The sequence below is a fragment of the Capricornis sumatraensis genome, chromosome 20 (genome assembly GCF_032405125.1).
Source record: "Capricornis sumatraensis isolate serow.1 chromosome 20, serow.2, whole genome shotgun sequence".
NCBI lineage: Eukaryota > Metazoa > Chordata > Mammalia > Artiodactyla > Bovidae > Capricornis > Capricornis sumatraensis.
The window spans coordinates 61,926,630-61,993,447 of record NC_091088.1 but is presented as its reverse complement, the minus strand read 5'-3'; the positions used below and the strand labels follow the sequence as shown (position 1 = coordinate 61,993,447).

The window sequence follows — 66,818 nt, the reverse complement described above, 5'->3', positions numbered from 1 at the left end:
GGTGGTCCAGCCGCTAAGGCTCCACACTCCCAGTGCAGACAGACCCAGGTTCAATCTCTGGTCAGGGAACTAGATCCCACATGCCACAACTAAGCCTTGACATGGCCAAATAAGCAACAAAAATAAAATAAATACACTTTTAAAATGTAACGCAGTATACCACCATGTGGCATTAAAAAATAAAATTTAAAATAAGCTATTTTGTTTCACCTCTTAGGTTCACATGTATAACCAGTCTAGATTTAATTTTTGTAAATTATATGAGATAGAAGCCAAAGAATTATTTATATATATTTTTATTGATGCATAGTTGATTTACAATGTTGTGTTAGTTTCGGGGGTACAGTAACAGTTATAGATCTATAGATAGGTAGATTCTTTTTCAGATTTCTTTTCCCTTGTTGTAGTTTAGTCACTAAGTCATGTCTGACTCTTTACAACCCCACAGACTATAGCCCACCAGGCTCCTCTGTCCATGGGATTTCCCAGGCAAGAATACTTGAATGGGTTGGTTGCCATTTCCTTCTCCAGGGGATCTTCCCAACCCAGGGATCTAACCCTCATCTTCTGCACTGGCAGATGGATTCTCTACTGCTGAGCCCCTGGGGAAGCACATATTTTAGGTCCTTGTTGATTACCTATTTTATACCAGTTATTATCATTTTGTATCAGTTATTTTGAGGAACAATTTACATACAGTGAAATGCACAGATACTAAGTTTACAATTCCATGAGTTTTGACAAATCTGTACACACATAACCAACACCTCATTCAGAACAACAGAACTTTTCCATCAACACAGAAAGTTCCCTTCCAAGGAATCCCCAACCCCAACAGGGAACTACTATTCTGATTTCTATTCCTAAAGAGTAATTTTGCCTTTTCCTGAACTCTGGACAAATAGAATCATACCGTATATGCTTTCTGTGTCTGTTTTATTTTTTTCTTGCTCAACATAACATCTATGAGATTCATCCATGTTACTGAATCTGTCAATAGTTTACTCCTTTGTGTTGGTTAAGAGTATTTTATTTTATGAATACACTACAATTAGCGTATCTGTTTCATTGTTGATAAAAGTCAGGGCTATTTCCAGTTTTATGTTATTATTAACAAAGATGCTTCAAACAGATTTATCTAAGCCTTTTTTTTTTTGAAGTTGTTTATGTATGTATGTATGTACGTATGTATTTATTTATTTTGGCCATACCGCAAGGCATGAAGGATCTTAGTTCTCTGACCAGGGATGGAATCTCCACTTCCTTCAGTGGAGGCTTGGAGTCTTAACCACAAGACCGCCAGGGAAGTCCCTTATCTGAGCTTTGAGTGGAATGTATGGATCTGTATTTTCATTTCTTTGGGCTGAGTACCTAAGAGTGAAATTATCTTGTTATACCAGAGGTTATAGGACCAGCGTTCTCTTCCCATCTGTTCAATGCCTGAGAATGCTGTTGTTCAGTCACTCAGTCGTGTCTGACTTTGCGACCCCATGGACCCCGCAGCAGGCTTCCCTGCCCTTCTCTACCTTCCAGAGCCTGCTCAAATTCAAGTCAATTGAGTTGGTGATGCCCAAACATAGTGGCCTCATATGTTTTGTCCAGTTTTGTCATGGGAGGGCTGTTCTGGTACCAGTTAACCCATCATGGCCATAAGCAGGAATTCCCAGTGTATCAGATTTATAATGAAAAGAAACTGTGATGCAGTCAAGTCCCAGATAACATGGCAGAGGGGAAGAACGTGGGCTTTGGATTCAAAAAGAGCAGATTTGGAGTCCGACTCTAACACGTCTTCACTGTGGGGTCTTGGATCAGTATTCACCTCTATGAACTTGAGTCTTCTCTGTAAAATGTGGGGGAGAGATAATAGCATCTTCCTTGAGTGATTCGGGGAAAGATTATGGGAGTGATCACGTTAAGTGCCTGTCTAATGCATAGTAGACGCCACAAACACAGCTCATGTTTTGTTATGTTGAGGGATGGTTTTGTTTCAAGAAAATCATTTGTGTAGTACTCGGAAGACTGGATGGATTATGTATTATATTCAACAAATGTAATGAAAAGAGACCCTTTTTCTGACCCGTTTTAGACACTGGGGCTATAAATGGTCACTGAGGATAGACTGGGTCTCTGTCCTCAAGGAGTCTACCTACTAGGGAAGGAAGACAGCCAATGAAGAGTAGGTAAACAAACAATGAAGAAAAGTTCAGTTATCATTGCATTCTATGAAGAAAATAGACAAGGGCCATTGTAGACTGCAGGTTTAACTCGAAGCAGGGTGCAAAGTCTGCAGAGTGTCAAGCGGAGGGTACCATGATCTAATTTACACTTTAACAAGATCACTCTGTGGAGAAGAGGTTGTAGGGAGGCAGGAGTGGCCACAATCAGGCTAGTGAAGAGGCCTGGAGCCTGGCATTAGAGAGGGGATGTTGGTTTTGGTACCATGCTGGCAGAAGAGATGGAAAGAAGCGACTGTCTGCAGCCTCTTTCGAGGAAGAGCCACAGGACTGGATGAGTTGGGTTTACGGGTGAAGAAAAGAGCCCCACTGAGAACAATTTTTGCATTCATTTTTTAAAAAATCTGTATTTATTTATTTTGGCTGCTCCGGGTCTTGGGTGTGGCCTGTGGGATCTAGCTCCCTGACCAGGAATTGAACCCAGACCCCCTTGCATTGGGAGCTCAGAGTCTTAGCCACTGGACCACCAGGGAAGTCCCCTCTACATTCTTTTTTCAGCAACTCAGTGGAGGGTAATACAATTTGCTGAGATAAGGAAAATGGGAACCAAAGCAGGTGTGTGGGGTAGGGTGGGAGTGGAAAGCTGTGTTGGAGAAGTCAGTGGGCCTCTGTGAGCTTGCCTGAGGAGAGTCAGGGCTGGAGACCCACGGGGGCAGTCACCGGCTGACTGGGTTTAAAGCTGAGAACTGGATGAGATCACCCCGGGAGAGAACAGAGCTCAGAGCCTGGCCCCCTGAAGCTCTCCTCCCACATCCTGAGACCTGCAAAGGAGTCTGGTGGGGAAAAGAGAACGGAGGGTGTGGCTAAGGCCACACTCGGGCCAAAAGAAGAAGCGGTCTCAAGGAGATGCTGTGTTAAGTGCTGCTAAGGGGATGCGTAAGATGTGGGTCTAGAAGGAGCCCACAGATTTGCAAAATGGAGGTCTTTGGTGACCTTGACAAGGGCAGCTTAGCTGTGTGTGGGGGGGCGGGGGCAGAAACCCAGCTGTGTTTGAAGAGAGAACAGGAAGAAGTGGGGCTAGTGAGTTCTTCCCTTCAGCTCAGAAAGTGAAAGTGTTAGTCTCTTGGTGGTGTCCAACTCTTAGCAATCCCATGGACTGTAGCCCGCCAGGCTCCTCTGTCCATAGGGTTCCCCAAGCAAGAAAACTGGAGTGGGTTGCCATTCCCTTCTCTAGGGGCTCTTCCTGACCCAGGGATCGAACCCAGTCTCCTGTCTTTCAGGCAGATATCTTCTTTACCATCTGAGCCACCAGGGAAGCCCACAATTGTCTCAGGAGTTTTGCTGAGAAGAACAATAAATGAGGTGCAGGAGATGTGTTCTCAAAGATGGAAACTTTGGGAGTTCAGGGGGGTTTGTTTTGTGTTTTAATATTTACTTGGCATTGTTGGGTTTTAGTTGGGGCACACAGGATCTTGGCTGCCTCTTGTGGGATCGTTGTGTTTTGGCATGCGGGCTCAGTAGTTTCGGCACTCAGGCTTAGTTGCTCCATAGCATGTGGAATCTCAGTTCTTCTATCAGGAATCGAACTCGTGTCCCTTGTATTGCAAGGTGAATTCTTAACCTCTGGACCTCCAGGGAAGTCCTAGGAGTTCAGGTTTTCTGAGAGCGGATTACCCGTCCCCTGCTTGGCCCTGCAATGAAGCTTTCTGTGCTCAAAAAAAGGAAAGAAAGAAAGAGAAAAGAAAAAAAAAGGAACTTTGGAGTGATGTTTATTTGAGATGAGAGGTATCTTGAGTGTGGAGGCAAAAATTATTAATATTTATGCAGGAGGGGAAAGGGGTTCATAGCAAATAACAACTACCCTAAATGTCACTTCTCTCAGTGGACTGCCCCCTCCTGATTTTGTATGAAAAATGTCAAATATATAGAAAATTGAAAAGCAAATTTCAATGAGCATTCACACACCCATCATTTCAGTTTCACAACTGTTAACATTTCAAATGTCGACTTTTTAAAAGTTAAGTTGCAGGTGTAAATATTCCAGCATGAATCTTCTAAGAGTAAAAACATTCTCCTACATAATCACAATATCATATTATCACACTAGAGAAGACTAACATTAATTCCCTAACGTTTTTAAGATCAGGTTGAAGTTCCATTTTCCCAATTGCCCATAGACTGTCTTTCAAACCGGGATCCAAGCAAGCTCTATGCAATTGCATCTGGTTTGGGGGCGTCCACCGTGGCTCAGCAGTAAAGAATGCGCCTGCAATGCAGAAAACGCAGGAGACGCAGGTTTGATCCCTGGGTTGGAAAGATCCAGTGCAAGAGGGTATGACCACCCACTGCAGTAGTCTTGCCCGGAGCAGCCCATGGACAGAGGAGCCTGGGAGGCTACAGTTCACAGGGCCACAAAGAGTCAGACACGACTCAAGAGACTGAGCACAGGTTAATACGTTTTAATCGAAAACTGCTACTCCCCCCTTTTTTTGCTCCCTCATGACACTGACTTTTAAGAGACCAGGCCAATAACCTTGTCAGGTTCTCTACCTTCTGGATTTGTCTGATCGTTTCTTCATAGTGTCTTTTGACTTGTTCCTCTATCCTTTTTTCTATAGGATGGAAATTAAGTCTGAAGCAGAGGTTCTGAAACATCCTCATTGCACAGTACCTTTAGTGCCTCGGTAATTTAGTGCCTCAAGACCCTAGAGGAATACCTAACTCTTCCATTTATTAAGGAGCTAGGTCCTTGTGATGTAAGAGTTAGCACCAATGGAAAACGTAATGCACATAAATCAAAAGAAAAAAACATTTTGTTTCATCCTAACTGCTCACTAACAGGATTGTGTGCAACTGTTAGGCGCTGCACAACCTCTCAAACTTCAGAATCAGATTAGACACCACGACCCTCATTTCCAGTTCCACAAAGATTTTCAGGGCAGTGCTGGCTTTTAAGCACAGCACTGCCAAAACCCCAGCTTCACATAGATACATCAACTCAAAAAACATAGCACAAATCTAACGTTGAAACTGTGAACTACTTCATACACACACACACACACGTTACCAACATCACGTCATTCCTCCAACTGTCCCAACTTCTGCCAATGAGAACCCCTTCAAGTTGGCTCCTAGGTCCCTTTGAACTGGCCCCACTAGTATTTGAGTACTGTCCCAGGCTTACTTTGTAATTGTCCTGCCTCACACCCAGAAGCAGCTACTTTCCCGAGGAGTCTGGTTCCTTTTAGGGGGAGCAATATCTAGAAACCAAGACCAGAGTGGTTCAGTTTATTTCAGCCAAACATTCAACCACTGATGGATGTAGATGGTTTGAGATCGCCTGTTTAATATAAAGAACCAGAATGTCGTGTCCCGTGTCTGTGACTGTTGCCGTTCGCTACAGCAAATCACCCCCAGTAATTAGCGACTTGAGGCAACAAGATAATTTTATTATCTCTTCAGGTCTCTGCAAGTCAAGAATTTGGGAAACAGTCAGCTGGCAGTTCTGGCTCTAACGCGGACGCTGTGAAACTGCGGCTAGGGCAGTCACGGAAGGAGAGCTAACACAGCCACGGGCCTTCTTCCCTCTTCGGGTAGTGTCAGGGCGTCTCTGGGTGGCCTCTCCCTGGATAGGACAGTTTGAGCTTCCTCCCAGCACAGCGGCCTCAGTGCCCTTAGTCAGCTTATGAAGCCACCAGAGGCTCAAGAGCCAGGATTCCAGCAAGCAAAGCAGGAGGCGCATCTCGTTTATGACCTACCCTTGGAAGTCACGTGGTGTTGCTTCTGCCACTCCACTGGTCTAAAAGGTCAGAAAAGCCCTCGCAGTTCTGAGGGACACGCACATGGAGGAGGACCAGAGTGTGCGGGATGGGAATGGAAGGGGTGTCGCAGCCACCTTTGGGAAACGTGGCCAGCCACACTGACTCAGGACAAACACAGATGTGTTAGAAACTGGACAAACGAGCTCACAGGGACGTTGTTCTGCACCTAACTCTGTGTCCCTTGGTCAGCAGTTGCCATCTCTCCAAAGAATTAGGGATTAGGTTGGAGGCACAGTGAAGGTCAGGGCTTCCCAGGCGGCTCGGCAGTAAAGAATCTGCCTGCCAATGCAGGAGATGCAGGCTTGATCCCTGGGTCAGGAAGATCCCCTTGAGGAGGAAATGGCAACCCACTCCAGGACTCTCACCTGGGAAATCCCATGGACAGAGGAGCCTGGCGGGCTACAGCTGGACACAGTTGTTCTGCACACATAATGCTTTTTATTCAATTACATGTTTAGGGCTGGTCTGGTGCTGGAGAAGACTCTTGAGAGTCCCTTGGACTGCAAGGAGATCAAACCAGTCAATCCTAAAGGAAACTGACCCTGAATATTTATCGGAAGGACTGAGGCTGAAGCTGAGACTCCAGTACTCAGACAACCTGATGAAAAGAGCAGACCCATTAGAAAAGCCCCTGATGCTGGGAAAGACTGAGGGCAGGAGGAGAAGGGGAGACAGAGGATGAGATGGTTGGATGGCATCACTGACTCAACGGACATGAAAGTGAGCAAACGCTGCGAGGTGGTGGAGGACAGGGAAGCCTTGCATGCTGCAGTCCATGGGTTGCAAAGAGTCAGACGTGACTTAGTAACTGAACAACAACAGTGAAGGTCAGAGCTGGAGGCTAGATCAGAGCTTACCTGAGCACCCACTGTGACATTCTCCCACACCTAGTACTCTCCGAGTCAGTGACGATCTTGTTTATGACTTGTTTATCCACAGTAGCTGCTCAGTACAAGTGCATTAAACAAAATACAGGAACGTAGCTGGGGGTGGGGGTGTATGTGACACCTCTAGCCGTTAGGTCCCATGGATCCCACTTAGAAAGAGTTTTCTGGGAAAACCAAATTACTTTAAGTGAAAATTTCCTTCCTTGGCCCATATTTTATTTATCAAAGGTAAAGTTAACTGCCCATGAGAACTCTGATCAGGGTGAGATGACCGGTTAACACAAAGAGTGGATTAAAAAAAATTTATTTTTATTTTTTTTTTTTAACAGCCTGAAGCAGAGAAATTTGATTTGGGGTTAGCCTCTGAAATGCTATCCCAAAGAAAACGTATACTTTACGTTTGATTTTTTTTTGAAATGGTAAATGTACCTTTTGACTGTCCATTACTATTCGGGGGAGGGGGAGGTCTTGGGGTCAGTGACACTCCTTCTTAGGTAATAGAGTTTCTGGTCCATCATAAGCCCCACTCAGTGTTGAAAATGTGCATGAAAAAAATGGGGATCGAGGTTTAGGTTGCTCAGGACTGCCGCTAGAGTTCAGCTTTCGGACAAAGTTCAGGGGACAGACGGTCCCCTGGGCTTGGTTTTGTGTTTGCGCTAATCTGGGGTTCTTCCTCCTCCCTTTCTGCTCTCCTGTGTCTGCTCTGTTTCTGCCACACCTGTCCCATCTCCTCTCTCAAACAGGCCAAGCCTGCAGCCAGCCCCATGCCTCTGCTCGCCATACCTCCTCAGCCCATGGACTCTCTGCTGCACACCCAGGCGGCTGCTTCCTCATCATTTAAATCTCAGCTCAAATGCCACTTCCTCCGAGAGGCATCCTCATCACCTGCAGCCTGCCGCCCCACCCGCCTCTGTCTTCCTAGTGTTTTTCCTTTTTTTGCTGCATGGGACCTTAGTTGCATCACTGGAGATCTTTCATGACGGCGCACGATTCTCTACGGGCGGTGCACGTGCTCTTCAGTTGTGGCACACAGGCTTAGCTGCTCCACAGCGTGTGGCAAGTTGGATCTTAGTTTCCCGACCAGGAATTGAACCCACGTCCCCTGCATTGCAAGGCAGAGTCTCTTAACCACTACACCACCAGGGAAGTCCTGTCCTGGTGCTCTTAACGTTTCTCTGAAATAGGTTCAGACCAGGCCAGGAAAGCTTGGGCTCAAGATGTGGAAATTCTTCTCCACTTCCCCATTCTGGCCTCTCACCAGCAAGCCTCCAGGAACTGAAGGGTTAACTCTGGGCACAGCAGGGCCCCCCCAGATCCTGCTCAGCCTGTGTCCACCAGTGACCAAGCATCCCTGAAAGTCCAGCTGAGGCTGGTTGTAAGGAATCATCTAGATGTTCATGCTGTACTCAGCACAGTGTCCAGGTCTCAGCGAAGCCAGGAAACGCTGGCTGTTATTACTATTACTGTTTTACCACCATTATCACCACTGACCTTGAGCCTGTACCATGCTGTGCTCTGGGGTGGCCATGTTCACACCTCCCATCTCCTAAACCCGGTTTCTGTAGCAGCACCAAGGCGGGGACCCAGTGCTCCACGACCCATCTGGGGCTCCCAGGCCCCGGCCCCTCTCTCTCCCCTTCCTCAGTTTCCCTTCTCTGTAGTGCTCATATCTCATTAACCAGTCACGACCCACAGCCGCTTCTTAGGCACCCAAAGGTGACCTACTTTCCCTCCCTGCCTCCCAGCCCCTCTCTTTCCCCAAGCAGGCTTCCACTTCACCCTATTTCTGCCTGTGGGGAAGAAAGGGGTACATCGGCTGCTCCTGGGGCTCTCAGAAAAAAGACAGGAGTCAGTCTCTCTAGGGACCTTGCCACTAAGAGAGCTTGTACCTTTTCTCTCTTTGTCCAAAGTTAGTAGCCGGACTTTGGGGGAGGGGGTGGGACAAGGAAGAGGTGAATTTCCTGCCTGGGAGGAAATTCAGTGCTGGGGATAGGGGCTGCCCCCTTTGAGCCCCCTTCTGAATTTCTTTGCCCCCTAATCCCCCATGCTCCCCATCCTTGGTCCCTGAGCCTTTGGGGGCAGCTGATGGCAGGGCTGGGGGGGAGTTGATGAGGCAGGAGGAGGGCGAGGTGACCTCTCAGAGGCCCCTGTGGCCTCTCCCCCACCTCCCTGCACCCAAGGTGCAGAGCGGGTTCACAGCTCTAAATGTATCCCCAGCACCCGCTGCCAACACCTGGGGAGGTGAGAGAACGCAGTGGGGGTCGGGGTGGGTGTGGGCCCATCCTCTGCCCTGCCACCCGACAGATCTGGGCCAGGGGCTCCTTGCCAGGGCCCGACGTCCTCTTTGCTCCTCCAAGACACTCCGTGCAGAGCCGGGACTCCGCGCTGAGAGGCTGCCGCCCTGGTCCCCCGGAAAGCCCAGTGTCCTCATCCGGAAAGTGGGTATGAGGATCCTCTCTCAGGTGCTGAGTGGGGAAGGGGTGACGAGGCGGGCAGCCCGTGGGGTTCAAGTCCTGCCCAGGCCCCCGCCCTCCCTCTGCCATCCTGCCTTCACGGCTCTAGCTGCCAGGCTCCTTCCTCCGCTGCCCTGGACCTCCCCTCTCCCCCGACCCCTCCCTCGGTCTCCGTCCTCTCATCTCGGTCCCGCTCGGTTTCCCCGGGGCTCCCTCCTTGTCCCCATATTCCGCCCCTCCCAAAGCTCCCTGACCTTTCCTCCCGCCCTCTCCCACCTCTCCCCTTCCTCCTCCCTTCCCCCACTTGCCAGCTCCCGGGGCTCCTCCAGGCCCCCGACCATCTCTCCCCTCGAGGCCCCTGTCCTGTCCTCTGCCTGCCCCCTTCCTTCTCCCCAGCTCCGCTTCCCCTCCACCCCTTCGCTCTGGCCCTGCCGTGCCCTCCCGCATTCGCCCCTGCAAATATTTACCAAAGGTGCGCTAGGAGTTGCTCCTCTCCCAGCCTCCCATCCCGGGCAGGACAAGTTCGCCTCCCTCTCCCCTTCCCTCCATCCTTCCTGGCTCGCCCCCGGGTCCCTCTGTCTCTTCCCGGTCTCTGTCTCCCCCCGCTTCACCCCTCCCCTCCCCCCTCGGCCGTCCCCCTCCCCCCTCGGCCCTCCCCCCCCGTTTCCTCCCTCCCTTCCTCCCCCCTCTGCTCCTTCCCGGGCAGCCTCCCCCCTCCCGGCGCCCTCCCTCCCCTCCCTCCCGCTCCCCCTCCATCATCAGTATTCCGCTCCCGTCTCTGCCGCTCTCGGCTGCTCCCGGTCGCTGCCGCACCGTCCGAGGCGGGGGCCGGGGCCGGGGCCGGGGCCTGGGGGGGGTGGGGTGGGGGGAGAGCGGCGCCGGCGGCCCGAGGAGGGAGGGAGGGAAGCAGGCAGGAAGGCTGGAAGGAAGGAAGCGAGGAAAGAAAGAAGGGAAGAAAGGAAGGCAAGAAGGAAGGCGGGCCGGCGGGCCAGGGCGCCGGGCCGGGCGGCGGGCGGGCGGGCGGGCGAGGAGGCAGAGCGGCCCCCCACCCCCCGCCGAACCCCACCGCTGCCGCTGCGGAAGCCCCCTCCCCATCCAAGAGCCGGGGAGGGGGGCACAGAACGCGAGAGCCCCGGGCCCGGCCGCAGCCCCGCCCCCCGCGCCTCCCCGCAGCGGGCCTCGCACCCCGGATCCCGGTGCCTCATTGGGGGGGTCCTCCCCCCGCTGGCTGGGCATGCTGTCCCCCGGAAGGAGCCCCTTTCCTCGCTGTGAGTAGCCGCCGAAGGGCCCGGGCGGGGGCGGGAGGAGGAACCGCGGGGGCGCTGGGGGGCTGGGGGGGCATTCTCTAATTAGGGGACCGTGGTCTCAGGCCTCCTCCGGGATGGGGGGGGGCGGCAGAGGACAGTGGGCGGGGCCTGCTGGAGAGCAGAAGCCGGTGGGAGAGGCGGTCGGGTGGGGGTTCTTAGTTCTGTGTGGGGGGTCGCCGCCGCCGAGGCATGGGGGGTGGAAATGCACGTCTGGCGGTCGCTGCGTATCCAGCTGTGGGGCTGAGGATGGAGGCTTGCGGGGAGGGGGGCGGCCTCGCTGGATGTAGGTTTGGGCCCCCTCTCTGGGTCGGGGAGTCCGCGTGCTCCCCCCATTGCCCCTCCCACCTTCCACACCGCTGCTGCTTGGGGTGGGGGGGCACTCCAGTGATGGGGAGGGGGGGAGAGGCGGGCACGGGGTTTCCTTGGTGACCGCGCCTGGCAGGAGCGGTTGCCGTGGCAACCGGGGAGAACCGGGGAGTTTGGGAAGTGAGAATGGGAAAAATCGGAGGGGTGACTGGGGAATGAGACACCCCCTCCCCAACCTGCAGCCCTTCTCCCTCTGGGGTCCCCCAACCTTGACTGCGGGGCCACCGAACCCCGGTCCCTCCCTCTTCCCAAGACCTCCTTCCTTGACCCCATTCTGCTTCGTGGGGCCTTGCATCCCCAGGCACGTGTCTCTCTGGGACCACTACCTGCCGCCCACCGTCCTTAGCCTTCTCCGCTTGGGGCCTCCCCTCCCCCACTTGCTGCCCTCCCAGGCCTTCCCTCCCTCATACCTGCTCTTCTAGGACCTTCTAACTGCTCCTCATCTTCCCCTCAGGATCCACTCATCTCTCCCCTCGCACCCCCTACGCCCGTCTCTCACTCTCTCCCCAATATCCTCCCTTGACCCCCTCTCCAGGAGACCCCAACTTTAGCATCTTTCTCCTCTAGCCCCCAGTCCCTACCTTGTTCCCCTCAGGACCCTTACCACTTCCCCTCTCTCTTTAGGACCCTCACCTGGGCAGGGGTCTAGAGCTCCTCTCCAGCACTCCCAGACTCTTTCGCTCCATCCTGCTCTGTCCGGGACCCCCTTCTGTGACCTTTCTTCACTCTGGGCCTCCATCCTCGCCTCCTCACTTCAAGGGCTCCCCTAGTCCCCGTCCTCCGGTCGTAGGGGCCTCCTTTCTGGAACCTCTCCTCGGACCCTCAGGTTTTCCCGACTCCCCTTCAGTCCCAGGGAGCCCGAGACCCAGGCTCTGTCCAGGGTTCCTCTGTCCAGGGTTCCGCCCACGTTTTCAAGCCCCCACATCCGCAGGCTCCTCCTTCTCTCAGGCCAGGGGTCCAGCCACTCTCTCTGCAGACCTCGGGGTCCTGAGGCCCAGGATGCCCCCTCGCCCGCCCACCCCTAACCGGCCTCTCGGGCACTCCCATCTTCCCCTCCCTCCCCACTCCCACTTCTTCCGAAGCCCCGGGCCCTTCTCCCCGCCCCGCTCCCTGCAGCCTCAGACCAGGCTTTCTGGAAGAGACTTTCTCAGGGTGAGGAAATCCCCTGGGGAGAGCCCAGCTGGGGAGGGGGAGGGGGAGAGAGCCTCAGGGCCGCCCCTCGGCCCCCTCCCCACCCCCTCCCCAGCTGGGAGCTGCAGTCGAGCCTCCGCAGCGCCCCATTGCTATGCGCCTCACATCCCGAGTTCCCGGCCGCGCAGCCGCCAGACAGGAACTCGGGCTCCGGCGGCAGCTGGGAGTAGCCTTCGGCGCTCCCTCCTGGTCCAGGCCGCGGGCAGCATCTTTTCCCCGCTTAAAAAACTCCCCGCCCCCCACCCCCGACCTGGGCCAGGATCGGCCCCCTTCCCTCTTCCTGTCTCTTTGCTCCTTCTCACCTGCACCTCCTTTTCCCCTCCCCACCGTCCTTCTTCCCTGGGGTCTCCTCTGATCCTAGCACCGGAGCGTTCGAAAGCACACTCAGGAAAGAGGGACACAGAGCAGAGCGGATTCAGACGAGGCAGGGAAGGGAGGGAGATAGAAGAGACAGAGAGAGGCACAGCCAGAGTGAGAGACGGGGCCCCGACTCCCAAATACACACACACACAACTAGGGCGCATCACCACGGAGCCAAACAGATACGGAGTTAATTTCCAAAAGAAAGGAGAGTCGGGGAGAGAAGGGAACACACACCATCCTCACACACAGGGAGCAGGCGAGGCAGAGACACAGGGAGCCACAGACTCTGGGAGCGTGGGGACAGACCCGGGCACAGGTGACAGGGAGTCCGGGGGCACCCCAACACCAGAAAGGTGCAGGGGCGACTAAGAGGCACAGGGTCCAGCCTGCTGCAGAGTCGGCCATCGGTGGAGGGCAAGAGGGAGAGTGTGCGAAAGAGAGGCGTGTGCAAGCAGAGGTGCACATGAGCGTGTGTGCACGCGCACGCACACACACACAAGTCATTCACTCGCAGCCAGAGACTCAGATGTGGAATCAGACAGACCCAGTTCAACACTCGGCTTTGGTACCCAGAGCCAGGGAGGAAGACCGGAGGGAGAGACGAAGCGGCCAGAGAGAGGCCCTCACACCTGGTAGCCCTGGGACCTCACACTCACAGAGACACAAATGTCGAGGCGCGGAGGCGGTGGCCTCAGAGCTGTGAAGCTGCAACTCCATGTGCTTCTGGTCTAGTCTCAGAGCCCAGCTCAAGGGGCCAAGGGTGTCAGTGTGTGAGTGTGTGTGTGTGTGAAGGGACCCAAGCAATCGCCCTCCAACCCACCCTGAAGTTAGGAGAGTGCCCGGGTGCCCCGAGTCAGAGAGCTCGGCAGAATTAAGACATCAGGTATTAGAGGGCCTTTGACGCATCTCTGGAAAATGGAGCCAGGGTCCGGCGCGCACACGCACACAGGCACCGAGGCCCGGTGGAGAGAGGCAGGTCTCCTGGCGGAAGCGGAAGCGCGGAGGTCTCAGCGTCTTCCGGGGTCTGTGCCTCCCCACCCTACCCTCTTGACTCACCTGTCTCCTGTCCCTAGACAGTGGGGCTGCTCTCTATCGCACCCTCCCCCTCCTTCACACCCTCCGTGGCTTCCCTGGCTGCTCGTGTGTCCCAAGGTGGCGCCTGGACCTCCTGTCTCCTATCTCTGCGCCTCCATGTCCCCGTCCCTCCCCTCGGCTGACCCTTCACCTCCCCCTCCCAGCCCAGTGCCGTCGGGTCCTAGCTCCTCGGTCTCCCTTTGCCTCTAATTCCATTTCTCTTCAGCCAGGCTTCCTGCACCCATGCACTCGCCCTCCCCACAACCCTGAGCAGTTACACTGGTGTCCTGAAGACCACGAGTCTTAATTCCCCCAGTACTTTTAAAGTGTTTAATGTGTTGCCAACTTTTTTTTTTAAATTAGCGATTTCACATAAAAAACTCATCAGGAGAAAAACAGTGTTTATATGTGGTGACTTGTAACTAGACATTGCGGTGCTTATTTTGCAAATAATGAATTATTATGCTGTGTGTTGTGGTTGTTTAGTCGCTAAATCGTCTTCGAGTCTTACTACACCATGGACTTCAGACTGCTAGGGTCCTCTGTCCCTGGGATTTCCCAGGCAAGAATACGGGGGTGGGTAGTCATTCCCTTCTCAAAGAGATCTTTCTGACCCAGAGATCGAACCCGTGTCTCCTGCTTGTCAGATGGATTCTTTACCACTGAGCCACCTGGGAAGTCCATTGTGCTATACACTTAAAGCTAATATAATATAATATTAAATTATACCTCAAAAAAAAAAATAGCCAACTTATCAGTGTCTTTTGAATATTTCTCCCCTACCTCATACCTCTGGGTAGCCATGGGCTGTGCTCAGGTGCCCTGAGGGCCAGCCCTCCCTACTCTTGTCTAATCTGCTTCATCCATCTGTCTTCCCTACCCTATAGTCAGCTGAGTTTTCCGCCTCTGCTATTTTCTCTTTTCCTCCTCCAAGTGGCTCTTACCACCACCCACCCCACCCCCACGCACTGTCTACACTTCTTCCCTTGGTTTTCTTCCAGAATCGGGGCTCTCTCTGCCTGTCCCTCTTGCTCCATCGTTCTTTGGGGCAGTTTTGCCCCAGCTCAGAGACTCCTTGGAGCCAGGGGCTGCCTCCCTGCCACACCAAGGGAGGGAAGACTCATAAGACCACCAGGCTGCAGAGTACACACAATTCTCCATGGCCACAGCCCCTTGAGGTGTCTAGAGCCAGCACTGCATGAAGCCACCATGTTACAGCCCGTCCTTGGCTTACTGGCAGCCAGGGTGGGCCCCATACCCTACCCGTGTCCCCCGTGGGTCAGGTTGCAGCCCAAAGGCAGGGGTGGGCTTCCCTGTGTGTTGAAGGAAGGGCAGGTACACACTTGACAGCTCACCTGGTGCCAGTGCAGGTCTCAGAGGACATGGGGCTCGGTTCCAGGGGAGGAGGGGCTTCCCTTGGTCTCATCTTGGAGTCAGGGTGACAGGAGGTCCCCTTGGTGCCGTGACCGTGCCCAGCCCCACCATCAGTTGCTCCCCCATCACCCTTGTCGGGGTGAAGGGAGAATGACTGTGTTTCCTCTCTGGCAGGGTGTAGGAAGCCTCTTCATCTTTGACTTTAGAAACCCCCTCCTCTTTGCTAGGAAGAACCCCCTTTCCCTTCCCAGTCCCTGAGAGTGGGTTGGCTCTGCCAGAGAGGGGGTTGGCGGGAGGGTTAACAGAGTGGCAGAATGCCCCCTTGTTGCCTGGAAACCTACGTGCAACTGTTGTCATGGCAGGTGGAGGGGACAGGCTGCATCTGACACCTGAGAGATGGGCTGGTGGGGGCTTTGCAGGCAGGAGTCCATCCCAGGGGACAGCTGGTTCCCCAAGACAGCTTCAGAGAGTGAGAACGCTGGGTTCTGGTCTGCGTGTGTGGAAGGGGGATTTGAGAAGCCCGTGTGTGACCCAGATGGGGAGGAGAGAGGGAAGGAGGTGGGGCTGGTGCAGCGACCCAGGCCACCCCCTTCCTGTCTCCACCTGGGTCCCCCTGAACCCCTCAGCCCACACTCCTGTCAAAGTGTTGAGCTTACACCCCAGAGCTCTTGTTCAAACACTGTGACAAGGGTCAGAAAGCAGCAGCAGCTCCAGCTCTCCCAGAGGGCCAACCCCAGGCAGTAAGTGTGGGGATCTGCCATCCGCTTGTCTGGAACCCTCAAATACAGGGCTGGAGATAGTGATAAGAGCTGACATTCATTAGAACTTACCCTGGGCCAGGATCTGTGCGGGTCATTCCATGCGGATTCGTCCTGTTATCTCCTCTCGGGAGTCCTGGGAGGGAGGCACAATCATTGTCCCTAGTTTGACAAAAGGGGGAACTAAGACTGGGAGAGATGAGGTCCTGTGCCCAAGATCACCAAGCCAACAACGGCAAGGATGGGACCGCAAACCCAGGCACTGGTCACCCTGTGGATTGCCTGTCCCAGCTGAGACACTGCTTTCCAGAGGGGGAAACTGCGACCCAGAGAGGGCAACATGCTGCCCCATCAGGCCCCTGAGTGGCAATTAGGATTGTTAATAATAACGATAATGAGATTGTTAATAATAATCAATTCAGAAGGTTGGACTTCAAAGGAGACACTAGAGTTCTGGCAACTCACAGGTTCTGGCTTCCCAATCTTGTTAATGCCCTTCAAACCCTAGAGGAGATAAGACATATCCTATCCCCTGGGGCCCATTGTCACAGATGACTTCCCTTGCCAAGGTGAGGGTGTCCAGCTGGGCCTGGGCAGGGCACAAAGGCCCCTCAGGTGATTCTGTGGGCTCCTCCACCCAGTGATAAATGGACATTTTTGATCCATTTAGAAATGCTGGATATACATATGGGGGGGTAAGGGATGGAGTCACAATGAGAAAAAGATTTGTTCTTCTGACCCAGTAAGGATAAACAATAATGGTTATTAATTATTTACTAATAATAATACTGGAAAAGACCCTGAAGCTGGGAAAGACTGAGGGCAGGAGGAGAAGGGGGTGACTGAGGGTGAGATGGTTGGATGGCATCACTGACTCAATGGACATGAGTCTGAGCAAACTCCCGGAGATAGTGAAGGACAGGGAAGCCTGGTGTGCTGCAGCCCATGGGGTGGCAAAGAGTGGGACACGACTGAGCGACTGAACAACAATAATGATTGTTACCACTAGCACTGTACCGAGCACTAGACAGGTCATCCTGAGTCCCCACCTGGGGGGCTGGAGGGGAACATGGCAAGAAAGGAGTGAGTCAGCGTAGACCCAGGCCTCCCTGACAGCCATGCTCTTCCCACTCTGACAGCGCGACGCTATCTAGGAGGAGAAGGATGGTCACAGTCACAGAAGAGCTTTATTGAGACCTTTCTATGTGTCGGGCACTGCGCTCAGCCCATCACAGATACCATCACAGATATGGGACCACAGATTCCCCACCATCCAAGGAAGCTGATTAGCTATTTTTCCTCATCATTAGCTATTTTCCTAGGTTCTAATGAAATAGCTCATTAGGGGCCCTTGACTATTTGCTGCAGGACCAGCGTCCCTGGGAGATGCAGGATCTCCACCTTGTCTTGGACCCACCAAATCGGAACCTACACTTTCACAAAGTCCCCGTGGATCTGGATGCACCAATGTCTAAGGAATGTGCTCCTATTCAAGGAATTTTCAACTTCTGGTCACTGTTAGTAGAACCACCTCTTCCCTCTCCCCCTTTTAAAAAAAATGTAGTAGTTTTGCACACCCTGGGATGGAAAACAGAGGGCAACATCACCCTTCCAGGGGACAGCAAGGGAAGCAAGGGGGAGGGAGGTCACAGGCAGGCTGGCTCACACCAGGGCCCTCCCTGCCTGCAAACTCACCCCCATGCACCCCTGCAAAACTTAGGCAGTGGCCACTGTTTTGAAAGCCATCAATACCAGGCTAGGTCCTAGTTCTCTCCTGGGTAGATTCAATTCAACAGTGGTATTAGCTCCTCCCCACCCCAACATCCAGAGTCACACAGAGTATAGGGGGCCTGGAGGTTCAGCTTCCTTCCCTCTCTGGGCTCCTACCCAGGACCAGGTGGTCACGGGTACATTGAGGACTTGGGAATCTCACTGCGCCTCAGTATGCTCTTCTGTGAAGTGGGCCCAAGGACCCCTCAGCAGAAGCCTGGCGTAGAGTAGGCCTTGTATAACAGGTGGAGCCAGCCTGGCTTGAGTGCCCTGCTCTCAGTTAAGCTTGTTTCTCCAGCTTTGATCTTCTTCAGAGTCCTTCCAGAGTGCTGTGAGGCTGTCAGGCAAGGTGTCTGAGCAGGAGCCCAAGTCTTGGGGACTCAGAACTGGTTCCCAGCGAGACTGAGGCTGAGCTGGGAGACACTGGGATGGAGATGCTGGGATGGCCATACCACGCCACCCAACACAGGAACCACTACGGCCACAGTCACGTGTGGCCATCGACATTTAGATTAATTTAAAGTGGTACTTCCTTGGTGAGCTAGTGGTTAGGCCTCCGCCCTTCCACTGCAAGGGTATGGGTTCGATCCTTGGTCGAAGAACTAAGATCCCACATGCCACAGGATGCAGCCAAAAAAATTTTTTTTCTAGATAAATTTAAAGTAAATCAGCAGTTCAGTTCCTCAGTTGCACTCACCACGTGGCAAGTACTCGAAGTGACACATGCTGGTGACCACACCCAACAGCGCAGAGAGAAGGTGCTGGGGGACAGTGACCCATTCAAATACTGAACTGGTCCCACACCGGCTGGCAAACAGCTGCTGCTCTTTCCTCATCCCCTGCCCTCCCAGCCCTTTCTCATGTGGTGCATGCTTGCATGCTAAGTCACTTCTGTCCTGTCCGACTCTGTGAGATCCTATGGACTGTAGCCCGCCAGGCCCCTCTGTCCATGGAGACTCTCCAGGCAAGAATACTGGAGTGGGCTGCCATGCCCTCCTCCAGGGGTATTCCCCACCCCTACCATGAGGGACTGAACCCCTGTCTGTTACATCTCCTGCATTGGCAGGCGGGTTCTTTACCAATAGCACCACCTGGGAAGCCTCTGTCATAGGGTTCAGTTCAGATCAGTTCAGTTGCTCAGTCGTGTCCGACTCTATGCGACCCCATGAACCACAGCATGCCAGGCCTCCCTGTCCATCACCAACTCCCAGAGTCTACCCAAACTCATGTCCACTGAGTCCGTGATGCCATCCAACCATCTCATCTTCTGTCGTCCCCTTCTGCCTTCAATCTTTCCCAGCATCAGTCTTTTCAAATGAGTCAGCTCTTCCCATCGGGTGGCCAAAGTATTGGAGTTTCAGCTTCACCATCAGTCCTTCCAACGAATATTCAGGACCGATTTCCTTTAGGATGGACTGGTTGGATCTCCTTGCAGTCCAAGGGACACTCGAGTCTTCTCCAACACCACAGTTCAAAAGCATCAATTCTTCAGCGCTCAGCTTTCATAGGGTACCTGTTTTCAATTCCCGTTTCTCAGATGAGGAAACAGAGGTGGAAAGTATGGTTCCCAGCAGAAAATTGGCAGCAGCCTGGGACTAGAGTGGGTTCACTTCTTTCCCCACTCACCAGCTGGACTTCGAGTCCCAGTTCACCCTGGCCTGGGCCACCTTGCTCCAGCTCGCAGCTGCTCTGTCACTGACATCCTGTGTTAGAGGAGGAAATGGGAGCCCAGAGATGGGGAGGAGCTGGCCCAAGGTAGCACAGCCAGTGACACAGAGCACCCAGCCCAGGGTCGGCAGCATGGCTGGTCTGCCACCTACAAGTAAAGATTGCGGTTAGGAGGTGTGTCTAGCCACCTCACCATTCTCCTCCCCTCTTCAACCCCTTTCCCCACCCTCTCCACTTCTCTGTCTCTAAGAATTTGACCCCTGGATGGATCAGAAGACCCAGGCCTCTCCTCCTGCCTCATAGCCTGCTTCTGCCACTGTTGCAAACTGGCAGTATCTTTTCCTTCTCCTCCTCTCCATCCCGGTGGTCCCCTTGCCCCAGCCTCATCCTCTCCCCTTGGACCTTTGACCCAGCTCACCCCTGGCCTCCAGTCTCTCCCAAGAGTGCACTCAGGGGGAACTTCCCAACCCAGAGCGGACCCCACCCTCCCCTGTCACAGCCTCCAACCCCAGCGTCCACACCCCTGCCTCTCAGCGGGCAGCGGAGGCAGGACGTCTTGGTAACGGAGCTGGACTCTGCAGATCCCCGGCTCCCATCCGCCTCTCTGGTCCCCAAGGCTTTGTACGCAGGGGGTCCCTCCACCCCACTCGCTGCGCCCGCCCGTCTTCACCTGCGAGCCTCGCGATGGTCCTGCAGCTTTCAGCTTTGCCATCACCTCCTCCTGGCCAGGGGCGGCGCCCCTCGGAGACGCTCCAGGGCCTTCAACCCTGAGCTCACGCTCTCACTCAGCCCTTTGTGGGTCTCCCCTCTGGACCGCTAACTCCCCCCAAAGAAAGGTGGATTCCTCTGCCCCCTGAGGCCCCGCAGCCTGCAGGGAACTCGGCAGTAGGCGGCGCTCACTGGTACCTCCATTCCTCGGGTGTTGGGGGAAGACAGGAAAATATAGGCTCCCTCACCCAGCAAGTTACCCCTCCCTAGCCTACCCCTGCCAGGGGGAGCCTGGACCAGTCCTGATCTGAGACCCCAAACTGTCCCCAGCAGCAATCGTGAGGGGTCTGGGCCGCCCTATTACCAGGGTGGTTCTAGCTCAAAAGTTAGGCTGTCAACTCCTGAGGCTTTGGGGGTGCTTTTATTTTAAAAGCATTCAGGACATGGACTGGCTCAGAGAGACACACGTGTGAACTTGTTTCATCCATCCCTGAAGCCTGCCAGCACCCTCCCCCCTCCCCACCTTAACAGCTCCCGGCCCCCCCACAGGACAGACATCCAGAGAGGGAAGTGATCCTCTCTGCCCGGCTTTGATGTCTCTCCACCCTCCTGGCTCCAGGCTCCTCTCCCCGCCGCCCCCATCCAGTCCCTCACAGCCGGGAAGTTCTTCTTTAGATCTAACCTCCATCTCTCTTGCTGTGGCGGCAGTCAATTTCCTATCTTTTCTCTCACCTCTGAACTTCCCCCAGAAAAAAAAAAAATGAGTACGCCCCGACAGGAATCTTCCCTGCCTCCCTTTTCTCCTCGCCCCGCCTCTCCTGGGCCCCTGAATTTCCCAGCTGCCATCTGCTTGAATCCTCTTAGGCGCGATGCCCTGAGAGTTCTCAGGACTGGGGCTTGGGAGGATGGGGAAGCTGGTGAGGCCTCGGCCCACACCTCTAGTGCCTGTGCCTCCATGCCTCCACTTTCCCCCTGGATCTCAGCTTCCTGTCTAGGTTCCTCTGTTCCCCCTTGAAGCCTCTCCCTCTCCCTCCCCTGGTGCCTCAGGTGGTAGAGAGTCCACCTGCAATGCAGGAGACCTGGGTTCGATCCCTGGATCCCTGAGTCACAAAGAGCCCCTGGAGAGAAGAACGGCAACCCACTCCCGTAGACAGAGGAGCCTGGTGGGCTACTGTCCGTGGGGTCTCAGAGTCGAACACAAGCACGCTTTCTGTCTCGCCCCCTCGCCAGGCTCCCCTTGGTCTCCGCTTCCTCTCTCCGACTCTGGGTCTGTCCCTTTGTGCTTCTCACGCCTCTTCTCTCCGGGCCCTCTTGCAGCTCTGTGTCTGCTTTGTCTCTTGCACCACGTAGCGGTGGAGGATCCCAGTGTTGAGGCTTCTCCAGGGCGCTGGGGTGAGAGTGACCTGGCCCAGGGCTGGGACTTGGGTTCCAATCCCAACTGTCCCGCCTCCCGGCTCCATGACCATCAGCCGTGCCTTCAGCCCTCAGAACCTGCTTCTCCATCTGGGAAACGGGCACAAGGACAATGACCTCCTAGGGCCACAGGGGAAAGCCAGCAGCTCCAGGGGAGGGGGCCTCCCAGGTGGCACTAGGGGTAAAGAACCTGCCTGCTAATGCAGGAGACATTAAGAGGCGCGGGTTCGATCCCAGGGTCGGGAAGATCCTCTGGAGGAGGAAATGGCAACCCATTCCAGTATTCTTGCCTGGAGAATCCCCGTGGACAGAGGACCCTGGCGGGCTACAGTCCGCAGGGTCGCAAAGAGTCGGGCACAACCGCGTGGCTTAGCACACACACACCAGGTGACAGCAGGCAGCACTCAGTTGGCGCTGGGCCCATAGTGAAAGCTCACTGGAGCTCCCCGTCACTGTCACAGGTGCACCCTGGCCAGTAGGGGTCACAGAAGGCAGGTCACATTTGAGCAGGTCCCCCAGGAGAATTGTCCCTGCTATCATGACAAATTGGAAAGTCTGGAGCCACTCAGCTCTGGGGAGGCTGACAGGGAGGGGCCCCGTCCCAGCTGTGTCTTTGGCCTTGAACAGGTGACTTTGCTTCTCTCTGCCTCACTTTTCCTGTCTGTGAAATGGGGGTAAGAGCAGTCCCCTGTCAGAGGGCCAATGGAAGAGCTATGGTAAATGCTAGCCAACCTACCAGCATGGAGCCCAGTCCCTCAAATACTGACAACTGACCAGAGCTGGGGTGTGAAGGTCTTGAACAAATGCAGGGAAGAACTGTCTTTAAAGGGAGCGAGGTGTTTGGCCCGCCTGGGGGAAGCGGCTGGGAGAAATGAAGAAAACCCCAAGAAGTTGAGGTAAAGGGTAAGGGAGGAGCTGGAGAGCTGGGGGGACCCAGGGAAAGCCAGAGGGAGCCCTGGTGGGCAAGGCTGTAGGAAGGGCCATGAGGGGGTTGCTGGGGCAACTGCTGCACCAACCTCAGTGACGAGCCACTGGGGTCGACGGGTAGAGATCTCGCTGGGCTAGATACATGGCGGACATTCGTGCATTGGGCTGGCATTATTCAAGGAGATGGTGTGAGTCAGGCGTGTACCTCATCCGTGAAGAGGGTTAGCCAGCACTCCTGTTAGCTGGTTTGGAGGGATGTATCTGGGGCCAGGTGTCCCCTCAGCACACAGCAGTGTAGCCCACACAGGTGGCACTGGAGGTGTGGCTCCCCTCAGATTGGCCTGTGTTTGGTGGGTGCGCGCAGCTGCCCTGGGGACCTTGGGTAGAGTATCTGGAAGCCGATCAGCCAGGTGGCACCAAGGAGTAGGCACGGATGTCCAGCTGAAGGCGGTTGTGTTCAAGGTACACGGATATGCTGTCTCCACCAGGCTGGCCTCCTGGGATGGGAGGGAACGTCGGGATCCAAGACATTGTAGGGGGTGAGCCTGAGATGTGCAGCTGGGGGTGCATATCTGGGCTGAGTGTGCAGAGAGGGGCATCGCTGGGTGATGGTAGGAGGGAAGGCGTCTAGATGATGAGTCAGATAACCTACCTGCTGATGCCTCCACTCGGGGTTCATTGAGCACCTACCCTGTGCCAGGCGCCGTCTAAGTGCCTGGAACCAGAGTGCACACAATAGACACAGTTCTGCCCTTGAGGAGCTTACACTCATGGGCTTCTAAGAGGTCATCGTTGTTGTTCAGTCACTGCAGTCAAGTCCAACTCTTTGTGACCCCAAGGACTGTAGTCCGCCAGGCTCCTTTGTCCATGGGATTCTCCAGACAAGAATACTGGGAGTGGGTTGCCACGCCCTCCTCCAGGGGATCTTCCCCCCTCCAGGGATCAAACTTGCATCTCCTGCAATGGCAGGCAGATTCTTTCCCACTGAGCCACCAGGGAAGCCCCGGTCAGAGGGTAACAAAGGCAACACAGACGAAGCAGAGAATGTTCTGGTGTGAGGCGGGGGTGCTGTGTGATGCCAGGTGTTCAAGCTGGCCTGAACTGAAAAAGCAACCTCTGCGCAAAGTCCTGAAGGCGGATGGGACGCCTGAGGGTCCAAGCAGTGGGAAGAGCATGTGCAAAGGCCCTGAGGCAAGAGTGTGTGCCTGGATCTGGAAGCAGCAAGAAGTTAGTGTGTCACGAAGTGGTTGAGTGAGCAGGCGAGCAGCAGAGGGTCCGCTTAACCTTGGTCAGGTTACACACACACACACACCCACCCGCCCCCTCCAACCCCCTCCACCTGCCCAGACAGAGTGTGAGGCTGCTGAGCAGAGGCGGGGCAGGACACCTCAGGCCACCTGTGGGAATAGTCTGGGAGGGAGGGCGAGAGTCAGAGAAGGGAGACCAGGGCACCTCTGATCACCCAGGGGAGATGGTGGTGGGGTTAAGAAGTGGTCAGATCTGCATTTACTGTCAAGAGAGAGCCATTTCCTGAGCCAGTCAGTCCCCCAGCGGCCCCGTGAGATAGATTCTGTTATTATCCCTGTCTCACCGCGTTTTTCTGCAGCTCAGAAAAATGAAGTCACTGGCCCGAGGTCACACAGCAAGTCCAGGACTCAAACCCAGACCCCCTGGTGCTTGATCTATGGTTTTCTACTACTGCTGCTTGACGCTGGGGCCTGGAGGGTGGGGGTAGCGTTTGTCAACATCTCTACGGGCGTCTGCACATAGAAGGGACATAAGGGGGAAAATCTGTTGGATGGATGGATTCATTGACTGACGGATGAATGGAATGAATGGAAGAGGCTGCCCTGCCCATTTTGCAGAAGTGTATCAGGAGGCAGGTAGCTGGAAACAGCTGAGGTCCAGCAGGAGGGGACTGCACCTGGGGGTGGGTTTCTTTGTGATATGAGCAGGGGTTGGCCCTCTGGCTGAAAGACTGGGGTGACGTGGGCCCGGGTTCGCTGGTATATTGGGGTGGAGGTCTGTGCCCATGTGGTGGGGGGAGCGCTTGGGGGAGCTTCTGGGGTGCTGAGGGGAGCGCCTGCCGGCAATGGAGCCCTAGCTAGGTTGTCTGCACTCTGGGGGGCAGGTGTGGGAGGGGGTGGTGTGGCCAGCGGTGGAGGGGGGCGGCCAGCGCCCGCCCAGCCTGGTTTTGCAGCCCGTGAGGTTGTCTGGACCACGAGGCCGGGCTTGGCACGGCCCAGAGCCCCCCTTCCCCCCCTTCCCGGCGCAGCCCAGCCTTCAACCTTCCTCCCCCGCTTCCCTCGACCTTCCCCGGCTGCCCACAACCAACGGGTTAATTAGATAACAGAGCCTTTGATTAGCGGGGGAGGGGGAGGCCTCCGGCGCAAGGAAAGGGGGGGGCGGGCGAGGAGGAGGGAGGGGAGGCGCCCGCCCCGCGCAGGAAGCGAGGAAGAAGATGGGGGGAGGGGGAGGGAGCCGAGGCGCACAGCTTGGCTCTGCACTGCCGTGTGACTAGAAATTGTAATCGCGGAGAAAGCGAGCGAGAGACTGACGGAGCCCGGCCGAGGGAGACCGAGACGGACGGACCGACGGACAGAGAATCTGACCGAGACGCGCTCCCCGACCGACCTACGAGCGGGTGATGGGGGCGCAGCGAGAGTGAGGAGGAGATGGAGGAGGAGGAGAGGGGGGCCTGGTGGTCCCAAGGGCAGCGAGACAGCGAAGGGGGCGCCTGAGGAGGGGCTTGGAGGGGACCCTGAAGAGGTGGACGGGGGACTGGAGGAGGCAGGGGTGTCCGGGAGAGAGCAGGGGGCCGGGGTCCCCGGGGCGAGACGGGGGGCGGACGGAGGTGGGGGCGGGGGTAGCCGGCCGGAGGAGGCGAGCCGGGAGGGGAGGAGGAGACGGTTGCTGCAGTGGCCTAGACGAGCCTCCCGGGGGGGTGGGAAGGGCGACAGGCGAGGAGGGGGGGGCGCGGGGAGACCCAAGAAGCCCCTGCGCCCCCCCCCCCACAACCTCGACGGGAAACCCTGGAGGACTGGGGAGGCAGAGCCCCCGGCGGCTGGAGGCATGCAGAGGGGGGGCCTGGGGCGCAGGGAGAGACCCAGCGGAAGCCGAGCCACTGGGGTGAGTGTCCCTCGCGGTGTGTGTCGGGGGCCGGGGGGCGCGGGGGAGACAAGGACGGAGAGATGGCGGAGGGCGCGGAAGGAGGGGAGGGAGGCCCAGGCGCCGCAGAAGCGGGTGGGGGTGGCTGCGGGCTGGCAGCGGGCGAGATGGGCACCGAGGCGGCGGGGAGCGAGACGCAGCGGCGGTCTGGACCTGGGGTGGGCGCTACCGGGCTCTCACCGCCCGAGGGGCATCGCGATCTGGGGGTTCCCCGGCCTTGAATCCTGGCCCCCTCGGCCTGCGCGGCCTCTAGGCTCGGTGGCGGGGGAGGGGGGCGGCGGAGAGGGGAGGGCGGGTGGCTGGCTTCTCACCAGTCTCGTGAGGTGGGGACGGCCATGGTGGGCGCAGGACGAGGACCGAGCAGTAGGGACGCGAGGACCCCGCCGCCCTCGCAGGGCACACAGAGAGAGGCGCTCGCAGCTCCCTAGCCCTCCGGGCAGAAAGATGAGTCTGGGGTGTAGACCCAGGACCAGCCCTCCCCCCACCGCCCCCCCCCCCCGTGTCTGTCTCTCCGCTCTGTCTCTCTTGTCTAGCTGTTGCTCTTCCCCTCACACACGCGCGCAGGCACACGAACACACGCACATGCATTTTTTTTTTTTAATCCGAGTTACAATGATGTTGGGAACCGCGAGCGGGAGCCGGAGCGCGTGCGTGACGGAGTGCGGGGGCGAGCCGCCCCTGGTCCGCGGTCTGGGAGCGCCAGGGCGCGCCCCGTCACCGCTGAGGGTGCGCGCGTTTGTGCAGACCGCACCCGCCCCATATCCCCGGTCCCCCTGGACTCCCCAGCGTGGGAAACTCTCGGGTCAGCCGTGTTGAAGCAGAGCTCGCGGGCGTGGGCGCGCGCGCGTGTGTGTGCGCTTGGGATGGAGATGTTGCTTGGAAGGGAGGGCCGGGCGCCCCAGGGATAAACCCAAGACCACAGTCCCCTTCTGCCACTACCCAGCCAGCTCCAGGCTCCTCAGTGGCCTCATCCGTCAGTTGGGTATCCTCACAGCTTCCTCCCGAGGCTCCCAGGGAGCTTAAACAAGCGTGTGCAGAGTCTGGCGCAAGAAGGGGCTGACTCACAATTCCCAAATTATTGTTTTCAGTGCCACCGTCATGACTAGCCCATCTCCCTCTAGCCGGTCTCTCCTCCAATGGAGATGGGGGTGGGAGGACCTGACCCCACGCCGCCCCCTCCCCTCCCAGAGCTCCGGGTGGGAGTCCCCAGTCACCCAGCCCCTACCCCAGCAGCGGCTCAGCCTTATCCTGCGGCAGCCACTGGCACAGACCCACCAGCCGCCATCGTGGCCTCCAGCGCCTGCCACCCTGGGCCACCTCCTCCCCTGTCATCGCCGCCAGTCCCCTGCCTCCCCGAGGGCTTCCTCCCAGCTTCACCTGCCCACACCCGGCATTTCCCCGCTTGCCTTGTCTGGCACCTCACCTTCTCCTTCAAGGTCCCCCTTTGAGTCTAACTTCAATCTTTCCAGCTGCTGCCAGGAGGCGCAAGGGAGACAGGAGCCCCGTGTGTGATGGTGGGTGGGGTGTCCAGGTCCCTGGGAAACCTGGCCTCTGCAAGCACTCCCTGGAGGGAGAAGTGGGGTGAGGGGGCATCCAGAGGCACGTGCAGGTGGCAAGGGGACCTGGGTGGATGCCGAGTCAGGCGCCAGACCCCAGCTCTGACTTTCTCAGCTTGGCTCATCACCTTTTGTCTGTCACTTCTGTCTCGTCTCTCATTCCATCTCCACCTATCGATATCCCTTTGTGAAATCACACAAGGAAGCAAGTTTTTAACCTAGCTGCTGTCTCCACCTGTCGGCACATCCTCTCCCCCTAGACTCAGTTTTCTGTTCTGGGAAATGGGCATAAAGTCTTCCCAGCACGGAGATGGTGTGCTGAGGGCCAGCCCCCGCTGTCTGCCTCCCTCGGCCTGTTAGGCCCTCATCACCTGGGACCTGGGGTGGCCTCGCCCCCTTGGGTCCTGAGCCTTGGGTGGCAGCCGCAGCAGAGAGCTGTCTGGACTTGGGGGAGGAGCTGGGCTTCTGGAGGGGGAGGTCCCTTCCCTCACTGAGCCTCTTCTTCTCTCCCCCCACACCACAGCCCCCCGGCGCCCAGGCGGAGCATGAACATTGAGGATGGCGCGCGCCCGCGGCTCCCTGTGCCCCCCACTGCCGCCCGGTAGGATGTCCTGGCCCCATGGGGCCCTGCTGTTCCTCTGGCTCTTCTCCCCGCCTCTGGGGGCTGGCGGGGGCGGCATGGCCCTGACATCTGCTGCCGGAGGGGGCGCCCCGCCGGCCACCTCCTGCCCTGCGGCCTGCTCCTGCAGCAACCAGGCCAGTCGGGTAATCTGCACCAGGAGAGAGCTGGCGGAAGTCCCGGCCAGCATCCCCGTCAACACACGGTACCTGAACCTGCAGGAGAACGGCATTCAGGTGAGCCAGGCTGGCTGCCATTGTGGGGGCCCTGGGGCAGGGGCGCGGGTGGTGGCCAGGCGGCCGGTCCCTCCTACCTGACCCACCAGCTCTTCATGCCCATCCTTCCGTCCTCTGAGTACTTCTCAGACGCCGTCTGAGTGCATCTTCGTCCCTTGAGCCAAGGCTGTGTCTTGGGTTTTCTCAGCATGAGGCTCCTCCATATGTCTGGGCTGCGGCAGGACCACCTGCCTGCCTCCCACAGCACATTAGCCGCAGGTCGTGCTAGGGGTGACCCTTCGCTGAGGCTCCCCGTGCCGTCTGCACTGCTGCGCCCGCAGCCTGGGGCATTGGGCACATGATGCTGGGCCTCAGTTTCTCCATCTGGAAAATGGGGATGATGAGAGCTCTGCCCGCAGGGTGGGTGCGAGGGCGGCTGGACTTCATACTTGTCAAGAGTGTAGACTTGCTCTGGCATGGGTAGCGCTCATTCGCTTATGGTTTGGGTCTCCCGGCCCCACGGAGTCTTTACGAGAGCCAAGCGCTCCCAGGTGCTGGCTCATGCTGGAGCGGGGCAGGTGCTATCCAATTATTATTGTGGTTAAGATGGACTGCCCAGGATGCTTTGGGGGCAGAGCTGTGCTGTTTTGAAGCAGGGTGTCTCCTTCTCTGCTCTGTTGAGTCTGGGGCTGGATCATCCTTGGTTGGGGGGTCATCCTTGGTTGGGGGAAGTCATCCTTGATTGGGGGAGTCATCCTTGGTTGGGGGAGTCATCCTTGGTTGGAGGAGTCATCCTTGGTTGGGGGGTCATCCTTGGTTGGGGAGTATCATCCTTGGTTGAGGGGGGTCATCGTTGCTTGGAGGGGGGCGTCCTGTGGGCTATAGAATGTGGAGTGGCGTCCCTGAGCACCAGAAGCCAGTAGCATCCCACCTCCCCGTCCCACAGACATCCCTGGGGGATGGAGGGAATCCCCTTTGGTTGAGAGCCACAGCGCGGGAGGGATTGTGTGGGTGTTTTTTTTTTTTTTTGCCATGAGGCATGTGGGATCTCCTCACCCATGGAACAGACTGTACCTCCTGTATTGGAAGGCAAAGTCTTAACCCCTGGACCACCAGGGAAGCCCTGAGAACCACTGGGGTTGGCTGGTTTGTTTTCGGCTTTGCCCTGTGGCAGGGCAGGCAGGACCTTCCCCAACCAGGGGTCAAACCCGCGCCCCCTGCGTTGGGAGTACAGAGTCTTAACCCCTAGACCCTCCAGGAAGTTGGAGACCCTCTCTTAAAGGCCTTTGGTCAGTCCTCTGTCCCCATGCAGGCCTCTCCCATCCCAGCCCACAGAGCCATGAGACAAGAGGGGGCTGAGCTAAACATCTGCTCCCACTGAACCTCCTAGCCTGACCCCAGGATGGGGAGGGGTCAGGGACCCCCCCATCTGACCATGTGAGGACTGGGGCCCCGAGGGGACCTCTTGCTATGGCGGCGGGGTGGTCAGTGGCAAGAGAAATGCCAAAGGCCAGGCTGTTGCTTCCTGGGTGGCTGTGGTGATAAAAACCCCGAAGCCAGAGTTGGCCCATCACCCAGCCCCGCTCCCGCAGGACTGTATACCCCCCAGCGTGTTCGCCCAGCCCCGCTCCTGCAGGACTGTGCCCCCCCGCCCCCCGTCGCCCAGCCCCGCTCCCGCAGGACTGTGCCCCCCGCCTTTGCCCAGCCCCGCTCCCTCAGGACTGTGTCCCCCCGGGCTCCAGGCCGCCTCCCCAGCCGCCTCCCCCAAGAGGCTCCCTTTCCCGCCCCTGATCTTGGAGTCCAGCTTCAGTCTCACCGCTCTGTCCAGCTCTCTTTAAGTGGGTCCTCCATCCTCGCCCTTGTTCCCCCTGCCCCCTCGCCCTGTCCTCCGGCACCCCTGTGATGGCAGACTGATGCTGCCAGGCCCTTCCCTCTCCCTGAGCAGCTTCCACTCCAGGAGGGAAGGAAGGCATAGCCGAGTGATGGCAGGCTGGGGGAGCTGGGAACTGGGAGCCTGAAGTGGGGAGGTGAGCACGTCAGGGATCCTGTCTGTGATGCAGCTGCAGAGTGCACGCCACAGCGGCCTCCCCGTGGTGGGAGCAGACCGCTGTGGGGAGCTCGATGAAAAATTCCACCCCTCCAACAGCTGCTGAGGGCGTGTCCCCACCCAGGTGCCTCCACCTCCAGCCTGAACAGGGCACTGGCCTCGGACAGCCACCGAGCAGCACCAGTGCCCCAGCCCCGCCAGCTGCTAACTCCACACACCCAGCCCATCCTCCCAGGGGCCTCCACGCAGGCCTGGCGGTGCCCTCTGCCTGGTTGCTGTTCAGTTGCTGAGTCGTGTCTGACTCTCTGCAACCCCATGGACTGCAGCATGCCAGGCCTCCCTGGCCATCACCAGCTCCCGGAGCTTGCTCAAATTTATGTCCATGGAGGCGGTGATGCCATCCAACCATCTCATCCTCTGTCATCCCCTTCTCCTCCCGCCTTCAGTTTTTCCCAGCATCAGGGTCTTTTCCAGTGAGTCGGCTCTCCGCATCAGGTGGCCACAGTCTTGGAGCCCTCTGCCTAAAATGCTCCAAAACCCCCTGGTCTCTGGAAAGAGTCCAGGCTCTTGTGCAACAACCAGTCACTCTCCCAGCCCTGAGAGGCTGCTCAGGCCATCCCCTCGCCTGAACGTGCCTCTCTTTGGGCCCTGAGGTCCCCCAGGCGAGCCTTCCCTCTGGATCCACAGTCCCCCAACATCCCTGGCCTTCCCTCTTAATGCTTCCATCATTTACTATCACCTGGTCATCTTCCACGAAGGAGGCTGTAGTATAGGTACTTGGGACACATCAGTGAGCAAAACTGACAGCCAGGTGCGCCCTCCCAGCACCCGCATTCCAGGCCTCTGTCTAAAAGGAAATGTGCGTGCGTGCGAAGTCGCTTCAGGCATTTCCGATTCCTTGCAACACCATGGACTGCAGCCCACCAGGCTCCTCTGTCCATGGGATTCTCCAGGCACAAATACTGGAGTGGGTTGCCAAGCCTTCCTCCAAGAGATCTTTTCTTTTTTTCTTTTCTTTTTAATTTTTATTTTTACTTTATTTTACTTTACAATACTGTATTGGTTTAGGGGATCTTTTCAACCCAGGAATCAAACCCACATCTCTTACATCTCCTGCATTGGCAGGTGGTTTCTTTACCACTAGCACCACCTGGGAAGCCCAGGAGGAAATGTCCTTTGTGTTTAAGATGTTAAGGGCTGTGGGGAAGGAGGCTGGATGGGGGTGAGGGGTGGTGGCTGCAGCTTTGTAGGCACAGGGGTCAGGGCAGCCTCAAGGAGAAGGTGACATTTGAGCAAATGTTTGTTTTCAGGTGTTTTGTTTGGCTGAGCTGTAGGGCTTGTGGGATCTTAGTTCTCTGACCAGGGATGGAACCCGAGCCCCCTCCAGTGGAAGCGTGGTGTCCTAACCGCTGAACAGGCAAGGAGTTCCTTGAGTACATGTTTGGAGGAGGTGATGGTGGGAGCCTTGTGGGGGCGTTCTGGGCAGGGAGCAGCAGGTGCAAAGGCCCTGGGGTGGAGCCTGCCTGGTGTGTAGGAGGAACAGCCCGGAGACTGGCGTGGCCAGAGTGGAGTGGGCCACAAGGAGAGGGCGGGGGGGTGAGGACAGAGAGCGGACAAAGGGGTCTCGTGGTCACGGTGAGCGCTGGGCTCTTCTCTGCCGGAGACAGGAGCCAGGCGAGCCACTGAGCAGAGGACGTATGGGCCCTGACTTGGGTCTCTCTCTGGCCAAGGTGTGGGGACCCCAGAGGCAAGAGTGACGGCAGGCAGGCCTGTTCGGAGGCTGGTGCAGAGCTCAGGAGAGACAGGTTGGTGGCCCGGCACACTCCCGGACTGGTTGCGGTGGCGGTAGAGAGAAGCTGACAGATCCTGGGTCTGTTTGGAAGGTGGATACCACAGACTTTTTCAGCCAAGTGGATCCGGGAAAAGAGGGGGAGAGGACGACTCTGTCTGCTCATGGGTCTGTCACCCCCTCTCCCAGGCCACTGGCCAGCAAACCATGTAACCCACACCGCTGTCAGGTTATACATATGTGAATTTATTACAAAAGTCATGCAAACATCTACAGCACCCATGGGTCGCATATATTATAAAGCTTATACATAAACGGCTGCCGTTAAAGGATGATGTCCCTGTGTGCTCAGTCACGTCCAGCTCTTTTGTTACCCTAGCATGGACTGCAGCCCACCAGGCTCCTCTGTGCATGGGATTCTCCACGCAAGGATACTGGCTTGGGTTCCCATTTCCTTCCCCAGGGGATCTTCCCGACCCAGGGCTCGAACCCTCACCTCCTGCATTGGCAGGCGGATTCTTTACTGCAGAGCCACCTGAGAAGCCCATTAAAGGATGGCAAGCATGTCTTTTTATTTTTGGCTGAGCCATGTGTCATGTGGGATCTTAGTTCCCTGACCAGGGATTGAACCCACGCCCCCTGCAGCGGAAGCTTGGAGTCTTAACCACTGGACCACCAGGGAAGTCCCCAAGCATGGCAGGCATGTCTTGAAATCCTAACACTTTCGTGTCTCACCCCTGGAGGTTCTTGCACCCCCCTCTTTGAAGAGCACTAACCCCCCACCCCAAACCGCATGTTCCCTGAGGTCAGGGAATGTCCAGTTCACAAAAGCAGATGATTTGAAACATTTAGTAGAATCGTACACCCTCGGTGGACACAGGCAGATAGCAGGAGAAGTGAGGTCACTTTAGTTACCAAATAACTGTTTAATTATTCAGATTTTAAAAACTGAAATAACTCACCCTTAGTTCCACCACCTAGATATAAATAACTACTGTTTACATTTTGTTTTAAAGCCTTCCTGGCTCTTTTCTGTGCCTATGTAAATGTGATTTTAAATTATTTATTCTAGAATAAACACAAATTAATTTAGGAAAACTAGGAAAGATACCTAAATAAGAACACAGGGACAAAAGTCAGGTGTCATCCGACAACCACCGGTAACTCCTATTAACATGTGAATTCTTTTCATTCAGAGGCTCAGCACATGCACCTCTGTGCGCAGGACAGGTTCAGGTCTCTAAAGAGATACTGCTTTTATTTTTTAAAAGAAAAAATGGAATCACCCCATTTCATACTGCTTTGCAACTGACTTTTGGCACCTAGGAGTTTCACCATGAACATCTTTCTCCCTGATTCTGATACTTGTCTCTTGTACGTTTGTGTGTGGTCAGTCACGTCCGATTCTGTGACCCCGTGGACTGTAGCCCTCCCGGCCCCTCTGTCTATTACTTGTATTTTAACCACCACATTGGATTCCGATATGTGGGCATCGGGTTAACTCGTCCCTTCTTATTTCCAATGTTTTAACTGATGTAAGCAATACTGCAGTGAACATCCTCAGGGCTTGTTCTCTTTACCATTCTGGATTCTGCCTTGGGGATAAATCCCAGAAGCGAGATGGTCAGGTCGGAGGCTGTGACCTCCCCAAACACACATGCACACACCCGAGGCCTGGCCCCATAGAGGTGGCCGGGGTTGGGAGATTCAGGAGCCCCACCCCCTTGTCCGTGGTCACCTGCTTGTCATCTGGGCTCCCAGCCAGATGGTCACCTCCCTGAGGGCAGGGACTTCCCCGGCTCCCTTCTGCTTCCCCAGCACCCAGATCAGAGCCTGGCACACACTAGGGCTCAGCAGGTGTTTGTCTAAGGATAGAAGGCCAGCCCGAGGGGACCCTCTGTGAGCTGTAGCAAGCCAGTCCTACAGCCCCCCCCCCCCCAAGAACTGGGGGCAGCCCTCAGGTTCAATCACCCGTTCCCACTCGCCCCGGCCTGTGGTCCAGCGAGGGCGAGAACCACACCAGGAGCGTGGTGCCCGTGTAGCCGTGGGGACAGGGGCCAGGCCCTCGGAGATGCTTTCTAGGCAAAGCCCTAGGGACTCACCTTCCCTCAGCCCCGATGCCACTCAGGCTGGGCACATGCCCACCCTGGCTGGCTCAGGGCCACCTCTGCTCCCCCGGATCCTTTTCCGGGTAGAAGCCAGGCCTCTGAGCAGAGCTCAGCCAGCTCACCCCTTCCCAGCCCCGGCAGGGGGCGGCGGGGGGTCCTCCCTGGGACCCCTCCCTCAGTCACAGCCTCTGCCTCCTCTCCTCATCTCCTCTCTGCTCCCCTCCCCACCCCCACCAGAGCCGACCATCCGCATGTGTTTACTCTGGATCTTTCTGCTTGTGTGCGTTCTTGCAAAATGCTTATTGTTGCGTTGTGTGGATGCGTTGCTAATTTATGTAAATGAAGCTGCGTTATAGACGGCTTCTTTTGTCTCACTTTTTCACCAGGCCTGGGTTGTTAAGAGCATTCCACGTCGCTGTGTGTGTGTGTCTGTGTGTGTACACTTGGTTGCTTTAACTGCTGCAGAATTCCCTTGATGGGCGCCCCCACCAATCCCCCCAGCCCCCAGGAAGCTTCAAGCTGCCCCCACCACAAGCCCTCCCTCAGGAGCCCCTTGGGGGCTGTGGCGGGATCATGTCTTCGGAACGCACGCCAGGGGGATTAGGAGGACATGATGCATTCGACCTCACAAAGTACACTGACCCGCCCAGGCTTCTGGGGGCTGCCCTGGTCCCTCTGGGGGCCCACCATGAGGTCCTCTGGGCAACGTGTGTGGAGTCACTTGACTAGGAAATACGCTTCCATCCTAAGGAGACGCTCAGAGTTGTGCTGAAGGCTGTGTGGCCCAACAGCCAAAACACAGAAGCAGCCTGGGCTCCCGGTGATCAGACATCGGTTCAGTGAATCACTGAGCATCCTAATGACAGAACATCCACGCACCGATTTAAAATGGAGTTTCAGGGGCTTCCCTGGTGGCCCAGCGGTAAAGAATCCGCCTTGCAAGGCAGAGGACGTGGGTTTGATCCCTGTTTGGGGAACTAAGATCCCACGTGCCTTAGAGCAACTAAACGCCAAGCGTTGCAACTACTAAAGCCTGCCCGCTCCAGAGCCAGCACACAGCTGCATAGTCCGTGTGCCGTATCAAAAGATCCTTCATGCCCAACTAAGACCCAGTACAGCCAAATAAATTAATAAAAGTTTAAAATGGAGTATCGAAGACTATTGAAGGACACCGGGAAATGCTCAGAAGGTCATATTGAACTTTTCAAAGGATGCAAATAGTATGTCCAATGTGTCTTTAAAATTTAATTTAAAATTAAAACTAAATCCAGGGACCACCCAGATTAACAGTGCCTGTATTAACAGTGCCTGTTTTTTTTTAAATTTTTTGGCCACACTGCTGCTTGTGAGATCTCAGCTCCCCAAACAGGGTGCGGCCTTGGGCTCACAACTGTAAAAGCACTGAGTCTTAACCACTGGATCGCCAGGGAATCCCTTTAATTTCTTCTTGATGTCTTGTTCATTCTCTAAATTTTCTACAGTGAGGTTAATAATTTTTGTATCTGGGAAAAAAATGAACTTAAAAAATAACAAGTACAGGGCTTGTTTACGAATCCGCCTGCCCATGCAGGAGACTCGGGTTCGATCCCTGGTCCGGGAAGATCCCACACGCCTTGGAGCGACTAAGCCTGTGTGCCACAACTACGGAGCCTGTGCTCTAGAGCGCGGGAGCTGCACCTACTGAGCCCTCCTGCCTCGAGCCCAGGCTCCGCAACAAGAGAAGTCACCGCAAGGAGAAGCCCAAGCACCCCACCCGGAAAGTAGCTCCCACTCCCAGCAACTAGAGAAGAATCTACGCAGCAACCAAGACCCAGCAGAGCCCCAAATAAATACAGCTGTTAAAAACAAAAATAAGTACAAAATGTCACACGAGCCGAAGGAAAAAGTCTACACTGGGATTTGCTCACCTTTCCCTGGAGAAGGGAGAGAGGACTAGTTTGTGGAAGACTTGCCCTGACTCGTTTGTTCCTGTAACAGCAGGATTGCGCCCATGACGGGTGCGGGAGCAGGGGCACAGGCAGCTTGTCCCCCTGCTCGCCCAAGGCCACCCAAATCGCGGTGACCCCGATGGCTTGCCCCAGGAGCCGGCCTGGAAAAGCAAGGCCCTGCTGGCCAGTCTTTGGCTTCAAGAAAGTCAGTCTGTTGCAGAGAAGATCCCACCGTGGTGCGTGACTGAGGCGAGCACCAGAAATGGCTTTGCAGTTACGCGCCAGTTTGTGATTTTCTGGGTAGTCGAGTCCTCACCAGCATCAGGAAACACAGGGAGTGTTTGACTGGATGGACTTTTCCCAGCCAGAGCTCTTGAAGGAGGGGAATGGTGAGCAGAGCGGGTGCAGAAGGACCGTCTCTGGAGGTCAACAAGGACAGGCTGGTGGGACTCCCCACCCTGGGTCACTGGGGCAGGAAGGGACAGCCAGCCTCAGGGGCCACGCCCAGGCTCCCAGGACTGGATGCCTAACTCAACCTCCCCAGCTTCCATCCTGACTCCCATTTCTTCCTTACTTCCCTTGGAAGCGCCCCCCAGAACCCTGGGTCATCCTATCACCCCCCAGAACCCTGGATCACCCTGTCATCCCCCAGAACCCTGGGTCATCCCAGCGACCCCCAGAACCCTGGGTCACCCCAGTGCCCCCCAGAACCCTGGGCCATCCCGTCGCCCCCCAGAACCTATCCCGTCGCCCCCCAGAACCCTGGGTCTTCCCTTCAACCCCCAGGACCCTGGGTCATCCCAGTACCCCCCAGAACCCTGGGTCACCCCAGTGCCCCCAAGAACCCTGGGTCATCCCATCACCCCCATAACCCTGGGTCTTCCCATTACCCCCCAGGACCCTGGATCACCCCATCGCCCCCCAGAACCCTGGGTCTTCCCATCACCCCCCAGGACCCTGGGTCATCCCAGCGCCCCCCAGAACCCTGGGTCTTCCCATCACCCCCCAGGACCCTGGATCACCCCATCACCCCCCAGAACCCTGGGTCATCCCATCACCCCCCCAGAACCCTGGGTCTTCCCGTCACCCCCCAGAACCCTGGGTCTTCCCGTCACCCCCCAGAACCCTGGGTCTTCCCGTCACCCCCCAGGACCCTGGATCACCCCGTCGCCCCCCAGGACCCTGGATCACCCCGTCGCCCCCCAGAACCCTGGGTCTTCCCGTCACCCTCTCTGACACTTAGTTTCCGCATCTGTCAAGAAAGGACTCTGGAGGCCTTGGAAGTCAGGAAGACTCTTCCTGACTTATTTTCGTTTTGACATGTAACACACACACAAGAAGAACGCGGACGTGAATGTCCAGCTCAAAACGATCATCAGAAAGGGAAGGGCTGGGACTCCCTGCTGGTCCAGTAGCTAAGAATCTGCCTGCCAATGCAGGGGACACGGGTTCGATCCCTGGTCTAGGAAGATCCCACGTGCCTCCGGACAACTAAGCCCATGCACCCCAACTACTGGGCCTGAGCTCTGGAGCCCGGGGACCACAACTGCCGAGGCCCGGGTGCCCTAGAGCCTGTGGTCCCAAAAAGAGAAGCCCAAGTACCTGCATCGGAGAGGAATCGCCGCTCTCTGCAGCTAGAGAGAGCCCGCATGTAGTAATGGAGACCCAGTGCAGCCAAAAATAAATAGAAAAGTGGGAAAAAACGGCTCCTTGCTTCCACTGCATGGGGTGAGCGTTTGATCCCTGGTCGAGGAATGAAGATCCCTACGTGCTGTGTGGCGCAGCCAAAAAGTAAACGTTTTAAAAAGAGAGAGAGAAGGGCCACGTAAACACCACCAGGACGAGAAATGGAACATAAAGAACCTCTGGACCCTCCCCCAGAGTCCTCACTCTGGGCAGCTACCCTCCTGCACCTCTGGCTGCTTCTGCTCTGCCCACCTGCTGAGATGCATCCCTGGGGTTTCCTGTGGCCGTGGCTGCTCCCCTTTCCCTTCTGTATTGTTGGGTCACATTCTATCCATTGCAGATACCTCAGTTCCGCTTTGCATTTCTGTTGATGGGCATTTGGCCACACCAAGCAGCATGTGGGATCTTAGTTCCCCGACCAGGGATCGAACCCACGCCCCCTGCATTGGAAGTGCAGACTCTTAACCACTGGACCACCAGGGAAGTCCTGTTAATGGGCATTTGGATGGTCTCCAGGTTAGGGCTCTCACAGGCTTCCCTGCTGGCTCAGCAGGTAAAGTATCAGCCTGCCAATGCAGGAGTCACAAGAGGTATGGGTTCACTCCCTAGGTCGAGAAGATCCCTTGGAGGAGGGCATAGCAACCCACTCCTGTATTCCTGCCTGGAGAATCCCATGGACGGGGGAGCCTGGTGGGGTCCATGGGGTCGCACAGAGTCGGACACAGCTGAAGCCACTGAGCACACACGCAGAGTGAGAACTCTGCCTGCTTTTAAATTTCGTTTTCCCGAGTGGGAGGAGATGTGGGTGGAGCCCCTCCCCCATTTATCCCTTGAGAGTGGGCTGCCTGCCTTGGGCTGGGGTGGGAGGGGCGGCAAGGCTGCCTCAGACTCCGGTTTGTAGGTGAGTGGGCCCAGGAAATGATGCCACACGCCTCGGGCCTCACAGGGCAAGTCCTGTGCCAGTGAGCTGGTCTGCTTCTTTGAACATCGGGCGGCCCGGTGTTCCCTCTGGTATCCACCCTGATGGAGGCAGAATCCTTTAGGTCTTGGCCCCCACCCATCTCTCCCGTCTCCAGCCTCCTGCGTCCCGGGCAGGACACTGGCCCTTCCTGCTCCCTCCTAGCTCAGCACCTTCACGTGCGCTGTTCCCTTTTTCCGGAATGCTGTTCCACTCTGCCGCTCACTTGGGCAACCCTGGCACTTAGGATGGTGGGGGACTGTTGAGATTTGACTCACGAGTCCTCCGACACATTATGGAACCCAGTGGAGCCTCAGTTTTGTCATCAGCAAAATGGGGATAATGGTCCATCTTACAGCTGTCAAGAAATTCCATGTCTCTAACCTTTGGACCACCACGTACTGAGCACCACTGTGTGCCGTGTGGTCTTGGGGGCCCTGGACTCAGCGCCTCAGCAGGTCTGATGAGGGAAGAGCGCCTGGCGCCTAAGCACGCATGCCCACAGCCGATGAACAGTGTTGTGGTAGTTAGAGGTGAACAGCGAAGGGGGTCAGCCATACCTACACGTGTCCATTCTCCCCCAACCCCCCCCCCCGCCTCCCCTCCAGGCTCCCTGTGCTCTACAGGAGGTCCTTGTTCGACCCCAGAGCTTTACCCACCAGGCTGCAGGGTTGACCTGTAAGGATGGCTGGGCAGGGTCTGACTGAGCACAGTGGCTGTCCAGGGAGCCAACACGTGGACGTCAGGCGGTCTCCTCTCCCTCCCTGGCCTGAGCACCCCCTTCTGCCCCATGTAGCTGAGGACGGCCAGCCCAGGGAGCATGCTGAGAGGTTGGTTTCAGCCGCCCTCTCCCATGATGGTTCCTGGGGGACGGCAGGGGAGAGCTGCCCCGGCCCCCCTGGAGCCTCTCGGAGCCTGTTAGAGCGGTACCTGGTACGGCCTGGAACCTCTTATCAGGGACAAATTGGTTGGATCTGTGGGCGGTGCAGGAGCGGTGATGGAGAGGATGCTGCGTTCTGGGTGGCCCCTGGGCTGGGCCGTGTTGTCGTGATACATGTTTGTTCTCAGTCCTCAGGGCCCGTGTTCCCATGTTCCAGGGGGGACTCAGGTCCCAGAAGGCCGAGTCTTAGGCCTGGTGGGGCTCCGTGAGCAAGGTGGGAGCCCTCAGTGGTCCGCACGCTTGCCCAGCTCTGGCCACATCCTCGCAGTCAGACAAATCCCCACTGAAAATGGGAAGCATGAGTCCCTGACCTCAGAGAAGCAAGAAATATGAGGAGTCGTCATAAAAGCAGTGGGGACAGGAGAAAAGAAACAATTTTTAAAAAAATATCTGGGAATGTGGACTTCCCTGGCAGTCCAGTGGTTAAGACTCTGCGCTTCCGACACAGAGGGGTGCGAGTTCGATCCCTGGCTGAGAAACTAAGATCTCCCATGCCGTGGGGCAACTAGGCTCAAGTGCCCCAGCTCCTGAGCCCAAGTGCCTCAACTAAGACCCAACACAGCCCGAGGGGAAAAACAAAAAAAAGTGAACCTAAAATAATTAACGAGAAAAAAAAAACCCGGGAATGTTACTAAATTTTTGTTTCCAGTTCATTACGTTCAAAACCTATAAAAGCGATTTATCTTCATAGTGTTCAGATGAACAATTCGCCTCATGATTCTCCAACCACAGTTAAATTTTTAATAAGGGATTTCTTGACAGTTTATTTTGTTAAAAATCCCAACAGAACACGGTGTGTTTTTTTTTTTTTTTTCCCCCAACGTTAATAGCATTTATCTACCACTACTGAAGTGGAAAGTCCCCTAATTTATAGGCGAGGTTACAGGATGGAAGGAGCCGGGGAGAAGTCCCCAGCGGGGAGGGAGGTGGTCAGGGATGAGACCATGTTCCCAGGCCGGCCTGACTGCTTTTTGCATCCTTGACAGTTAGCACAGAGCCAGGCTCTTGGGTTGTAGGGGGAGGCGGGAGGGCTTGGCAGGATGTCAGCATTCCCTCGAGCCAGAGACATCAGGCTCGGAGAGCAGGGAGATTTGCCTGCTCCGAGAAGCCAGTCCCCACCTTGTCCATCCCACTGTGTGTCAGTGGACACAAGGGTGAGCGGCCCTTAGCATCAGAGAGGGTTTGGGGAGGGGTTTCAGATGGTGCTGGGTGAAGGGGCCGCAGGCCTGCCTCTCCCCTGCGGCCAGGGCACCTCCCAAGATCTGTTTACACCATCACCCCTTAAATGATCATTTGCATAATTAGTATGTTGGGTATCTCTGGTCCCCTTTCAAGGTCGGGCTCTGGGAAGTCAGCTGTGGCTGTGTCTTGTCCCTGCTGGATTCCCAGAGCCTGGCACAGTGCTTGACACCTAGCAGGCGCTCAAAGAGTATCTTCTGAATGAGCGAGTCAGCAGGTGGGTAACGTGAACAACGGATGGGCTCTGCGGCTCAGAGAAATGCGTTGGAACCCACAGAAGCCCAGCCCTCTCGGTTTAGGTGTGGGTGTGGTGGAGACCTGGTGTTTCAATTCAGGAGATGCAGACACTGAGTCTTTGTTCTGCTACTCTGGAGCTGCGAGACTGAGGGCAAATGACTTTACCTCGATAAACCTCCATGTCCTTAGCTGTAAACCACCAAATGTGCAGAGAGAAGGCAAGGGCATGTGGTTGGTCATCTCCATGTGACAAGATTTCCACAAGGATCAAAGCAGATCACAACCTCCGAGTGCTTAGCACAGGGTCTGCGAAATGCTAGGCACTCAACAAATACTAGTTTCTCCATTTGACTTGTCGGGAACCTGCCTTGGATGGTCCTTTGTTAGAGTCACAGACGGGATCAGCCTTGTATTCTCTGGAAGAAGAGGAGAGGAGTTGACTGGCTTTGATCTTTAGGTTGTTGTTCAGTCGCTCAGTTGTGTCTGACTCTTTGCACCCCATGGACTGCAGCACACCAGGCTTCCCTGTCTTTCACTATCTCTGGGAGTTTGCTCAAACTCATATCCACTGAATCGGTGATGCCGTCCAACCATCTCATCCTCTGTTGTCCCCTTCTCCTGCCTTCAATCTTTCCCAGCATCAGGGTCTTTTCCAATGAGTTGGGTCTTCCCATCAGGTGGCCACAGTATTGGAGCTTCAGCTTCAGCATCAGTCCTTGCAATGAATATTCAGGGTCGATTTCCTTTAGGATGGACTGGTTTGCTCTCCTTGCTGTCCAAGGGACTCTCAAGGGTCTTTCTCTAGCACCACAATTTGAAGGCATCAATTCTTCAACGCTCAGCCTTCTTTATGGTCTAACTCCCACATCCATTCATGACTACAGGAAAAACCATAGCTTTGACTCACAGCTGGATGCTCTCCAAATAAGCCTTGTCCATTCTAAGCCTTGACTAAGCCTTGAACGGGGTACAGAGAAGGCAGAAATGATTCAGATGAAGTCTACTCATGAAGACTCACAGCTCAGGCAAGGAGACATACACACTGAGCCAGCACGATAAGGGTCTGCTCAGAGAATGCCTGTGACGAGTCAGTGAGCACCAGCCAAAGAGAGACTCCTGGCAGAAGGCGATTGGAATGTTCCAGGGAACTAGAAGCCCAGGTGGCATTAATGGTAAAGAACCTGCCTGCCAGTGCAGCAGACGTAAGAGACATAGGTTCGATCCCTAGGTTGGGAAGATCCCCTGGAGGAGGGCATGGCAACCCACTGCAGTATTCTTGCCTGGAGAATCCCACGGACAGAGGAGCCTGGCGGGCTGCAGTCCTTGGGGTCGCCTAGAGTAGGACACGACTGAAGCAACTGAGCAGCGGTGGCAGGCATTCCAGGCGGAGGGCACAGCCTGTGTGAAGGCAAAGAGGCTGGGCAAAGCATGGTGAGCATATAGAACCCCGCATGTTTCCCTGTGGCCAGAGCAGGGGGCGGGCAGTGCGGCAGGTCCAGAGCCTCTGATATCAGGCAGAGGGTCACAGGGAGCCGTGGGAGGGCTGTGAGCAGGGATGTGGCAGGATCTGAACTGCACTTTAGACAGTTCTGGCAGCTGATGTAGAGAAAACGGCCGGGGAAGAAGCCAGAAGCCCAGAGGTACGACAGTTGTTAACGGTCATCATCAGCCTCATCAACAATTTAAAAATATGTATTACTGCCTGCTTGCCGTGTCCTGGGCACTCAGTATCTTGTCCGAGCCTCACCACGCTGCAGGACCTGCAAGGAAAATGGTTTCAGAGACGCACTGGCCACCTGGCCAAGCGCGCACCGCTGGTCAGCAGCAAAGCTGAGATTCGAACCCAGCCAGCGCTGACTCCCACCCACAGCCCCCACCCTCAACGAGGGTGCTCCCCAGTCACCCTGCAGAGAGGAGGAGGGAGAAAAGACTGGAATCCAGTTACAAATAAAGGGACTCACTATTTAAAGCAAGCCTACAGTGCCTCCTCAGTAAACCCGGGCTTCGCTTCTCTGCTACTCCCCCGGCCTGTGGCCTGCTTATTCCTGAGTGCATCATTAAAGGGGCTGCCAGGAAGATCCCCCCAGCCCTGCCTGGGGAGTGCCCCTGCAGCTCCTGTCACACACCCCCTTCCCAGCACGAAGGGGACAAAGCATGTGGACCAGGAGCAGCCACAGCCCTGGGCGGAGCCGGACGCACCTTTTGGATGTGGTGTGGTTTCAGTTGCTTTGTGCAGAGAGCCAGGGAGACCTGGGCACACCTACCAGCTGTGGGCTTCCCCCAGGCCCGGTGAGCAGCCCTGCTGACTCACTCGACCTTGCTGCGCTAACAGCACCGGCCCCACCAGGCTGGGCAGGACAAGCTGGGCTGGCGGTTGGGGATGCCCAGCCCAGAGCCTGGCACTCATCGCTGCAGCTCAGATGCTGCCTGCGGGTGCCAAGCCTTGTGCCGAGCGAATCTCGCCGAGCACCTGGTGTCCTCCAGCCGGCTCTGCAGGCCTGGTGTTGAAGGTGCCCTTCCATGGAGGACGGTCCTCCTCCATTTGCTCCTTCAGAATTGCCCTATCCTGGCTCAATAAGTAGGCAAAGGATGGATGAATGAATGAGAGACATTTGGGTTCAAGAGGGTGGACCAGAAAGAGGGCTGTTAATGTGGAAGAATTGATGGTTTCGAACTGTGGTGCTGGAGGAGACACTGGAGAGTCCCTTGGACTGCAAGGAGATCATACCAGTCCATCCTAAAGGAAACCAACCCTGAATACTCATTGGAAGGACTGATGCTGAAGCTGAAGCTCCAATCCTTTGGCCACCTGATGCCAAGAGCTGACTCACTAGAAAAAAACCCTGTTGCTGGGAAAGATTGACGGCAAGTGGAGAAGGGGACAAGAGAGGATGAGATGGTTGGATGGCATCACCGATTCAATGGACATGAACTTGAGTGAACTCCGGGAGATGGTGAGGAACAGGGAGGCCTGGCGTGCTGCAGTCCATGGGGTCACAGAGTCAGACACGACTGAGTGACTGAACAAGAAGAACAGGAGGGTCACTTCAGTTCAGTCGCTCAGTAGTGTACAACTCTTTGTGACCTCATGGACTGTAGCTCAAGAGGGTGGGCGGGAGTTTTCCAGGTGGATGAAAAGGGTAGGGCATTCTGAGCAGGCTAAGAGTGTATGCAAAGGTGGAGTGCCTGTGAGATAGTTCTAGAAGTTGATACTGGCTGAAATGCAGCTGGAGTGATGGCTGCAGGTGAGGGGGCCAAGCCAGGCTTCCAAGGCAGGCTGAATCTCCCCGGAGGGCACTGGGGAGCCATGGAGGGCTCTAGAGGAAGGCAGAGGCCAGGTCAGCTCCAGGTGTGGCAAGGCCCTGCAGATGGACTCAAGGGGAAGAGATTGGAGGCTGGGAAGGTTGAGACATAAGCTGGGCCATGGGAACAGAGGAGGCGTGAGACATTCAAAAGGGACAGAACGGGCTGGCTTGCTGGCCGACCAGCCCTAACATGGGGAGGCTGTGGACAGTGCAGGGTGCAAAGCTACATTCCTGCTTTTGACTGGGAAGGCGGGCTGGAGGGGCCCTGCTGAGAACGGGGACCCTGGAAGGAGTGGGGCAGGGTGGGGCACATGGACGGATTTGCTGGGAACTAGGGAGGACCACAGGGCATTGTGTGACTCAGACAGGGTGAGGGGGCAATGGGGCAGCTCCCAGAAATTCTTTTCATTTATTAATTGGTTGGTTTGGTTGGCTGCACCTGGTCTTAGCTTCGGCACGCGAACTCTTAGTTACAGCGTGAGGGATCTAGTTCCCTGAGCAGGGATGGAACCCGGCCCCCTGCACCGGAAGCATGGAGTCTTAGCCACTGGACCACCAGGGAAGGCCCTCCCAGGGGATCTTGCCGGCACCTAGGCCAGCAACCCGTGTTCTCAGCTTCTCAGTCTAAACCCTCAAGTCTGACCTTTGAAGAGTCCACCTCATTCTCTGCCTGGTGATTAGTAATGACTGCATATTACTGTTATTATTATTGTTGCTGTTAATAGAAACAGCGACTAAAAGGCCTGCTTGGGGCTTTGCCAGCGTTTCCCAGGGCGATGAGGAAAGGCAGCCTGTGAGAAGGGTTCTGTGGCTATTATATTTGGGAAACTCAGAGTCTTTGAGCAAAGCAAAGGGCCGGCCAGTTTGATCGGGAAAGCTTTTTGTCATGCTGCTGTTTTGAAGCTCGCGGGATGAGCGGGCGAGAGAACACACTGGGCTCTTTCTGGGGTCGCTTAGGGAAGGAAACCCAGGCTCCCGCGGCCCACGCAGCAGGGCTGGGGCTCCAGGGCCCCCAAGAGCTGCCAGGCCAAGGCTTTCGGGCCCCCCTTCTTCTCAGCCCCAACTGCAGGCACAGACCTGGTGGGCTGCAGGGTCCCCAGGCCAGTCCTCCCTAGCTGAGTCCAGGTCTAAAGGTGAGCCTGTTCACTGCAGGAATTGAGACGAGGCAGGAGCATACACAGGAAGAGGAAAAACTGACCTTGTCAATTCCATCACCGAAAGCAGGCGTAGCTCCAGGAAGAGATTCCAGGTGGGCACGGAAGTCAGGTTTCAGAAGCATATTTATGACGTGGGGAAGGCTCACAATATCCTATTATTGAGGGGAAAGGCAGGAACCGGCTGCTAAGGGCGTGGCCTGTCAAACACACATCAGACCACAAAGACTTAGTGTGGAAAGAGTGTAAAATAGGGGCTTCCCTGGTGGGTCAGTGGTAAAAGACGCCAGCTGCCAATGCTGGAGACACAAGTTCGATCCCTGGTCCCGGAAGATCCCACATGCAGCGGAACAGCTAAGCCCGTGGGCCACAACCATTGAGCCCGTGACCTAGAGCCTGTGCTCAACACCAGGAGACGCTACCACAATGAGAAGCTGGAGCATCGCAACTAGAGAGTAGCCCCCACTTTCTGCAACTAGAGAAAAAGCCCACGTAGCAATGAAGACCTAGCTCAGTAAAAATAAATTTTAAAAAAAGATTGTAAAATATCTCATGTGTAAGTTCTCCCCTGGATTACATGTTGAAATTATAATGTTGCTGTTCAGTCACCAGTGAGTGTACGAAAGTTGCTCAGTCGTGTCCAACTCTTTGCGACCCCATGGACTATACAGTCCATGGAATTCTCCAGGCCACAATACTGGAGTGGGTGGCCATTCCCTTCTCCAGAGGATCTTCCCAACCCAGGGATCGAACCCAGGTCTCCCACATTGCAGGCAGATTCTTTACCAGCTGAGCTACCAGGGAATCCAGTTCAGTTGCTAAGTCGTGTCCGTCCGACTCTTTGCGACCCCATGGACTGTAGCACGCCAGGCTTCCCTGTCCTTCACTGTCTCCCAGAGTTTGCTCAAACTCATGTCCATTGAGTCAGTGATGCCATCCAACCATCTCATCCTCTGTTGTCCCCTTCTATCTTGGAATTATCAAGCTAATCAATCACTAAAATTGATTTCATCTGTCTTGGGTTTGTGGTTTTATTTTTTAATGCAGCCTCTAGGAAATTGATGATTAAACACGTAGCGGGCATCATGTTTCTGTTGGGTCAAGCCAGCAGGAATGGTGGTTCTTGTTTTACGATGATAACTGCACCAGGAGTAACATTGTTCCTTATACTGGGGTGCCTCCCAGCTTAGAGTCTCTTTTTTTAAGTTTTTAAAGTGTTCTTCTACTTATAAGTAATTTTTCTTCATTAAAGAGAAAGCGTAACTTAAGAGAAATAACTTAAGCCCATAAGCCCCAGATGCTGGAGTTCACCACCAAGAAGTGGCTAGGGCATGTCCTTGCAGCCTTTTCTTGCTGTGTATATGCACACACCCAGTTCCTTGGCTGATTTTTTTTTTTTCAAGTTCTATGAAGTCATCAGCACACTCTGCTGTTTAGGGTTCTCCATTATCCCTTTAATATTCAAATGCAAGCATCTCCATGGCATAACTAGGCTGCAGAAAAGCTGTCTGATGGCTGCGCGGTCTCGCGTGCCTTGGTGTAAGCAGCACGGTGATTGATGAGGAGAATCTGGTAAGATTAGATTCTGTGTCCCAAGCCCAGCCCGGCGCTGCCCCTTCGGTGGTCCATCAACCTCCACCCTGACAGGTGGCAGCCGAGCGCAAGGGTGAAGAGCTGGGACTCTGGAGCCAGACAACCTCGGTCGGATCCCAGATCTGCCAGCCCCTCCTGGGCGTCCCTGGGCCAGTCACTGCGTCTCTCTGCGCTTCCATTTCCTCCCGCTTTGTCCTTGTTCTGTCACTCAGTCGTTCCCACTCTCTGCTACGCTGCTGACTGCGGCACATCAGGCCTCCCTGTCCCTCACCAGCTCCTGGAGCCTGCTCAAACTCACATCCATCGATTCGGTGATGCCACCCAACCATCTCATCCTCTGTCGTCCCCCTCTCCTCCTGCCTTCAATCTTTCCCAGCGTTGGGGTCTTTTCCGATGAGTCAGTTCTTCGCATCAGGTGGCCAAAGTATTGGAGCTTCAGCTTCAGCATCAATCCTTCCAATGAATATTCAGTATTGATTTCCTTTAGGATTGACTGGTTTGATCTCCTTGGAGTCCAAGGGACTCTCAAGAGTCTTCTCCAACACCACAGTTTGAAAGCATCAATTATTCAGCACTCAGCCTTCTTTAGGGTCCAACTCTCACATCTGTTCATGACTACTGGAAAAAATCCATAGCTTTGACTACAGGAAATTTTGTGGGCAAAGTGATGTCTGCTTTTGAATACGCTGTCTAGGTTAATCATAGCTTTCTTCCAATGAGCAAGCATCCTTTAATTTTATGGCTGCCAGTCACTGTCCACAGTGATTTTGGAGCCCAAGAAAAGAAAATTTGTCACTGTTGCCACTTTTTCCTCATCTATTTGCCATAAAGTGATGGGACTGGATGCCATGATCTTAGTTTTTTGCATGTTGAGTTTTAAGCCAGCTTTCCCACTCTCCTCTTTCACCCTCATCTTCCCACTTGGATGGAGATAATTCATAACCCCCCGTGTGACACCCTCGAGGCTGAATGTGTTTGGCCATCTGATATTAGAAAGGTATTCATATATAGCATATAGGTTTACAGCACCCCCAACAATCTCATACTTCTTAATTCTGGAATGTTTCTAGAGTGGAATGTTTGACTAGTCCCAAGAAGGGGATCAATAAAAGCTTTAAACAGCTTCACATGAGTTCTGATCAGGTTTTGCCACCAAATGGGGTTTGGTGCCAAAGTTAATTGAGAAACCTGGCTTTTGGAGCTCTATGGATTTCATAGTTGCTCTATGGATTTCAGGGCGATTTGTTGGATTAACTGAGCTGTTGGCTGTAAAGCATTTAGAATAGCTTCTGGCACCCAAGAAGTATCCGAGGCATGTTAGCTGCTGGCATAGCTTTTTAAAAAATCTTTTGGCCATGCCATGCATTGCATGGAATCTAGTCCCCCAGCCGGAGACTGAACCCATGCCCCCTGCGAGGGCAGCACAGAGTCAACAGCTGGGCCACTAGGGAAGTCCCTAACTTTTTTTGATTTTTTTTTTTTTTTTGGCCATGCCACAAAGCTTGTGAAATTTTAGTTCCTTGACCAGGGACCAAACTGGAGCCCTTGGCAGTGAGAGCTTGGAGTTCTAATCACTGGACCACCAGGGGATTTCCTATATTTAATCTTTTTGATTAAATACTTTATATGGGATAAAATGCCTCCCATGTTACAGGTGGGCTTCCCTGGTAGCTAAGCTGGTAAAGAATCCGCCTGCAATGCTGGAGACCTGGGTTCAATCCCTGGGTAGGGAAGATCCCGTGGGGAAGGAAAGGGCAACCCACTCCAGTACTCTTGCCTGGAAAATTCCATGGACAGAGGAGCCTGGTAGGCTACAGTCCATGGGGTCACAAAGAGTCGGACATGACTGAGCGACTTCACTATGTTATGGGTACAGTTTCAGAACTTTTGACAGTTGCATTCACCTTTGTAGCCACCACCCCAACTAGGGACATTTCTATCAGCCCAGGAATCCGGTTCCCTCGTGGCCCTTGGCAGACTGTCCTCCCCCTGCCCCGGAATGTACACACACACGTGGAATGGACAGGGTTCTGTGGCACATGCTCCTTTGGGTCTGGCTGCTTTCACCCAACCTGATGCCCATGAGATCCATCCAAGTTCTTGTGTCCAAAGTTTGTTCTTTGTCCTTGCTGAGCCATCATGTCCCATCCTGCAGACACAGAGCGTGGCTCCATCACCAGCTGATGGGCCCTGGTTCATTTCCAGCTTGGGCTGCAATGAACACAGATGCTGTGAGCGCCCATCACAGGCTTCTGGATGGACATCTGCTGTCCTTTCTCATGGGGAAATACTTGGGAACTGGAGGGGCCAGGTCCCAGGTAACTAACTCTCCATTTCACTTTATAAGAAAAAAGCCTCAAACTACTTTCCCCAGTGACCTCATGGTCTTACAGCAAAGATGGAGACGTGGGGAGTCATCGCCTGCGCCAGCACTCGGAGCTCTTTGATCCAGACGTAGAGAACAGGCTCCTGGTTGCCAGCGGGGAGGGGATGGGTTGGGAGTTTGGGATTAGAAGATGCAAATGGTTATATATAGAATGGATAAACAGTGTTTTACTGTATAGCACAGGGAACTATATTCAATATCTTGTGATAAACCATCATGGAAAAGAATAGAAAAAGAATGTGTGTTGTATATATATGTATATATTTTTTCATATATATGAATATATACATGTATTTTTCATGTATATATAACTGAATCACTTTGGTTTACAACAGAAATAAACCAACCATGAAAAGTGTTAGTCATTCAGGGTGTTTGACTCTCTGCAACCCCCTGGACTATATAGCCGGCCAGCCTTCTCTGCCCATGGGCTTCTCCAGGCAAGAAAACTGGAGTGGGTTGCCATGCCCTTCTCCAGGGGATCTTCCCAACCTGGGGATCCAACCCAGGTCTCCAGCATTACAGGCAGATTCTTTACTGTCTGAGCCACCAAGGAAGCCCAAACCAACCATACTTCAATAAAATAATTTTTTTAAAAAATCCTCTGTGGTCCACCCGGTTAGTGTCAGTATCACCGATGGTGTTTCCCCTCCCCCACCTCAGGTGATCCGGACAGACACGTTCAAGCACCTTCGGCACCTGGAGATCCTACAGCTGAGCAAGAACCTGGTGCGCAAGATCGAGGTGGGCGCCTTCAACGGGCTGCCCAGCCTCAACACCCTGGAACTGTTTGACAACCGGCTGACGACGGTGCCCACGCAGGCCTTCGAGTACCTGTCCAAGCTGCGCGAGCTCTGGCTGCGGAACAACCCCATCGAGAGCATCCCGTCGTACGCCTTCAACCGCGTGCCCTCGCTCCGCCGCCTCGACCTGGGCGAGCTCAAGCGGCTGGAGTACATCTCGGAGGCGGCCTTCGAGGGCCTGGTGAACCTGCGCTACCTCAACCTGGGCATGTGCAACCTCAAGGACATCCCCAACCTGACGGCCCTGGTGCGCCTGGAGGAGCTGGAGCTGTCCGGCAACCGGCTGGACCTCATCCGCCCGGGCTCCTTCCAGGGCCTGACCAGCCTGCGCAAGCTGTGGCTGATGCACGCCCAGGTGGCCACCATCGAGCGCAACGCCTTCGACGACCTCAAGTCGCTGGAGGAGCTCAACCTGTCCCACAACAACCTGATGTCGCTGCCCCACGACCTCTTCACGCCCCTGCACCGCCTGGAGCGCGTCCACCTCAACCACAACCCCTGGCACTGCAACTGCGACGTGCTGTGGCTCAGCTGGTGGCTCAAGGAGACGGTGCCCAGCAACACGACATGCTGTGCGCGCTGCCACGCGCCCGCCGGCCTCAAAGGGCGCTACATTGGCGAGCTGGACCAGTCGCACTTCACCTGCTACGCGCCGGTCATCGTGGAGCCGCCCACGGACCTCAACGTCACCGAGGGCATGGCCGCCGAGCTCAAGTGCCGCACGGGCACGTCCATGACCTCCGTCAACTGGCTGACGCCCAACGGCACCCTCATGACGCACGGCTCGTACCGCGTGCGCATCTCCGTCCTCCACGACGGCACGCTCAACTTCACCAACGTCACTGTGCAGGACACGGGCCAGTACACCTGCATGGTGACGAACTCGGCCGGCAACACCACGGCCTCGGCCACGCTCAACGTCTCGGCCGTGGACCCCGTGGCGGCTGGAAGTGCCGGCGGCGCGGGCGGCGGCGCTGGGGGCGGCCCCGGAGGCGGGGGCGGCGGCTACACCTACTTCACCACCGTGACGGTGGAGACCCTGGAGACGCAGCCCGGAGAGGAGGCCCTGCAGCCGCGCGGGACCGAGAAGGAGCCGCCGGGGCCCACGACGGACGGCGTCTGGGGCGGGGGCAGGCCCGGGGAGGGGGCAGGCCAGGCCTCCTCGTCCACCACGGCGCCCGCCCCCCGCTCCTCGCGGCCCACGGAGAAGGCGTTCACCGTGCCCATCACGGACGTGACGGAGAACGCCCTCAAGGACCTGGATGACGTCATGAAGACCACCAAGATCATCATCGGCTGCTTCGTGGCCATCACGTTCATGGCCGCCGTGATGCTCGTGGCCTTCTACAAGCTGCGCAGGCAGCACCAGCTGCACAAGCACCACGGGCCCACGCGCACGGTGGAGATCATCAACGTGGAGGACGAGCTGCCCGCCGCCTCCGCCGTGTCCGTGGCCGCCGCCGCCGCCGTGGCGGGCGGGGGCGGCGTGGGCGGGGACAGCCACCTGGCCCTGCCCGCGCTGGAGCGCGACCACCTCAACCACCACCACTACGTGGCGGCCGCCTTCAAGGCGCATTACAGCAGCAACCCCAGCGGCGGGGGCTGCGGGGGCAAGGGCCCGCCCGGCCTCAACTCCATCCACGAACCTCTGCTCTTCAAGAGCGGCTCCAAGGAGAACGTGCAAGAGACGCAGATCTGAAGCCGGGGTGGGGGGGTGGGGGGGGTGGGGGAGTGGGCCCCCCCCCAGGGGGGAGGGGCTGGGGCCGGACCGGGACCCTCCCCACAGCCCCAGCCCCGCACAGGGGAGGTTGGGGCAGGCAGCTCAAGGCCCCCACCCGCGTCCGGACCCCAGGGCGGCTCTCCAAGCGAGGACAGGGTGGGGCCCCGGGAATGGAGCCCCCCAGCGGTTCCGGGCCTCGCCCCCCTCCCTGGCGATGGGAGGGGAAGCAGGAGGAGAGTGGCCGGAAGCCTCCGCCTTTCCTCCTCGCTCTCCGCCCTCCGCCTTCCAGGGGAGAGAGGAGCTTTTTTGAAGGGCGTCCGCCCCCCTCGTCCCCAACAGCCCTCCTTTTACGGTTCATTTTTTGCAGTTTGACGCCTGTCCCCGACCCCCACGCCCGCCCTATCGTACCCCTAACCCCCTGGAAACTGAAGAGACAGCCACGCGGTCAGAGCCTCCGGACACCCCGGCCCTGCCCTGGGGGAGTCCACTCCCAGCCCCTGGCCCCCAGTGGGCCGGGGATGGGGCGGCGTCAGCCCGCCCGCCACCGTTGTCCCCAACCTTCTCCTGCCCCACAGACTCTTTTGATACTGAAGGGAGGTTTGCGTCAACGACTACCTGCTCTGTAATTACTTTAAAAAAAAAAAAAAAAAACACGGAAAAAGTAAAAAAAAAATTTTTTTTTTGGTCATGGAAACATGGAGAAGAGAGAAAAAAGGGAACGTGGGTGGGCAGCTGAATGAGAAGAGGAAAACTCCAGGCCCCATTGGGAAGGTCACTGGGGAGCTGGCGCCTCCAGGCGCTCTTAGACCCTTGCCCTTTCACCCCTGCGGCCCCAGAGAAGGGCTGGGCCGCCCAGCGCACCTGGCATCGTGCTTAATCTCTTTGCCCCTCTTAGGAGGCATGTTCTGGGGTCCTCTCCCCTCACCTCCCACCTCACAACAGGAATCCAGGGGTGTTGTTTCTTGGGGCTGCCCTTTCAAGGTACCACAGCCACAGCAATTTAGTGTCTCAGTTCGGAGTCCAAAGTCAAGGTAGGGGCAGAGCCGTGCTCCCTCGTAGGGAAGGGTCCTTCTCCGCCCCTTCTGGCTTCTGGTGGCCCCAGATGCTCCTTGACTGGTGGCAGTGTCACCCCAGTCTCCACAGGCCGTTCTTCCCATTTCTCCACGTCACCTTTCCTCTGCATCTGTGCTCAACTCCCTGCCTTCTATGGGGTGCTTGTTGTTTAGTCCCTATGTCATGTCCAACTCGTGACCCCATGGACTGTAGCCCTCCAGGCTCCTCTGTCCGTGGGAATTCCCAGGCAAGAATACTGGGGTGAGTTGCCACGCGCTCCTCCTGGGGATCTTCCTGACTCAGGGATGGAACCGGCATCTCCTGCTTGGCAGGCAGGTTCTTTACCACTGAGCCAGTTGGGAACCCCTCTTTATGAAGACAGCAGCCACATTGGATTGGGGACCACCGACTCCAGCATGATCTCGATCATCTGCAAAGATCCTATTTCCTACTAAGGTCATATTCACAGCTTCTGGAGGCGAGGACACACTTTAGCTCATCACAGAGCCAAACCTGAGAGGGTCCGTCTCCACTGCAAACCCATTGGAGACACTGCCTCCGGAGAAAGCCGGCAGGGGAGGGAAGGAGGGGCATGAAGCATGCTCAAACTGCAGCTGGGGCCTGCTGGGCATTAGGGGACTGCACTTCTGCCTGGTTAACTCAGAGGCACGAGGCAGAGTCCGAGCCAGGGGAGTAGGCGGGGGGCTATGCTGTAGCTTCCCAGGTGGCACTAGTGGTAAAGAATCCTCCTGCCAGTGCAGGAGATGCGAGAGACGTGGGTTGGATCCCTGGTTGAGGAAGATCCCCTGGAGGAGGGCATGGCAACCCACTCCAGTATTCTTGTCTGGAGAAGCCCATGGACAGAGGAGCCTGGCCGGCTAGAGTGCATGGGGTCATGAAGAGTCAGACACGACTGAAGTGATTTAGCAGGCTCGGATGCACGCTGTAGCTCAGGAGGGCAGGGGTCGCACACAGAGTCCTCAAAGAGACAAGAGCCAGCCAGTGGGAGCAAACGACAGAGGTTGGCCAGGCCAGCGGGCAGATGCTGGTGGGGCTGGAGGAGGCCAAGGTGCCAGCGTTTCAACCTCCAGAGGGTCCCCCAGGGCAGCTTTTGCATGCTGTGAAGACGAGCAGAGGCCAGTGGAAGCAGGATGAGGCACTGCTCCGGGCAGACATTGCTGCTCACACCCGGGGCTCGGCCCCAGCAGCGGCTCGGGTCTCCCGCCTTTCTCCCCTGCGCCCACCCTGGTCCGCAAACAGGGCAGGCCTGGTGCATGCACAGGACAGCTGGGCCCCGTGGCATCCACAACTGCAAGTGAGGTGTGAGGAGGGCTGGAAGTCCCCAGGACCCCACCCAGGCCCAGTGTGCTCCCAGAGGGCCTGGACTGGGTCCATGCTCCTGGCCCTCCGCCTCCTCCCTGCCTGTTTCTGAGCCACAGAATCTTATCTCTCCCCCACCTGGAGCTCTTAGAACAAATTCTTCCCTTATCACCCGTGGCAGCTGCCTCTGCTGCAACATGTCTGGGGTCCCCGGCCCTATTTGTCTGGCCTGTCTGCTGGGTTCTCTCCTCTCGAGCGATGCCTGGCTCCCTCGCTCCCCCTTTCAGGTTCTCTTTTTCTCTCATCTTCTTTCGGGCGATCCTGGTTGCTATGGCAACCCTGCAGCGGGTACCAGGTGGTGGTTGGGGGCAGGGAGCCGAGAGTGCCGCAGCCTCCGCCAGTTCTGATGCCAGGCACCCTCGAGGCGCAGTGGCGGGGCCTCATGGTGGGGGGTCACTTGGGGCCTCCCCAGGCCTCACAAGTTCCTCCTTGGCCATGGGAGGTGGCAAGAGAGGGGCGGGCATGGGAGTGAGGATATAAGCTGGCATCGTGGCTGGGGGCAGGGAGGATAAAAGGTGAGAAGTCAAGGTGACCAGAAGGATGAGCAGACTGGCGGGAGGCAGGTTTGGACAGCGGCTGCGGGAATGGACCCCTTCCATGGGAGCTGGGGGGCGTTGGGGGGTGGTCGCTGAGGCTAAGATGAACACAACTCCAGCTCCTGCTGCCTTGTGGGGAGACGGGCATGAACAGGCCAGGCCTCCCTCGGACTTTGCAGGAGATGAGGGCCTAGCCTAGCTGGGGACAGAATGGTAGCCAGCCCAGAGGAGGCAGGAGTGGGAGCTGGAGGAATGGAGAGCCAGGAAAAGGTGGAGAGACAGTGATGGGAGAGAGAGAGACATGAGATGGAGACACAGAACCAAGGGAGGAAAATGCTGAGGAGGAACATTGACAAGAAACCTGGGTGCCAAGGCACTGGTGGTGGCTGGGGTGGGGCAAGGATGGGGACTGGAAATGCAGAAGCAAGGGGACCAACAGAGCCCAGAGTCCAGCGTCACCATCTCCTCTCCCCTGCTCCCAACCCTCTCTACCCCCAACCCAAGCAGGATGCAGTTTCCATGACAACCTGGCCGGCCAGAAAGGAGGGCGGGGGACTGCAGAGGAAATTTTCCACATCAGCAGGAAGACAGGAGGATGTGATGCAGAGAAAGAAGAGGCTAGATGGCAGAGGGGGTGGGGCAGGGGCCGCACAACGCAGGGTCCTAGAACCCCAAACCATCTTGCCCACCATCCCCAGGATCCTCCTTCTGCCCCCACGCAGCACCCCCTCACCCCCGCCTCTGGGCCACCGCAGGGAAGGGGGAAGGTTCGGGAGAGGACTGAGGGTCAGAGTCCAAAGATCAGCCACTGCCCAAACCTCGTGTGTGGCGTGAGACGGGCAGCAGGCAGCAGAGCTCAGATGCAGACCACTGAATTCAAGGGCATGGCCCTCGACAGGGTCCCAAGGAAGGTGGGGATAGTGGGCTACGGCCGCCTCGGTGAGTCCTTGACTGTCTGGGGCCTCTCCCCCAGGGCCCTTTCTGGAGCCTCAAAAGCCTGTGTCCTCCACCAACATTCCTTTCATCTCCGTCTTGATCTGTGGCCTGGCTGATTCTGCCTAAGCATGTTCCACTCCCCACTGGGGGGGCTCCGGCCCCTCAGGGTCTCTGTCCTCCGACTCCTGATTCTCTGCCCCCCACCTGTTTTGGTGTCCCCTCCGGGGTCCTTGTCCTCCTCTCTGGGTCCTTGTCCCCCTCTCTCTGGGTCTCTGTCCCCTCTCTGAGTCCCTGTTCCCCTCTCTCTGGGTACATGTGCCCCCTCTCTCAGTCTCTTTGCTTCTCCCCAGGACAGTCCTTGGTCTCCCACTTGCTGACTCAGGGACCAGAACTGGGCCTAGAACTTGTTTTTGTCTGGAACCGTGACGCAGGACGCATGGCGGGGAGCGTACCCCCTTCCCTCCAGCTCCAGAACCTTGCTGCTCTCGGGGAGAGGTCAGTGACCTCGCCATGAGAGAGCAGGACTCTCTGAAACTCTTATTCTGGCCTCCTTTAGGTGCTGTGTGCTCTCAGGCAAGGCCCTTACCCTCTCTGGTCCTTGCTCACCCAAACGTGAAACAGGACAAGCCTCCATCCTCTTTTCCCTCCCAGGCCAGAGTGAAACATGACAGGCCTCCACAGACTCAGGGAACCTTGGGAGCAGGGGGAGATCCAATACCACTTCAGGCCTTCCCCGCCTCTGTCCCGTCTCCCAGGCACCCTGACGTTGTGGTGGAAGTGGCCCATCCCAAAATAATCCAGGAATCCGGGGCAGAAATCCTGCGCTACGCCAATCTCCTGGTGAGCCCCGCCTCTTCCGCCTTGACACCACCCCACCCTAAAGTGGGATCCGTCTCCTGACTTCAGCTCCCCGATTCATCTGCCCCAGGTGGGGTCCCCCTCAGCCCTGGCTGACCAGGCCACAGAGCGGCAGCTCCTGGAAGCCTCACATCGCTGGGGCCACGCTGTGTTCGTGGCCCGGGGGGCCCTGTGGGGCGCGGAGGACATCACCAGGTTGGACGAAGCCGGGGGCCTCCAGGTGAGGGCCCGCTGCACTCCCCGGGAATGAGAGGCGGCCAACAGGCACACTCAGGCTCCCTGACCCCAGCTCTCACTTTCAGAGCCTCCGTGTCACCATGGCCACACACCCCGATGGCTTCCGGCTCGAGGGACCCCTGGCTACGATGCGCAGCACGGGGCCTCGCGCTGTGCTCTATGAAGGCCCTGTTCGCGGGCTCTGCCCCCACGCCCCCCGAAACTCCAACACCATGGCGGCCGCTGCCCTGGCCGCCCCCAGCCTGGGCTTCGACCGTGTGATCGGGGTGCTTGTGGCTGATTTCAGGTGAGCGGAGCTGAGTAGGGGTCTGGGCTGGGGTCAGGCCATCTAGACTGACCACCCTGCTTGCTCTAGCCTCAAGAACGTGCACGTGGTGGATGTGGAGCTGAGCGGACCCCCGGGCCCCACAGGCCGAACCTTCGCTGTGCACACGCACAGAGAGAACCCCGCAGAGCCAGGCGCTGTCACCGGCTCTGCCACCGTCACCACCTTCTGGCGCAGCCTCGTGGGTACGGCCAGGCTCCTCCTGGGCACTAGCAGCCCCTCTCCGCAAGCCCCAGGCGGAGCTTGAGTCTCAGGCTTTCTGAGTCTGCAGTTCTGATTCCATCTCTGTCGACTGATCTTTATTTCTGAGTCTCCTTAACCTTCTTCTCCACGACGTTGTCTTTATAGATCCCTCTCTCTCTCTCTTTCTCCAAGTCTCCTCTCCCAGCCTCTGTGTCCCTGTCTCTTGGGGACTCTAGCACATCCGTGAGTCTCTCCACCCGCCAGGTGTCTATCCCTCTTCCTCTAGGTTTTGGCCCCCCTCTCTGGGTCTCTGTTCCCTTCTGAGTCTCAGTCCCTCCCTCTAAGTCTTTCTCCGTCCCCACGGTGGTCTGTTCCTTCTTCCAGGTGTCTGTCTCTCCTCATCTCTCTCTGTCTTAGCCTTTCATTCCCCGTATCTCCCCCACAGGGTGCTGCCAGCTCCCCTCCAAGCCGGGGATCCATCTCTGCTGAGAAGCCTCCCCCTTCCCAAGAGGACTTCCTCATCTCATTATTTACCTCCCACCACCACCGACCCACTGCTGCCCTGGCCTCAGTGTCCCCATACATCCCTCTGGTCTCAGTAAACATTGGACGCTCTTCTCCCTGCGTGGTCTGGTGTCTGATCACTTTCCCTTCCGTGACGTCACGCTGCGTCGTCACGCTAGGCATGACGCCAGCCCAGGGAACGCCCAGGGAACGGACGTACAGGGAAGTAACACCCCTCGAAGCTATCGCGAGAGCCTCCTCACTACGTTTCCCAGAAGCTTCCGAGCAGCAGGAGGCGTGGAACTGAGAAGGAGAGGACCGATTTAGGGCACATTTCCGGGACTCGTCGAAGGGCCGACGGAAGTTGTAGTCCCGGGTTCTCGGGGCGACAGCGGACTTCCGGGCCACACTACCCGGACGTTCCGTGAGGAGCTCTCGTTCTCGCCGGAGTCGCCGGGAATCGTAGTCCGGCTCGCGGGGGCCGCCGGGAGCTGTAGTCCGTCCCACCTGCCCAGTCAGCGCGGTGCCGCCCGTCCTGCGCTCTCGGAGCCCGGAGCCGCCGCCCGGGGGGATGCGGGAGCCCCCGGTTTGGGGGAACAGAGAGGCAGGCGGGGTGAGGGGCATTTCCAGGCAGCGGAGCGGGCGAGCGCCATGGTTGGGGTACAGGTCGGGGAGACAGCTCTGTTACTCGGTGTCCGGGGAGAGGGCCCTGTTGCCAGGTGACAGGAGGAGAGAACTCTGTTGGTTGGTGACAGGGGGGAGCCTTCTGTTGCTAGGCAACCAGAAGAGACCCTGTTACCTAGAGACGGGGAGGAGGCTTCTTCTATTGCTAAGTAACCAGAGGAGAGCCTGGTTACCTAGTAGGGGGCGAGGAGGGGGACGAGGAGGCTCCTCTGTTGCTAAGTAACCAGAGAGGAGGCCTGTTACCTAGGGACAGGGGAGGGGAGTTCTCTGTTGCTAGGTGACCACCACAGGGACCCATTCACTTAGGGATGTGGCGGGGGCCGGGGCGGGGGGAGTGGTCCTCTGTTGCTAAGCGAGAGAAGAGAGAGCTTTTTTCCTAGAAATAGGGAATGGAGGTACTCTGTTGCCAGGAGATCGCCAGAGTCAGGGGCCCCTCAGGCTGCCCGAGCCCCCACTCAATGACGGTGCCCCCGAGGGCCTGCTGGCAGGTTCGGCTTCCAGACCCCAGACTCCTAAGCACCTTCTCCCCCTACCCCTCCAAGCAGGAGCCGAGGACGGCATGTCCCAGGCCCCAGGAGCTCAGCCAAGCCCGCCCTCCGTGTACCACGAACGGCAGCGCCTGGAGCTCTGTGCCGTGCATGCCCTCAACAACGTCCTGCAGCAGCAGCTCTTCAGCCAGGAGGCTGCCGATGAGATCTGCAAGAGGTGACCATCACTCACCCCAACCCCTGGAGAAGCAGGGCTCACGGAGGCGGGGACACCCACCTGGGTCTCGGAGCAAAGCAAGGCCCGGGGCAGAGCCCTGCGGCTTTCTGCTGCCCCATCCCCTGCCCTGCTGGACTCCGGGACTCAGAAACCGAGATGTTACCCAGGCATCTACTCACCCCGCTGACCTCAGCCTTTTACCTAGGCCCTCAGCCTCACTCTCTTCCCGCCTCCCAGCTTCTGGTTTATCTCCTTCAGTCCCAGCTACACAGGGCTCCCGCACTGCACCTGCCCTCCCCCACTCCCAGGGCTCCCCCAGCACCCCTGGCAGAAGCCCCGGGCTCTGTGCCCAGCCTGATAACCAAAACCCTGTGTGCCGTGGCCCCACCCGTCTCTGCAGCTTCGTATCTCACTGCTTGCTTCCAGACAAATTCCCTCTAGTCTCTGAATGAGCCCCACATGGTGCCTCTGGGCCTTTGCACAGGCTGTTCTTTCTGCCTGGCACGGCTCTCTCTTCTTGGCAGCCTGGAGTGTGCCGCCTCACTATTCAGGATTTCAAACATCACTTCTTTGTTATCTCTCTGCCTGAGCTGCTCCTCTCTGGCCCCACTGCCTTCTGGACCCTCCCCTCAGCCTCCAGTCAGTCCCCCATGTGATCCTATGCCCCCAGATGACCCTTTCTCCCCATCTCTTGCTCACAGCCCTCCCATGCCTCCACCCCTGCCATCCTCAGGCCAGTCCCAGGCCCTCAGACTGATTATTTTAGAATGTATTCACCCCCTCCCATCATTCAGAACAGGAATCAATCAACTCTTTCATGGCTCGGCCTTGCTGGAGACTCTGAGATGAGTCCACTGTGAGCCCCTGCCCTAAGGGAAGCCAGGGAAACAGATACACAGAGGAAGAATACACAACTTTCCCCCTCTCCCGCCCCTCCCCCTGCCTTGCCCCCCAAAGGCCCGGAGACAGAACAAAGTTGCCTTTGTCTCAAGGAGGCGAGGCCCAGAGACAAGTGGGCTGGGGGACAGCTGGAGAGAAGGCGGGGTCAGGAGCACAGGAGATGCGCTGGGTCAGGTGGCTGCAAGGAATGGGGTGGGCATGGATCCAGGAAGCCAGCAGGGCCCAGATCCTGCCAGGGACAGCTGGGGGCTGGGGTTCTTTCCTGGGGTAATGGGGGTGCCAGGGACGGCTGGGGCAGGGGCAGTGCTGGGTGTAGAAGGAGCCCCCAGGAGGGGTGAGATTGGAAGCTGGTGAGGGTCCAGGAGGAGGAGGGCAAGGCCTGAGCAGAGCTGTGGGTGGGGGACAGGAGGAACATGGCTGGGGGTGATGAGTCGGCAAAGGGTTGAAGAGAGGGAAGAATCCATGGCTGGATGACTCACGGACCCTGGGACGCTTTGGCTCTGTGAGGGAGGGGGATGCCTTCTCAGGAACCCCCAACTCAGGAGGCCCTGACCACCTCCCACTCAGGTTGGCCCCAGACTCCCGGCTGAACCCCCATCGCAGCCTCCTGGGCACCGGCAACTATGACGTCAACGTGATCATGGCTGCCCTGCAGGGGCAGGGCCTGGCTGCCGTGTGGTGGGACCGAAGGAGGTGCGGGCCATAATGCTGCGTCAGGCATGCTGAGCTGGGCGCGGTGGGTGCGGTGGGACGGTGGCCGGTGGGGGACGAAGCAGAGGGAGGGGACGGGTGGATGGGAAGGAGGAAGGAAGGGGCAGATGGGTGGAGGGTTTGCAGCGATGGATAATGGGTGGCTGGCCCACTGAGGGCTCGGGAGGTGGTAGAGGGATGGTCAGGGTGTGAGCTGATGGATGGATGATTGGCAGATTGATGGGTAAGTGGATGGTGAATGGGTAGGATGGGTGATGGGATATATGAATGGATGGGTGGTTGAGTGAATGATAGATAGATAAAGGATGGATCATTGATATATGTGACGTGCTCAGTCACTCAGCCATGTCCAACTCTGCGACCCCATGGACTGTAGCCCGCCAGGCTCCTCTGTTCATGGAATGTTCCAGGCAAGAGTAATGGAGTGGGTCGCCATTTCCTGCTCCAGGCCAACCCAGGGATTGAACCCGTATCTCTTGTGTCCCCTGCATTGGCAGGCGGATTCTTTACCCCTGAGCCACCTGGGAAGCCCTCAGTTGATAGGCAGTGGATACCAAACATCCAAGATGGTCGGTTGGATGGACGAATGGAAAGAGCGGATGAAGAGTTGCGTGGGTGGTGGAGGAGATGTTGGGCTGCTGGCTGGCTGGCTGCGGGTTGATTGCATCAGTGGGTGGATGAGTGGGTCAAGGAAGAACGTGGATGGTGGGTGACTGTTCTATGGCTAGGAGGCTTGGATGGGTGGGTGGTGCATAATGGATGGATGATGGATAGAATCCGCGGTAGATGTGTCAGGAGTGGATGGGGAGAGAGTGGCTGGAAGAGTTGCTGGGCAGGTGGTGCTTGGGGCTTGGCTGGGTGGGTGCATGACGCGTGGGTAACGAATGGTCAGGCAGATGAGGGTGAAGGGTGACTTGTTGGGTGGGTGGCTGACTAGGAGGTCGGGGTGGGTGGGCAGCAGGTAAGTGGAAGGAAGCAAAGGGTGGGCTGATGGAGGTGAGTCCTTTGGTGGGCTGGGGCTCCCACCACCGCTACCAGCCCGGGCCCCACATACAGAGGGCACCAGCCCAGGGTCGGGGCTCTGACAGCAGCGTCCCCGCCTCGCCCGCAGGCCCCTGTCCCAGCTGGCGCTGCCCAAGGTGCTGGGACTGATCCTGAACCTGCCCTCGCCGGTCTCGCTGGGGCTGCTGTCCCTACCCCTGCGCCGGCGGCATTGGGTGGCCCTGCGCCAGGTGGACGGCGTCTACTACAACCTGGACTCCAAGCTGCGGGCGCCTGAGGTGCTGGGCGACGAGGATGGCGTCAGGTGAGGGGTGGGGGGAGCGGCTCCAGGGCCGGGGGCCACGGGGAGGCGGCCTGTTCCCCCCTCCCCACCCAACCTCCGCCAGGCCTCAGACTCCCCATGTCTGCGCGCAGGGCCTTCCTGGCAGCCGCACTGGCTCAGGGCTTGTGCGAGGTGTTGCTGGTAGTAACCAAGGAGGTGGAGGAGCAGGGCTCCTGGCTGCAGGCAGACTGACCCCAAGAGGAGGGGCCCACGGCTGCCCGTCTGGAGCGGCTCCCACAACCACATTAGCCTTCCGAGCAAGCACTGGGGCCGGGGCAGGACACCTCGTGGACCCAGCGGAGGCCCCGCCCCCTGCCCGTACGCCCCGCCCCCTGCCCGGCCTCCTGCCGCTGCTGCCTCAATAAACTCGGTAATTTGCTCCCAGTCTGGCCCGTGTCTCACTGGGGACCCCTCTCCTTCAGTTTATCAGAGAGACCTAAGCGGGTTAGGCTCCTGCGACGCACTCACCTCTCAGGGCCTCAGGTTTCTCATGGGGGTGGGGCGGGGACGCGCAGGGGAAAAGCAATGCAAATCCTTGCCCCCTGAAGGTGCAAGCGGGAGACTAGGCACAAACTAATCGGTGCAGGCCAGAGTGTACTGGGAGATGAGCCCCACGGAGAAGGCGAGGGTTGACTTCTCAACGCCCAGCTTGTCCGCCAACTGTCAGTCGTGGCCCCAAAAGACCTTATCCAGGAACCTGTGAGTCTGGCTAATCCGCTGACCTCAAAGGCGGGAAATTGTCCTGCGTGGTCTGGGTCAGCCCAGTATAATCCCGAGCGTCCTTAAAGGTGAAGGAGGCAGTGGGGCTCCCCTCGTGGTGGTGAAGCGCGGTTAGACTCTGCGCTTCCACTGCAGGGTTGGAGGAGGTTCAGTACCTAGTTGGGCAACTAAGATTCCGCACACGGTGCAGCGCAGCCAAAAAATTTAAAAAGAAAAAAATGGAAGAGAGACACGAGAGGAGAATCAGAGAGAGACGGGTGATGGAGATGCTATATGGGAGGCTCGGGGTGGGGGGCTGGGGGTGTCTGAAGACAAGAGGGGGTCACGAGCCAGGAAACAGGCAGCCTCTAGGAGCTGGAAGTGTGAAAATGAAAGTGTTAGTCATGTCCCATGGACTGCAGACCGCCGGGCTCCTCCGTCCCTAGAATTCTCCAGGCAAGAACACTAGACTGGGTTGCCGGATCCTCCGCCAGGGGATCTCCCCAGCCCAGGGATTGAACCTGGGTCTCCCTCATTGCGGGCAGATTCTTAACGGATTGCGCTGAGGGGTCTTGGGCAAGGCAGGCTCTAGGAGGCCGGGGGGCGTGGTGGCGGGAGGTGCCTCTCCAGGGAGCCAGTGGGAAAGGGCCATTCCAGAATTAGAAACAGCCCCCAAGGAGACCTGGAATGTTAAGGGAGGAGATTTCTCCTGTATCTATCTGAGGAGGTGATTAGAGATAAAAGTAGATCCTGGCAGGCCCACTGCTCACAGAGCCTCCAAGAGCAGTTGGACCTGACCCAGGGCGAGGCTGTGAGCAGGGGTTGGGCAGATCAGTCCTGGATACAGAAAGACCTCTCTGGGGCCACATGGGGGCAGGCTGGAGGCCCAGGAGGAGGCTGAGGGTCCCCGTGGGAGGAGATGAGGCTGAGCCAGGACCCTGAGGGCAGAACAGAACTGACAAGAGGGTCAGGGCACGCTGCGGGGGTGAGGGAGCGGGCAGGGAAGGAGGGACCCCGGGGTCTGGCCCTGAGGGGCCCTGGGGTAGAGCAGCTGCGGGGGGCCCACTGCCCTCGATGGGATGCAAGGGCTATGACGGGCTGGGTGATGCCTGAAGAGGACCAGGGCCAGGGGCTCAGGAGACGGCTCTAGGGGTCATGGGCCTGACCCAGGAGGCGTGAGCATAAGCACAAGAAGGAGGCAAATGTGGGGCACCTCACTAGGTGCCAAGCAGAAATGAGGGACCCAGAGGCACAGGGAGGCTGTGGGCAGGGAGAGGCAGGCAGGGCCCCAACTCAGGGTGTCTCCCCGCCTCTGCCTCAGGCTGTGCTCCACCCACACAGTAGATTCATCCAAGGGGGTGGGGGGACACAAGGAGGAATGCGGGGAGCAGATGCTGGCAGGATGCAATGGCCCATGGTGATGGGGAGACTCGGGCTTGGAGGATTCTGGCTCCCAAAGCTTCAGAGATCAAAGGGCAACTGGTAAAAGTGAAAAGTCAAGCTGCACAAGGAACCTCCCTGGTGGTCCAGTGGCTGACTCCAGGCTCCCAATGCCAGTGGGGGTATGTAGTGGGGTGGAGGAGTGGGGGGGGGGGGGTCAAGGTTTAATCCCTGGTCTCCCCAGTTGGGAACTGTATCCCACATGTAGCAACTAAGAGTTCATATACCACAGGTGAGACCTGGAGCGGCCAAACATATAAATATGAAACACGGCCAAGCAGCACGTGCAGGAAAACTGCCGGGCTCCAAGGACACCCCAACTCTGGGGGTGCCCCCCGCGCCCCCACACTACCCCCCCAGTCTCTGATCTGGCCCCTGCTTGGTGCCCCTGTCTTGGGCTCTCTTTCCGGGTGTTTCTCTCTCAGCCTCTGTCTGTCTGTCTCCCTGGGCCCTCTGTGACCCAATCCCCACCCCCACACCGTGCCTGTCGCCTGTCCCGTCAGGTCCCAGACAGCCTGGCGGGGCTCCCTGAGTGTTTCTATTCCTGGGCCTGAGTGATCTTCCCAGGTGCCTTCTCCGCTGTGGCCTAATATGGTCTGAGGAGCGGGAGCCTTCAGGGCAGGGGGGTGGGACCCTGGGGGGTGGGGATGAGTAGGGGAATGGGGGTCCGGGTAGCCACCCTCCTCCTACTCCCAGCCCCACCTCAAGTACTAACCCCTCCTGCTCTGCACAGGCTAGAGCACCAGCAGGCTGGGCCGGTGCACGTATTGAGCGCCTACTGTTTGCCCCTTAGGGTGGATGCAGGGCCACTCCACACAGCCCCTCTGGCCCCCACCTGCTGACCCTGCAGCCCCCCCTCACCGCCCTCCCGCGCTTCTCACAAGCCTGTTCCTTGTCCCAGGATGCCCAGCCACGCTGGTCCCAGAGCTTCAAGTGGTGGTGGGGTGCGCCTAGGGATCCCCGATGGCCCGTTAGGGGCGGCCCAGGCAGACCCACCGGGAGTCTCAGTGCCTGAGGGGCTGCAGGAGGGGGAGGGGGCGGCAGGTGCAGGGGGAGGTGACAGCTGTCCCGCGCCCCCCCCCCCCCCAGAGCCGGGTGCCGACAGCTGAGGCCCGATTTAGCTCTCTGAACCCAGGTCTGGCCAGATAAGGCCGTGGGGGGTGCGGCCCCGCCCCCCGGGGCGCCCCTTAAATCGCGGTCGGGCCGGGGCGGGGCGGCCGCCGGCGATGCCAGGTGAGAGGGGCCGCGCTCCTTCCTGCCTCCCCGCGTCCCATCCTCTCGGCGCTGCCCCTCTCTCCAGCTCTCTCCTCTCTCCCTGCGGCGCCCGTCTCTCTCCCTCCGCCTTTCTCCGTCTCTTCGCATCTCGGACCCGCGCCCCCACTATTTCTCCTCATCCCGTCCCCGACTCCACCTTTGTCCTTCTCGCTTTCTCTCTTCCCCCGTCATCTCTCTGGGCTTTGTCTTCCCACGGCTCTCTCCTCTCTCTTCATCTCTCTCTCTCCCTCTCTCGTCCTTTGCACGGCATAGCCGGCGGGTTCTCAGTTCCCTGACCGGGAATCCAGCCGGCACGCCCTGCAGTGGGATCCCGGAGTCTTAGCCCCTGGACCACCAGGGAAGTGCCTGCCCTCTTTCTTTCCATTTCTCTGTCTCCGTGGCTTTCCCCACTCTCTCGCTTTCTCTCTCTCTGTCCCCCGCCCAGCCCTTCTCTCTGCACCTCTCTCTGCATCTCCGACCCTTCTGCCCACCCCTCTCCCGTCTCCCCTGTCTGTCTGACTCCCTTCGTCTCTCTCCATCTTTCCTGCCTCTCCCCGTCTCTCTCTTCTCTCTCTGACCTCCCCTCTCCAGCGCCCCGGATGGAGCCGCCCTGGGGCCTCTGCCGCGGTTTCTTCTGAATAAAGCTGTGTCTACCCTCACCTTTCCAACTCCTCTCGCCTTCTTTCCTTTCTCACCCCTCCACCTCTGAGCTCAGCAATACCACCCCGGGCCCTGATCCCGGGTACCCGGGGCTGGGGTCAGGGTTCCTGCCTCCCAGAGAGACCAGCAGAAACGGGCTGAGAGCCAGATGGAGGAGATGGGGAGAAAGGCAGAGAGATGTGTGCAGAGGGACGCCCAGAGGCAGCAGGGGACAGGGACTGAGACAGGCAGACCGGCTGGGCGCCATGGACTCAGAGATGGGGAGGGCCAGTGAGGGTGCAAGACCCGGAGACTCAGACAGACAGTGAGACCCGGAGCGGCAGACACAGAGACTCAGAGGCTGACAGACAGCAGGCAGTGCCTGAGTCCCCCAGACACAGCAGACGTCCCCCAGACACAGCAGACGGGGCTGGTAGCCACCCCCCAACCTCCGCCAGGCGGTGCCAGGCCCGGAACAACGGGCCCTTGTCCGACTCCATGGTCCTGGGGCAGCTGGGGCGGGGGCCACCAAAAGCCTGACTTCAGCCTCCACCTTCAGACCCCCCTACACCCGCCTTCTGGCCTCTTCCTGCTGGGGTCCCCACCCCCTTGAGGCTGCTTTCTGCTCTGCAGGGGAAGGAGCCAGGCATTTATGGAGCACCTGCTGGATGCATGCGGAATGCCTCTGTGTCCTGACACCCTCTTGTCTCCCCGAGCCCCTTCCTCGGTGCCCTCTGTTTGTTCT

At 57.1% G+C, this 66,818-nt stretch overlaps 3 protein-coding genes across 4 annotated transcripts; all 3 read left to right on the top strand.

Annotated features, from left to right (window-relative positions):
- The first annotated feature begins 27,536 nt into the window (after positions 1–27,536).
- LRRC4B (leucine rich repeat containing 4B) lies at positions 27,537–51,684 on the top strand. Its single transcript, XM_068992499.1, has 2 exons — positions 27,537–27,833; positions 49,846–51,684. The coding sequence occupies exons 1-2, from the start codon at positions 27,537–27,539 to the stop codon at positions 51,682–51,684; spliced, it is 2,136 nt and encodes a 711-aa protein (XP_068848600.1).
- A 3,815-nt stretch (positions 51,685–55,499) lies between these two features.
- On the top strand, positions 55,500–57,787 carry ASPDH (aspartate dehydrogenase domain containing). 2 transcript variants are annotated; one of them, XM_068992517.1, is made up of 7 exons: positions 55,500–55,613; positions 55,961–56,105; positions 56,366–56,450; positions 56,539–56,688; positions 56,771–56,991; positions 57,061–57,215; positions 57,659–57,787. In XM_068992517.1, exons 1-7 carry the CDS (start codon positions 55,535–55,537, stop codon positions 57,700–57,702), a joined length of 879 nt encoding a protein of 292 aa, XP_068848618.1. In that variant the 5' UTR covers positions 55,500–55,534; the 3' UTR covers positions 57,703–57,787. The 2 variants fall into 2 exon arrangements, with proteins under 2 accessions (XP_068848618.1, XP_068848617.1); XM_068992516.1 differs by lacking the exon at positions 55,961–56,105 and having other exon boundaries at positions 55,510–55,613; positions 56,167–56,450.
- A 438-nt stretch (positions 57,788–58,225) lies between these two features.
- On the top strand, positions 58,226–62,377 carry JOSD2 (Josephin domain containing 2). The gene is made up of 5 exons (XM_068992542.1): positions 58,226–58,330; positions 58,947–59,106; positions 60,574–60,699; positions 61,829–62,023; positions 62,134–62,377. Exons 2-5 carry the CDS (start codon positions 58,961–58,963, stop codon positions 62,231–62,233), a joined length of 567 nt encoding a protein of 188 aa, XP_068848643.1. The 5' UTR covers positions 58,226–58,330; positions 58,947–58,960; the 3' UTR covers positions 62,234–62,377.
- Positions 62,378–66,818: the final 4,441 nt, after the last annotated feature.

Coding starts and splice junctions, on each gene's coding strand:
- LRRC4B (XM_068992499.1), top strand. CDS start 27,537: ATGGCGCGCGCCCGCGGCTCCCTGTGCCCCCCACTGCCGCCCGGTAGG. Junction 27,834..49,845: donor TGCAGGAGAACGGCATTCAG/GTGAGCCAGGCT, acceptor CCCCCACCTCAG/GTGATCCGGACAGACACGTT.
- ASPDH (XM_068992516.1), top strand. CDS start 55,535: ATGCAGACCACTGAATTCAAGGGCATGGCCCTCGACAGGGTCCCAAGG. Junction 56,992..57,060: donor GTGCTTGTGGCTGATTTCAG/GTGAGCGGAGCT, acceptor TGCTTGCTCTAG/CCTCAAGAACGTGCACGTGG. Junction 57,216..57,658: donor CTTCTGGCGCAGCCTCGTGG/GTACGGCCAGGC, acceptor TCTCCCCCACAG/GGTGCTGCCAGCTCCCCTCC.
- JOSD2 (XM_068992542.1), top strand. CDS start 58,961: ATGTCCCAGGCCCCAGGAGCTCAGCCAAGCCCGCCCTCCGTGTACCAC. Junction 59,107..60,573: donor GCCGATGAGATCTGCAAGAG/GTGACCATCACT, acceptor CCTCCCACTCAG/GTTGGCCCCAGACTCCCGGC. Junction 62,024..62,133: donor GGCGACGAGGATGGCGTCAG/GTGAGGGGTGGG, acceptor GTCTGCGCGCAG/GGCCTTCCTGGCAGCCGCAC.